The 72089-nt window shown below is 36.5% G+C and overlaps 2 protein-coding genes and 4 long non-coding RNA genes across 7 annotated transcripts in view; 3 read left to right on the forward strand and 3 right to left on the reverse strand.

The window, feature by feature from the left end:
- The first annotated feature begins 12073 nt into the window (after window positions 1-12073).
- On the forward strand, window positions 12074-29671 carry LOC109169198. The gene is made up of 3 exons (XM_019318059.1): window positions 12074-12408; window positions 18052-18061; window positions 29413-29671. The coding sequence occupies exons 1-3, from the start codon at window positions 12124-12126 to the stop codon at window positions 29418-29420; spliced, it is 303 nt and encodes a 100-aa protein (XP_019173604.1). The 5' UTR covers window positions 12074-12123; the 3' UTR covers window positions 29421-29671.
- Window positions 12829-14381, reverse strand: LOC109169203. The gene is made up of 2 exons (XR_002052196.1): window positions 13656-14381; window positions 12829-13167 (listed from the first exon to the last, which is right to left on the reverse strand). It is a non-coding gene; the product is annotated as an uncharacterized LOC109169203 (long non-coding RNA).
- Window positions 28644-29385, forward strand: LOC109169202. Its single transcript, XR_002052195.1, has 3 exons — window positions 28644-28804; window positions 28909-28997; window positions 29197-29385. It is a non-coding gene; the product is annotated as an uncharacterized LOC109169202 (long non-coding RNA).
- A 196-nt stretch (window positions 29672-29867) lies between the features above and the next one.
- Window positions 29868-32780, reverse strand: LOC109169201. Of its 2 annotated transcripts, none has more exons than XR_002052194.1 (4): window positions 32546-32780; window positions 31081-32064; window positions 30782-30925; window positions 29868-30273 (listed from the first exon to the last, which is right to left on the reverse strand). It is a non-coding gene; the product is annotated as an uncharacterized LOC109169201 (long non-coding RNA). The 2 variants fall into 2 exon arrangements; XR_002052193.1 differs by having other exon boundaries at window positions 29868-30278.
- Window positions 32781-35638: 2858 nt separating this feature from the next.
- On the reverse strand, window positions 35639-36518 carry LOC109169200. Its single transcript, XR_002052192.1, has 3 exons — window positions 36357-36518; window positions 36054-36210; window positions 35639-35677 (listed from the first exon to the last, which is right to left on the reverse strand). It is a non-coding gene; the product is annotated as an uncharacterized LOC109169200 (long non-coding RNA).
- Window positions 36519-71680: 35162 nt separating this feature from the next.
- LOC109169190 (putative F-box protein At3g52320) overlaps window positions 71681-72089 on the forward strand; it is a 1107-nt gene continuing 698 nt past the window's right edge. Inside the window, exon 1 of the mRNA XM_019318052.1 lies at window positions 71681-72089. This exon is cut by the window's right edge and continues 698 nt beyond it. Within this exon, the coding sequence (XP_019173597.1) occupies window positions 71681-72089 (409 nt within the window).

The following is a 72089-nucleotide window of genomic DNA, read 5'->3' on the forward strand; positions in this document are numbered from 1 at the left end:
TCGACTTCGGCGGCTTCTCCGGGGATGACTTCAGCCGCCTGGAAACAACAAGACTCGGCCATTCTCTCCATGCTGATCTCGTCGATGTAAGACGAGGTCATGCATTTGGCGGTTGGCAAGCGCACTTCCCGGCAGGTGTGGCTGGCAGTTGAGCGGGCGTTTGGTTCCACGTCACGAGCGCGTACTCTCCGGCTCTTGGGGCAGCTTCAGAATCTCCGGCAATGTGATAAGCAGGTGGCAGATTTCCTTGGCTGCACGCAGGTCATTGTCGAGGATTTGGAGTTGGCCGGGCGGTCCATAACGCTTGATGATCAGAATATGTATGTCTTCCGTGGACTTCGCTCGGAGTATCGGCCGTTGGTGGCTACCTTGACGTCGAGAAGTGAGCCGGTGACATTGGAGGAACCCTCCGATTTTCTGTTGGCAAACGAGTTTGTTTGCGGTGCGGATTATGTTGTTGATGGGGCTGCTCTGGCGGCCATGGTGGTCCAGCGTGGTCGCGACAGAGGCGGTCGTGAGTTCTCGCGTGGAGGTGGTCGCGGCCGGACTAGTGGCCGGGCTGGTGGCCGTGGTCGAGGACGCCGCAGTTCACCGCGCTGCCAGATCTGCGGTACTGCCGGTCACACTGCCGATCGCTGCTTCCAGAGGTATGCGCCGGCTGTCGGTCCTCCACGTGCCAACATGGTGTATGCAGCGGATGATTCCTCTTCCTTGGGTCCGCATAATTGGTTTCCAGATACGGGTACTACAAGCCATGCCACACCGGGTCCTAGTTTGATGTCCGTCGCTACTGATTATACAGGTTCGGATGTTCTCCGTGTTGGAGACGGTTCAAGTTTGTCTATACGTAGTGTCGGTCATGAATCCATTTCTACTCCGTCTTGTTCTTTTAAACTGTCTGACGTATTACATGTCCAGTGTTGTCTACCTCATTGTTATTTGTTTAGCGTTTCGCTACTGATAATCGAGTCTTTTTTTAGTTTCATCCTAATTGTTTTTTTTTTTTTTTTTTTGTGAAGGATCTCATTACCAAGGCGGTCATGTTCAAGGGGAGTAGTTCTGGTAGTCTCTATTCGCTTCCTGTGTCCAAGTCTGGTCCTGCTGCGCTGTTGTCTGCTCGGGCCTCTCCCTCGGTCTGGCACAATCGGTTAGGTCACCCTCATCGTCGTGTTCTCTGTCAAATGTTGAAATATTGTCCTACTTCGTCTACTAGTATTAGTGACTCTTTATGTTCTGCTTGCCAATTGGGCAAGTCGTCACGTTTTCCGCTTTCTCGTATTAGTTTGTCTAGTTCTCATATTCTTGAACTATTGTATACTGATGTTTGGGGGCTTGCGCCTTTGTTATCACATAATGGTTCTCGCTATTTTGTGATTTTTGTTGATGATTTTTCGCATTTTACATGGTTTTATCCCATGCGTCAGAAATTTGATATATATGTGATTTTTGAGCAATTTCGTGACATGGTAAAAAATTTCTTTACGTGCAAAATGAAATCTGTTCAATCCGATTTAGGCAGTGAGTATAAGAAACTTCATTCGCGTTTTGTTCAGTTGGGTATTGTTCATCGGCAGTCATGTGCCTACACGCATGAACAAAATGGGCATGTAGAGCGCAGGAACCGTCATATTGTTGAGACTGGTCTTGCCTTGTTGGCACAGACATCTGTTCCCTCTCGAAACAACGGTGTATCTTATTAATAGGATGCCCACTTCTATTCTTGGCGATGTTAGTCCTCACTATAAACTTCATCGTTCTCCTCCGTCATACACTTTTCTTAGAGTTTTTGGTTGTCTTTGCTACCCCTACTTGCGTCCCTATAATCGTCATAAAATGGATTATAGGTCTTCTCCTTGTGTGTTTCTGGGGTACCCTCCGTCTTTTCGTGGTTATAGGTGCATGGATCTGAACACTAACTGTATTTTTGTGTGTAGACATGTGCGCTTTGATGATTGCAGCTTTCCTTTTGCACGCTCTCGTGCTGAGCAGGTTCCGGTGAGCAAGCCTGTGTTTAGTTTTCCGTGGGGTGTTGCTGGTTTCTCTCGGGCTTCTGTGCCGTCGCCTGTTGATTTGGTTGTCCCTTCTTTGGCTGCTGCTTCTAGTGTTGTTCCCAGGCAGCCTGTTCGTGCTCGTAAGCAGCGGGTTCGGGGGCAACCTCGTTCTCACACCATGACTCTTCGGCACATGCCTCGTGATCAGCCTCACTATGCTTTGGTGTCTGAGGTTGTTCCTCAGGAGCCTACTTGTGTTTACTCAGGCTGTTCGGCATGCTGAGTGGAGAGATGCCATGGATGCAGAGTTTAATGCTCTCTTGTATAATCAGACGTGGCGCCTTGTCCCGGCTAAGTCTGGTATGAATGTGGTTGGCTATAAATGGGTATTCCGTGTTAAACGGAAGGTGGATGGCTCGGTTGAGCGCTACAAAGCCAGGCTTATGGCAAAGGGTTTCAATCAAGTTCCGGGGCAAGACTTTTTTAGACCTTCAGTCCTGTTGTTAAGACGACGACTGTGCGCTTGCTTCTATCTTTAGCTCACTCTCGTGGCTGGGTGATCCGCCAGCTTGACATCTATAATGCTTTTCTCAATGGTCGGCTGGCGGAGACTGTTTACATGCGTCAGCCTCCGGGGTATGAGGATAAGGCGCATCCTGATTTTGTGTGTCTTGCAGCGCTCGTTGTATGGACTGAAGCAAGCTCCCCGAGCTTGGTTCCTACGTTTGCATGAGTTTTTGGTGTCTATTGGTTTTCGCTCGTCTAAGATTGACGTTTCACTGTTTATTTATTCTGTTAATGGTGTTTTTGTGTATCTTCTGGTGTATGTCGATGACATCCTTGTTATGGGCAGTGATGCGAAGTTTGTTGCTAGTTTGGTCAGTCAGTTGTCTTCTGCTTTTAAAGTGCGTGACATGGGCGACCTTTCTTTTTTCTTGGGTATTCAGACTGTTTATGTGGCTAATGGTGTGTTGTTGTCTCAGCAGCGTTACATGGGTGATATTTTGAAACGAGCAGGTATGGTCGATTGTAAGCCCTTGGTTACGCGCGCTCTCGGTTGCTAAGTCTGACCCTGGCTCTGTTGAGCCCTATGTTGATCCCACGCAGTACAGGAGTCTTGCTGGTGCCTTGCAATATCTCACGGTGACTCGCCCGGATCTCTCTTTTGCTGTTAACAGGTTATGTCAGTTTATGCACTCTCCAACGGTTGCTCATTGGGCGTTCTTGAAGCGTGTTTTGCGTTACATTAAGGGCACTTTGCATTATGGTTTGCTTTTGCGTAAGTCAGCTACAGAGGTTTTGCATGCCTATAGTGACTCTGACTGAGCTAGTTTGCCCGAAGACCGGAAGTCTACCAGTGGCTACGCGGTTTATCTTGGTTCTAATTTGATTTCCTGGTCCTGTCGCAAGCAGCGAACTGTGGCTCGTTTGTCTACTGAGGCTGAGTATAAGGCGTTGGCGGATGCGTTGGCTGAGGTTACTTGGCTTGTTGCCTTGCTGCGTGAGTTGGGTCTGCCCCTCTCTGCGTCTCCTAAACTATGGTGTGATAATTTAGGAGCCACTTATCTCTGCGTCAATCCTGTTTTTCATGCTCGTACAAAGCATGTTGAAATCGACTATCACTTCGTGCGTGACAAAGTGGCTAAGGGGGAGCTTCAGGTGAATTTTATTTCTACAAAGGATCAAATTGCTGACATCTTCACTAAGCCCTTGGCTGGGCCTCGGTTCGCTCAGCTGCGTGACAAGCTCAATGTTGTTAGTCACCCCACTTGAGCTTGCGGGGGAGTATTAGGAACAGGGCCGGTTTTTAGATTTCTGTGTCCCTGTTCGGGTAAATAAATAAGGTCCTATCAAAATTAAAATCTTTAAAACTAATACCGTAATTTTATTATCTAAATATATAACCAAAAAAAAAAATTATCCGTGCATCGCACGCACATTGCACGGATAATTTGGCAATTATTTGTTCGAATTCAAGCAAGGATAACATAAAAATTGCTCGAATTCAAGCAAGGATAACATAAAAAAACATAATCGATACAACTCATTTCATCAATTGCACTATATAATATTCGTTGTTATAATTTAAAGATTATAACAAATCTTTTCCGTGCAACGCACAGGTAAAAATAAACATATTATGAAATAATAATTATAGTGTGCACAAGTTTTGAACCTTAGACCTCAAAGTTAAAATACAATAAATACATGTTCCTACCATTTCTTTATAAAGCCTTTTAAGTTTAATTAAAAACTTTTAATTTTTATTTCTAAACTAACTAGGTAAAAATTAAATATTGAGCTTCTAAAATTTGTGGCCCCTCTAAAATTTGGGGCCCTGTGCGGTATCCCAGCTTGCACAGCCCAAAATCCGGGCCTGATTAGGAATATATCTTTTAGTAGTATTATATTTCGTCTTGGACTCTATATTGTATATCATAGATAGGTTTCTATTGTATTTATTATCTTTCAGTTTTCTATTATCATCAATAATAGAATACACGTTCTCATCTGATTTACATATACTCCCTATTTTGTACGTGACAAGGAAATTTGATTTACATACTTTACTTCTTAAAGAGCATTTGCAATGGTCGACAACATTTTTTATGCATATTATCTATTTTATATATAAAAACATCAACTTGTAATTTTATAGTTACCAAGTTAATAACCTGACCAATTCAAGTGGAGTTGCTCCTTACAATTTTTGTTCTTTAAATTTTTGGGTAATTGTTATTTTGTCCTTAAAAAAATTTTCGAGGTTGATATGTTTGTCCCTAATTTTTGGGTAATTGTTATTTTCGTATTTAATTATTGTGCAAGTTTTCTTGGGAAGAAAATAATAATTACCCATGAATTAAAGATAAAATTAAAAAAATTCAAAACTAAGGACGGCATGTCAACATACGAGCACACACGAGAATTTAGAACGAAAAATAATAATAAGTTGGAGACAGAAAATTGTTATTGGTAAACAAAGAATTTATGCCTTACAAACATCAGAGTACAATTTCAATAAACATAACAATCACAATGAGCATAAGTGAAATATTTATGAACATAAACAACATTCACAATGAGCATCTGTGAAACAAATATGAACATTCAAGAACAACAGAGAAAACACAAGACTTCAACCATCAAGACGAGATTAGAAAACAATTTGCTCCTAATGGACTCATGCTTCTTGAGGATTTGTCTGGCATTGCAAGACTTCGACAATTTTGAAATTTCGTTGTAGCTGTAGAAATTTGAGAAAAGAGTCATATAGGCACTCGAACTTTAGCTGAAAAGTCAATTAGCCCCCGAAACTTTTTAAAGGTGCAATTACACCGATCAACAATTTATTTTGGTGCAATGAAGCCCAAAAACATGTTAATGACCTGCTATCACAAGTCATTAGGGTTCCGGCCACCCTGCGGCGAAATTTCAAAAAAAAAAAATTGTCCAAAACCGACAACCGAGTCAAAAGTTATGTCTTGCCAAACTTTTGACACCTTACAACTAAAAAAATAAAAATAAAAATCGTCGGTACAGCCGGCTAGCCGGCCGCCTAGACGCTCACCGCGGCCGAGCAGCGCCTAGCCGCGATTTTTGCAACACTACTTTTTCTCACCTTTTTATTATTAATTTTTAATAATTTTAATAATAATAATTTTGTTGAAAAATAATAATTTTTTAAATATGATGTGAAATGTGGATCCACTTTCGAAAGCGTGTTGAAATTGTAAATGTGATGATGTGGAAATAGGACCCACTTTTGAGAGTGCGAGAGTATTACCTGAATAAAGATAGCCTAAGGAAAAGCATCATATTGGAGTTTACATTTACTCGTAAAAAATATAGTCAGTAGCATTTAAAAAAAATAAAATTTACTCATACAAAATTTAAATTTTACATCTTTTTTTTTCTAAATATAATTCACTTAGTTATTATTCAATTTAATGATGTAATTTTTTAAAAAAATTATCTAAATATGTACATGAGTAGAGACTATATTAACCGTACAAAATATTAATTTTAATTTTGTATGTTATGAAAATAGATATTTGACCAAATATATAAACGTCCAACTATATTATTATATTATACATTTTAACATCTTTTCATTTTTCTAAATTTTTATTTAAATAAAAATAAATAATTTATATCGTGCATTGCACGGGTAAAACACTAATTTAATTAATAAAATAATAATTTAATGATAGTTGATTCTAATGTAAATATAGAGAATATAGATATTTTAAATATATATTTTTTTAAAAAATATTATATATAAAATTTACTATAACTAATTAGAATATATTATAGATATAATAAATTTTATTATGTAAAATTTGTAAATAGTCAAATGCATATTATATATATATATATATATATATATATATATATATATATATATATATATATATATAGGCGAGTTCAGGTGCGGCAGTGTGCGGCAGTGTCTTACGGTGCGGCGGTGCGGCAACACCAATTGTTCAACAAATATGCACCATCAAAGTTAGGAAACTACACCACAAAAAACAGAGTAAACAAAGTCCCGCATCACCAAACACACACCATTAGGTGTGAGTAAAAACACCATACACTGTTCGGAAATACACCATTGGGGGTGGTGAGTTATATGGTGTATTTTTTGAGTCTGTTGTGTATTTTGTGATGTTTTATTGCATTTCACTGTGGTGCGTTTTTCTTACACAGTTGGTACATATTGTTAACACTGTTGGTGTATTCTGGAATTCCGCCGCACCGTCGCACGGGAAGACCCCACCGCATTTGTACTTTATATATATATATATATATATATATATATATATATATATATATATATATATATATAATGTCTATATTTGCACAGTAATGCAACATTGCAATGTATATATATATTCATATTCAATATTTATATTTGATATATAGTTGGATAGTCTAAGTAGGTAGTGCTGTTTTTTCAAAAAAAAAAAAAAAAAAAAAAAAAGAAAAAAGAAAAAGAGGTATGTAAGCCGGTAATTGTCACGTAAATTTTATTTTTTTTTAAAATATTCATGTAAATATATTTAATATAATAAATATTGTATATATTTGTATAGTATGAGTTTGCATGTTCCATAGATCAGTTAAGAGTGTTGGAATGGTATTGCGGTCAGTGACAGCCAAAAAACGTAGTTGATATAGTAGATAAAAGTCTTTGGGCAGTATTTCGAATTTGAGGGCTTCAGCATCAAACACATTGAGAGTGGATAGGCTCTTGCAATTTTTGCCAAGTGTTCTTTGGGAATCTCTAGTTTGGGCCTTAGGGATGATGACGAGAAAGAGCAAATATGGTGGCTAGATACCTTGTTCTCTGAAGATATAAAGCTCAAGATGGAGAAATGGATACACAAGCGACAACATTCATCATTAATAATTTTGTTTAGTTTTGCCCTATTTATCTCATGGAAAAGCTTCTTGTTCAAAGCTTATAATTTGCAGAAAACATAAATGATGTCATGGAGGCAACATGTTTTGATCTCCCCATCAACTCTTTTCTTAAACACCATCAACAATTTTTATTCACAATATCATTCAAATATGCTTCAACTGTGCCGTCCAACTTCGAGTCCTCCCATAGTCCCATGGAGGAATAAACCCTTCTGCGATCCGCAGTCGAATCAATTTCCTGCAATTCTATTTACGAGAATCTGAGTTGAAAATTGAACCGAATGCGCAGAAACTTTTATACGAAGGAATCAGAGATCTTGCAGTCAAACACGAAGGAATCAGAGATGTTGCAGTCAGAGTAGAAGAGAAAATCGAGTCCAAACTAAGTGATGTATATTTGGCAGCTGACAATGGAGACCGCGTTGCAGTTGAGACTGATTCAATACTTGGTATCAGAGCTCAATACTTGGTACCAGAGCCCAATACTTAGTATCAGAGCTCAATACTTGGTATCAGAGCCTAATACTTTAAGATTATGCAAAAAATTTCTTTAAAACGTAATAAGGTCTAATACTAAGTATTATGCTCTAATACAAAGTATTGAGATCTAATTATTAAGTATTGATCTCTGATGTCAAGTATTGAGAGACGAGAAGGATTAAGGAAAAATTAATCCTCTATAGAGGTGAGAAAGGAGTATGTCTCCTTAGAGTTTCGTAGAGAAGAATGATATTTTAATAACATAAAAAGTGATTTTTACACACACACACACACACACACACACACACACACACACACATATATATATATATATATATATATATATATATATATATATATATATATATATAAAAGTCACTTTTATGTTATTAAAATGTATATATATACAATGTCTATATTTGATATATAGTTGGATAGTTTAAATAGATAGTGAGTTTTTTTTTTTTTTTTAAAGGTAGGTAATCTTGTAAATGCCATGTATTTTTTTTTTTTTAAATAGTCATGTAAATATATTTAATGTAATAACTGTTGTATATATTTGTATAGTACGAGTTTGCATTCTATATAGATTAGTGATTAGTTGTAACAGCTAGAAAACGTAGATGATATATCAGATAAAAGTTTTTGGACACTATTTCGAATTTGAGGGACTCAACATAAAAAGCATTGAGAAGTGGATAGTCTCTTGGGATTTTTGCAAGTGTTCTTTGGGAATCTCTAGTTTGGGCCTTGGGGATGATGTCAAGAAAGAACGAATATGGTCGCCAAATACCTTGTTCTCTGAAGAAATAAAGCTCAAGATTGAGGGATGGATACACAAGCGACAACATCCATCATTAATAAGTTTGTCTAGTTTTGCCTCATCTATCTCTTAGAAGAGCTTCTTGTTCAAAGTTTCTAATTTACAGAACACATGCATGGTGTCATGGAGGCGACATGTTTTTATCTCCCCATCAGCTCTTTTCTTCAATACCATAAAGAGATTCCTATTTACAATATCCTTCAAATATGCTTCAGTTGTGCCCTCCAAGTCCAAGTCCTCCAATGGAACAATAAACCCTTCTGCGAACCGGATGCGCAGAAACTTTTGCACGAAGGAATCAGAGATGTTGCAGTAAAGCCGAAGAGAAATTCGAGTCCAAACTAAGTGATGTTTATTTGGCAGCTGACAAGGGAGACTGCGCTATAGCTGAGGCTAATTCAATACTTGGTATCAGAGCTCAATATTTGGTATCAGAGCCCAATACTTGATGTTCCTACAATAGGAACTCCACTTATATGATGCTTTATACTGCATTGATTTTTCAGAAGAAGTGTATGAAGATCATGACACTTCTCTTACTGTTGATTAGGAGGAAATGTACATGACTTCATAGATTGGAATTTTGTTGCTTCTTTGGTCAGGCCCGGCCCTGGACGAGTGCAGGCTGGGCCCACTACCCTATCTCATTATCTCTTATATATTCTAATATACTATAAAATTTTGTATAATTATTTAATATACATTTATGCCACAAAACTTTAATTTGGTTGAGTTGGTATGACTTGTGGTTTGTATACTTGTATGATCAAGAAGTTGAATTTCCTCATATGAATTTTTACATAAAATTTTCCCTCCCTACTCTTTAGTTGATGAATTTAGGGATATTATTATTATTATTATTATTATTATTATTATTATTATTATTATTATTATTATTATTATTATTATTATTATTATTATTGTTATTATTATTATTATTATTATTATTATTATTATTATTATTATTATTATTATTATTATTATTATTATTATTATTATTATTATTATTATTATTATTATTATTATCATAACATTAAATTTATTTCTATTTCTAATTTGAATTTTTTTAAATTTAATTTGTAATTTTGTGATTTTTTTACCTTTCTATAATTATAGTGAGATTTATAATATAGATTGATTTGTGATTCTTATCAAATTTTGAATCCATCTCTATTTGAGTAATTTACTACTTATATTTAGAATATGTGTTATTTTGTGAACTTTATAATGACTTGTGTATATGTAATATATTTTGTGATTTAGTTATGAAAAATATTTTAAAATATAATTTAGTTTTTTTTTTTATGAATTATCTAGTCAATGTAGTTTAGAAGTTCTATTGTGCGTCATCGTATTCAAATTAATCTAGAAAACTTGAAATTCATCTAACTAAAAAAATATTTATAAATATGATATCAATATAGAAGATGTATGATTTATTATGTGTTTTTTTTATTCGAACTATTTTATCCAATTATTTATGTTTCATATTTTATTATGAATATCTTTTATCGCGTTTGAGTGTTTTGATTTATTGCTCACAATAATTAAGATTTTATTCTATAATGTTATTTGCAAGTTTTTTTTTATTATAAATTTTTATTAAATAACTAATTTATTATTTATATAATAATAATAATGTGATTGCATGTCTATAAGCTCACTTGGTTTTAAATTATTTATTAATTTTTATAAACTATAATTCTTTAGTGATGAAAGGTGATGCGTTTATTTATTAATTCGGATTTAGGAATGCATCTATAATTATTTTTATGTGTATGTAAAATTGTTGAAAACTTGTGAATCTTATTTCAAGTTATTTGATAATTGTATTTTCCCCTTATTTAATTTAAATTTTAGTTATAAAAATATATATAACTTTAATATATGACCCATTTTTGTTGCTAAGCCCTAGACCTCCAAAATGATAGGACCGGCCATGTCTTTGGTTAAAATTCAGAAATCTTTCTACAAAATGATTGTTAGGATGTCTGGTTCATTGCATGTGACTTCTAATATCTTTTTCTCTGAGGTTTCTAATCTGTCATGCCTATTAAATAATATGGTGGAAGCTGAATCTCGCAGTGTTAAAGATTATGTAAAGGAATATTAGGGCAAAATTTGATAAATATTGTGGTGATCCAGGAAAGGTGAATTTTTTGATATTATATGCAAATATCTTGGACCCCATGAACAAAATAAAATACATGCTCATCCAAGTTAACCAGTTATATGGTAAGATAAATGGTAAATCAATGTTTGAGAAGGTTAAGGCTGGCCTTAAGGAGTTGTTTGTTGATTATGTAGCCAGTTTTCCTGTTCAGACTTAGTCTGTTCCAGTTGAACATGCTAAACACTCTGCTCCATCTATTTCAATATCTGATTCTATTTCTGTTGAGAAACCTCAATTTTTATTAAAATCTCATATTAAAAAGCAAAGATTGGAGAATGGAGATTTGGGCAAATATATCTTTGGCTAGTTTCTACCCGTCTTCCCCATTATTCTCATCGATCAAACACATATAGATATGATTTTACTGTGGTTTTGTTTAGATATTGAAGATGTTTCCTTGAGATCACGATTTTACCCCTAAAAATATAAAATTCGGCAATATTTTGCTGCCAATTTGGTTGAAATGACCAAAATTGATAAAAATAGCAAAATTAAGCATCAAAATTGAAAAATTCTAAAGTTGTGCACCGAAATGGTCCCTTAACTATAGCAAAATTACCAATTTGGTCCTGAGTTAACGAATGTCTAACAGTAAAATTAACGAAGGACCAAATTGATTAAGATTTTTAAAGTTGAGGACTTAATTAATTGGTAAAAAAATAGTCAATGATCAAATTAGTAATTTCTCTATAGTCAAGGGACCATTTCGATAATTACCTCATTTTTTCACATTAATGTCACTGTCTTCACCGGAAAAATTCCCAAGTACAGAAAACAAGGTTGCAAGTGACTCGGCAAGTTGATATAGCTCAATGCAATCATCTTTGAAACTGAGTCACAATCCATTCCTGTTAATGGTGAATCAATGTTTTGGGCAAAATCCTCCCAACTCTTTGGTGATATTTCGAGTTCGTGCAGAATTCCAACAATCAAAACAATTGCTAGTGGTATTCAACCACATTTCTCAACAATTTTTTCCCCAATTGACTCAAGTTCAGGGGATGGAAATCCTTCCCCCTTAAATAATTTAAGTTTTTGACAAATAAATTCCAGCTTTCTGCAGAACTACTTAGAATATGTAGATTAAAAATATATTTATACGACCTGCTAGCATGCCGAGCCACATCCAAGTGAAATTCCTCATTTCCCTCTTATTTTATTTTCATGGTTTTGTTTTTGAACTCTTTCCTATGAAAAATTGGCAAAGGATGTAAACTTTGAAGAAGAGATTGATGGAGACTTTCAAAAAACAGATTCGTAAAGAGACTGATAATGGAGATGTGGATGAAAAGTTCAAAGGTTTTGATTTTAAACTATTTTCCTATGACAACGTGGGAAGTGATTTTTTAAATGTTGAAGATATTGATGAAGCCTTTCAAAAAGAGATTCCTAAAGAGACTGATGGAGAGAATGGTGAAAAGTCTAAAGAGAAGATTAATAAAATCTTTAAACTAGAGATCCCTAAAGTGATTGGCAAAGAGATGGGTGAAAACTCTCAAGAAAACTTTGGTTTCAAGGTATGGAATATTAACCCTTATCAATTTGGGATTTCCTCAACTATATTCTACTTTTATTTAAATTTAAAATCCTCTGCAACATTTAATATTCATAGTTGCTTAGAAAGATCTCATCCCCGTCTAAGATATGTTTTGAGGTAATCTATGGAGTTTATAAACATGCTCTATTAATTAATTAGTCACTTGCTAAAAGGATGTTTAAGGGCTATGAAGTGAGAATAGTATCAAGAGAAATCGGAAACTTAACCATTGCTTATGGGCTGCCAGTGAGGTTTCTTCTCAGAAACTGAAGAAGCTATTAGGCTTGGTTCGTGTCAGTTAGCTACCATTTCTCACATGGTGTAAGCAATTTTCCGGGCTCTTACTGTGTATATGAAGTGGTGTGGGTGTGTTTATCATACATTACATGAGACGATTGCATAGAGAAATTTAATATCACATCCTTTTCAAAATCAAAGATTTATGAAATAGTGGGAATAATCTTCAATCTTAGTTCTAATACAGACTAACTAATTCTTGAGATATAGAATTTTTTACATGAACATCAGACTATAATTACAATATACATACTAACATAGATAACAATCACAATGAATGTCTGTGGCAGGAGAGTCTGAACATTCAAGAACAGCAGAGGAAAAACACACAAAACTTAAATCAAGACGAGATTAGAAAGAAATTTGCTAACAATGGACTTGCAGCTTCTTGAGGATTTGTCTGGCATTGCAAGACTTCAGTAATATTGAATTCTTCTTGTACCTGCACAAATTTTGACACTTTAAATGTACCTTCCAAGAAGGCATCACCCTTTGCACAAGCATGAAACCGAATTAACATTATAGGTCGAGAGAGGTTTCTCTTGGTAAAGCATATATCATTAGATTAAACCTCAAAGTCACAACCATATTGCAATTAAAACATGAGAACAACATACCACCATATATTATACCACGAGTCCTAACTCACCTTGCCAATTGAATCTTAGGTGAATATATTTATTGTGTTTGAATAAATGCTCAGACTAAGGTTAACTCTTTTGCAAAAACAATAGAACCTTTTAAACTCACCCATAGATGCAGGTTGAGAGTAATGATCTAAGCATAGAAGATGCAACTAAATATGATTTTCTTTGGTTTGTTATGCTTAGAGCCTTAGACATGTACATACACATCAAAGAGAGGCGTGGCTCTATAGAGATAATCACACAAGTACATATGCACAAATATGTTGATACATATGGTCTATACCTTAGCTTACACCGGTTTTAATCATTCATAGAATCATCAAGTTCTCATCTACTCCCATCGTAGCTTCTTCATCTCCCACAATAGCTTCCATTTTCTAATCCATTTCCATCATCACAGCTCCCATTTCCTTAGAGATTTTTTTATTATTAGGCAATCCATCCTAGAAAAGCAGTTTACAATGAGAAAAAATAAAAATGAAAGACATAAGAATGAGGGATTTTCCTAAAAAACAAAAAGAATTCATAAAATATAATAGAGGACTAAGACCAATATTTCATTATAAAGGAAGGGGAATAGGAGATCGACCTTAGTTTCAAGATCACGAATAACAAGTGTGCCTCCATAAATCACGATATCTTCTTTAATTTTCTTTACAGATTCCACAAGGGAAGAATAACAATTGTCTAGCTGTATTAGTTTTAGTGTACTGATATTTTCAAAATCACTTTGGATTTCTTTCAAGTCCCAGCAAACTTTTAGGATTAGGCGCTCTAGGATTGGGAAATTTTTATGAGTTACTTCCCAGTATTCTAGACCTGAATATGCAATAAGCAAGAGCTTTAAACACCCAAACTTGCTGCCATCTTCAAGTTTCCACTTTGGACCGCTGAAGGCAAATTTTGTGAGCTTGAGAACCTCGAGGTTTGGCAACCTTTCAATAATGTACATGTCCTCCCACGGAAGAAAAGTCCCACTAAGTATCAACCTTTTGAGGTTTTTTGGAAGATCAGTTTGGAAAATAAAAGTATTAGAGCTCAATACTTGGTACCAGAGCCCAATACTTGCAATCATTATTGTGTGGACCATGGTTCACACAAGTTGTATGAACCATATTTTGTATACTGTAAAATAATGTACATTCAGTACAAAAATAATGTACATTATATTCAGGAGATGTACATTATTTTTGTACTGAGTGTACATTATATTGTATAATGTACATACACTACAAAAATATGTAAATTTAGTATATTAAAAATGTACTTTTTGTTATGGTGCACCCACCCATTTTCAGGAACCTCCAACTCTCTTTTTTGACATGACATTCTGTGGACCATGGTCCATACAATAATTGTATCAGAGCTCAATACTTGGTACCAGAGCCCAATACTTGGTATCAGAGCTCAATACTTGGTATCAGAGCCCAATAGTTTAAGATTATACAAAAAATTTCTTAGAAATGTAATAAGCTCTAATTCCAAGATCCAAAAACAGTGACATTCATGTTGGCAAGTTGATCAAATTGTGGGTTGCAAAAAGATTTTTGAAGGAAGAGATGAATAATAGTTTGGAAGAAGTGGCAAAGAGCTACTTGTAAGATATTATTAGTCGAAATCTAGTGCAAGTCAGCAAGCAAATCTTATATGGAAAACTCAAGTCAAGTAAGATTCATGATGTGTTGTATGACTTGTGCAGGAAAGAGGCTCAAATGAAAGCCTTGTTCAATGTTGAAAAACAATTACAATCAGCAAACAAATATCGGTGTTCTTCAAAATGTTGTTGCATCAACTTTGTATCAACGAATTGGCCAGTCGCTCTTATAAAATCCATTCCATTCTCTACTTTGGCGAAGATGTAACCCATGCAACAAGTAATGAAATGTTGGTACTCTCCGGCTTGAATATGCTAAGAGTATTGGATTTGTGATTAATAAAATTTCAATATGCCTTGCTTGGTGAAATAGATAATTTGGTTCATTTGAGATATTTGGCTTTATCTACTAGTTGTGGCTCTTTTGGCAACTTTTAGCTGATTAAGCTTCGAAATTTGCAAACTCTCATTATTTGTTCATAGAAGAAGAAAGATTGTCGACATTTGCAACTGCCTCCAGACATTTTGGAATTGCCATGGTTACAGCACATGCGTGTTGATAAGAGATCCTCTCTATATCTGCCATGTGTGGTTAAAAAAAACCTCTAAACTCTGATTTGGTTGAATGTAATCGGCAAGGACCCAAAAATAACAGACTTTAAACAAGTTCCATAGTTGAAAGAACTATGGGTTTTCATTGACAATGAAGTGCCGCCTGATGCTTTTAAAAGTCTTGTTTATTTGGCGTTGCTCAAGAAACTAAAAATTGAAATGGTAAGTTTTAACAACTTTAATTTTCCAACTACTCTTCCAGAAAGCCTCAAAAAGTTGACTTTTTGTAGTACTTATCTTTCGTGGAAAGACATGGACATTATTGGAAGGCTGAAAAATCTCGAGGTTCTCAAGTTTAAAAATTCTGCGTTCAACAGTCCAGAGAGGAAACTATCATATGTTGTGTTTCCTAGATTAAAGCTCTTTGTCATTTCACATTCAAATCTCGAATGCTAAAATGCATATGCTGAGCATTTCCCCGAGTTGGAGTGCTTAATCCTAAAATTTTGCTGTGACTTGAATGAGCTTCCAATTGATTTTGAATCTTTCACTACACTGGGACCAATCGAGCTACAGAATTGTTATTCTTCCCTTGTGGAATCAACAAAGAAAATTAAAGAAGGGAAAATGAGCATTGTGATTGTTATCTATGTTGCTGTGGATATCAAAATTACACTGTAATGTTCATGTAAAAAGTTGTATATATCCAAAATTAGCTGGTGTATTAGAACCAAGATTGAAGATCATTCTCACTATTTCATAAATCTTTGATTTTGTTGGGAAGAAAGCTCACAAGAATATATAATTAGCACAATGAAAATAAATAAACGGCACCAAGGAGAACACCACTATTTTTATCGTGGAAAAACCTCCTCAAGGCAAGGAGTAAAAAACCACGGGCACAAGCCAGTAAACCTTCCACTATATAGATAATGGGTACAACAGAGAAGACTTCTCTAATTCAACGATTAGAGGCAACACAATACAAGAGAAAATAACATACCCCGAGGCACAAGAATTTCTACGAAATCCGCCAACTTCTTCTCGGCTATTTCTCACACTTGTATATCTCACACAAATTTTCTCTCCTCTCTTTTTCTTCTTCTTGAACTCTCTCATTGTACAAGGTAGCCAAATCCATGGCCTTTATATAGGCTTTACAAAGCCAACTCTTTTGTCTTTTCATTTGCCCACTTTAATCTCCCATTAAGTGGACATGAATGAAGCCATTAATCAAAAAATCTTTCACTTCATCTTCCAAGCTTAATTGTTAAGCTTTTGGTCACCACCCTACCCACATTGGTGGGACCATCTAGCAACAGATTTTGCAGAGGATAAACCATAAAATGATAAAAGTCGTGTAGGACATAGTCCTGCATTTTGTTATGTTTTGGGAATTAAAGTGAGAGACCATCATATCCAGGCTACCTCTAAACTCCTTTCTTGGAGATTTATTTATTTAAGACTAAAGTGTCATTTTACACCATGACCATTCATAACTAATGTTTCGATTCACAAACCATTAAATTTTTTTCACCTAAATTTTTTAACAAGTTTCTTTAAAGTTATAGGTAACAATGTGCTGATGTGGAGCTGTTTTTTTATTTTTATTTTTTATTTTATTGACTTGTTTAAATAGGTATTAAAAATATGACATGACAGTCAGTTAAGCATTTTGCTTAAAACAATAAAATCCCTAATTTTGAAATCAGTTTGCTTCATTTTGCTTCGTAAACAGTCATGTTATTCTCGAAATGATATGATAGTAATAAAAAATCTTCTCTCTAAAAAACTTTCTCTCTAAGTTTTTCCTTCTTTTTGGTAAGTTACCGGTAGGGCACCGGTCATGGACTTACCTTCCATGGGCACGATGCCCGCGCAGCCGCCGCCGATCGCCTCTTCGGAGGCGGAAGGGGAAGCAAGAAGGACGACGCACACGGGAAAGAGAATTAAGATCCTGAAACGCTCCTTTGCAGATGCCATATCAGCCTCGCCCATGCTAGAAGATGCAAGCATGACGGAGGAAACCAACTCCGACTGGCTGGACGAAGACCTGACGGTGCACTCTGACTCAGAAGTGGAAGACGTTAGAGAGGGGATCCCGGTGGTTAAGTTCTCTAAGGAAGAAAGGGAAGAACTGGTGAAGCCATGGAAAAGGGCGTTAATCATTAAATATTTGGGTAAACCACCAGCCTTCCCTCTGCTTCGCCAACGCCTCCTTAGGCTGTGGAATATCAACGGCAAGACGGAGATCCTCGACCTCGGCATGGGATGTTACGTGGTGCGCTTTGGCCTTGCGGCGGAGTACAGGCACGTGCTTCTCGGAGGCCCTTGGAAAATCTTTGATTGCTACGTCATCCCTCAAAGATGGCGTCTGGACTTCGACCCTAAGACTGCCAAGACGGAGAAGATGGCGGTGTGGGTCCGTCTGCCAGGAATTCCGGTGGAATACTACAAAGAACGATCTGTCAAGAAGATCCTCTCTTTCGTAGGCAATCCTTTAAAACTGGACAGGAACACCGAAGAGGTTGACAGAACCAAGTTCGCTAGGGCAGCAGTTGAGATAGACTTGCGAAAGCCCCTCGTCTCTATGGTGTGGGTTAGTGATAGAATCCAACACATTGAATTCGAAGGCCTTCACACTATTTGCTTTGAGTGTGGGCAGGTAGGGCATGTGTCGGCTAAATGCACTAAAGGGAAACCGCCAGAAGAGGCGCCTCAATCCAACCTGGATTCCGCAACTCCGATGGAGGATACGGGAAGGGAAGGTGACAGTGCGACGGAGAGGGTTCACGTGAAATATGGTCCTTGGATGATTGTCACCAAGAAGAAAGACAATCAGCAAGGTCGAAAACGTAACAATGAGCATAATGCGAAGAAACCTAATCTAAAGTCAAGGAGAACAAAGACAAGGGAAAAGGCGTGGTGGTGGAGGGAACTAAACCCACTGGAACGCGGACTGCGCCCCGGAAAGGTATGGCAAGCAACGCCCCACCCATTGTCCCTGTCAGTAACCCCTTCTCTTCTTTGCAGGATGCAGGAGAACTTCATGAAACGCCAGTTTTCATTGAAGGAGAAGCTGCCGTGATCAGTGACACCAATATTATGAAAAGTCAGCAGAAAAAGAAGAAACCCAAAGCAAAGCAAAGGAAAGCCCCGAATCAAGGTCAAATGTCGATTAGCAAAACCACCATGCAGGGCGAGACGCTGACTAGAAATGCTTCGTCTCAAGCCACTGCTTCGACAAGCCGTGCGGCAGTCAGTCGCCAGGATCCTGAGAAAGGAGTGTACGCAGGTGCTTTCATGTTTGGTGCTTCAGGGATGGGCCTACAAGCTTCGTAGTTGATGGGAGGAACTCCTCCAGTGACAAACTCTTTGGCTACGCATGAGGAAGGTGGTCTACAAACTTCCTTGTCCTTCGTTCCTTCCCAATGATTGCGGTCTCTTGGAATTGTCGGGGTGTTGGGAACCAGGCCACCATCCGCCACGCAAAATCCCTATTAACTAACGGGGATGTGGGGGCCATTTGCTTTCTGGAAACCAAAACTAATAAAGCCGACAAGCTTCTAAAAGTACTAAGTAAGTTGGGTTTCAATAATTTTTATATGGTTAATACCCTCGGTTTTGCAGGAGGGCTTCTTTTGGTTTGGAACAAGAATGTTCTTGATATTGAGGTGGTTAGTAGCAACTCTCAAACTATCCACTGTAAAGCTTTGGAGGGAGGAGTCTTTCAAAGCTATTTATCCTTTGGTTATGTTAGGCCTAATCAAAGGGCCAAAGAATTATTCTGGGCCGATTGTAAAGGTTTTGGGGACTCTCTCGATGCTCCGTGGGTCCTTCTTGGTGACTTTAATGATGTCGCTGATCTGTCTGACAACTGGGGTAGTGATCACATTAACATGAATAATGTGATCAAATTTCGGGAAGCTTTTGAAAACTGTGGTCTTTTAGAGGTTGCTGCGGCTGGGCCTAAATTCACTTGGATTCGACAAACTGGAGGTCGCACGGTTCTCAGGAGGAAACTTGATAGGGTCTTTTGGAATATCAAGGCTCAAGAGGCCTTTCCTGAAGCCAAAGCCAAGGTACTGACTAGAACCCATTCTGATCATCATCCAATTTCTTTCATGAGTGTAGCAGGATCGGCTCCGGACAGAAACAATAGACCTTTCCGGTTCGAGGCAGCCTGGCTCACGAGGGAGGACTATAAAGACGTTTGGAAGCAAGCATGGAAAGACAACCCACATGGAGTGGAAGGGGTCATCGAAGATGTCACCAAACTCAGCAAGAAATGGAATGAAGATGTCTTTGGGAATATTTTTAAAAGGAAAAGGTTGATACAAGCCAGATTACAAGGTATACAAATGTCCCCATGGTATAACAGATCACAAGGTCTCCAAGTTCTAGAGAGTAATCTCATTAAGGAGCTAAACTCAATTCTCGCTCAGGAAGAGCTTCTTTGGTTCCAAAAATCTAGGAAGGCCTGGATCAAGGATGGCGACAGAAATACCAGTTTCTACCATAAGTCTACAATTGTTAGAAGAAGTAGGGGAAGAGTCAGATTCCTGAAAGTCAACGGTGATTGGAATTCTGATCCACAGGTTCTCAAGGACCATGTCTCTCAGTTTTTTGCTCAATTGTTTGAAAGGACCAGTCAAGACGAAGAACACATTCCAGAACAGCATTCAGGACCCCGGCTTGACCCGAGAGAGGCTGAGAAACTGGTTCGGAGCGCTAGCATGGAAGAAGTTAGGAAAGCAGTCTTTGGAATGAAAAGGTTTGGTAGTCCGGGGCCTGAAGGCATTCAAGTTGCCTTCTATCAGAACTACTGGAATGAGGTGGGTAGTAGCATAACCAGGTTTGTTAATGAGGCCCTTGATACTGGTAAGGTACCGGTAAACTTTCTTTAAGCGTTTATTACCCTTATTCCTAAAATTGATAATCTTGAAAGTGCTGCAGATTTTCGGCCTATCACCTTGCTTAATGTAATTTTGAAGGTCTTGTCTAAAGTGATTGTGAACAAGATGAGGCCCTTAATGGCTAAGCTCGTTGGTCCCCATCAAAACAGTTTCCTTCCAGGTAGATCAACGCTGGACAACATCGTTCTCACCCAGGAAGTTATTCACAGTATTAACAGGAAGAAAAGCAAAAAAGGAGATTTGGTGATCAAAGTTGACCTCCATAAGGCGTATGACAGTTTGGATTGGAACTTTCTTGCAACGGTGCTGGCTGACTTTGGGTTTCCTTGTCGTTTTATCAACTTGATAATGTTTTCTCTTAAGGAATCCTTTGGAACGGGGAAAAAACTCCCTCGTTTGTCTCGGGAAGAGGCCTTAGACAAGGTGATCCTTTGGCTCCCTATCTCTTTATTCTAGCTATGGAAAAGCTCTCCTACTCCATCCAGAAAGAACTGAACGCGAAAAGATGGAAACCTGTCCACATCTCGAGAGGTGGGATTGGGATCTCCCACCTCTTCTTCGCAGACGACCTAATGCTCTTCGGAGAGGCTTCAGAAAGTCAAATAATTTCCATCATGGATTGCCTAAACAGATTCTCCAATTGGTCAGGTTTGAATATTAACTTCTCTAAATCCCTAATTTTTTTGTTCTCCTAACACTCCTAACAGGATTAAAAGGAGAGTGGGCACCGTATCTAGCATCCCGGTGACAGAAAATCTGGGAAAATATTTGGGGATTCCTATCCTCCAAAAGAGAGTGAGAAAACAACACTTTAATTATATCCTCAACAAAATGAGAAGGAAGCTGAATAACTGGAAAGCAGAGTCCCTGACCTTAGCCGGAAGAAGGATTCTGGTTCAATCAGCTTTGGCAACGATCCCGGTGTACACTATGCAAACAATAGCCCTCCCCGCAGGTACGTGTAACGACATTGATAAAATTTGCAGGGATTTTCTCTGGGGTTCGTCAGAGGCTAAAAGAAAGAACCATCCAATTAGCTGGAAAGAGGTGTGCAGACCCCGTGACCTGGGCGGGCTAGGCCTAAGAATGGCTAAAGATTTTAACTTGGCACTCTTGGCCAAGCTTGCGTGGCAGATTCTGACTAACTCAGACAAACTCTAGGTGAAAGCCCTAACTCAAAAATACATCCATGGGGATAATTTCTTCACAGCACCAACTCCCCCTAATGCTTCACGGGGATGGAAGAGCATTCTCAAAGGGAGATCAGTCGTGGAATCCGGAGCTCAATGGAGAGTGGGGGACGGCAAAACAATAGATTTTTGGTCCGATTGGTGGGTCAGTGACAAACCTCTTGGACTCGAGATAGATATTGATATTCCGGATGAGCTCTATAACAAAAAAGTGAGTGACTTTATCAACGAAGACAGGAGCTGGGACAGGGACGCTTTGTTGACGATTCTACCTGATGATTTTGTCAACAAAATCCGTGCCATCCCCTTACCAGTGGAGGTCTCAACGGTTGACAAGCTCACCTGGCCAGAAAGTTCTACATGTATGTTCTCGGTTGCTTCTGCTTATAATAGGATTGCAGGAACAAAGGAGGAAGAGGAGAACTGGTCTTGGGTGTGGAAGATCAAATGCATTGAAAAGGTAAAAACATTCCTTTGGCTTCTTCTCAAGGGGCGGCTTCTCACCAACTTGGAGAGAAAGAGGAGGCATTTGACCGATGATAGTGCATGCGCGAGATGCCAGGACGAGGAGGAGTCTCCTTCACACCTTTTTCGGGACTGCCCATTTGCGAAAGAGTGCTGGAGGATCATGGAAACCAACGGAGGCAAAACGATGAGAAACTATCTGCCAATAAATGCATGGATTGAGTTCAACGTCCAACAGAAAGCTTTGATGAAAGACGGCTCGCCTTAGAGTTGCACCTTTTGCGTATGTTCTATGGCAGATTTGGAAGAGCAGGAATGGGCTGATCTTTAACAACACAAACGAAGCTCCGGTGCAGGTTGCGAAATCGGCCAGTGCACTAGCCTGTGAAACTACAGCTTATATTGTCAAACATGGAGGCGTGACCCATGGCTACAATAATTGGGTCAATTGGGCGCCTCCTCAAACGGGATGGGTTAAGATTAATACTGATGGCGCGATGAAGGCCAGCACTGGGTTGGCGAGCGCCGGTGGAATCGTTCGGGACTAGTACGGGCACTGGATTAAAGGCTTTGCGACAAAAATTGGTACTACAGATAGTTTCTCAGCAGAACTGTGGGGCCTAAGGGAGGGTCTACAGCTCTGTCTGAGAGAGGGGTTTAATTTGGTTTGGGCCGAAATGGATTCTGCAGGGCAGTGGCCGTTATGTACAAGGAAAATCCCAATGACGAGACGGAAATGGCGCTAGTGAAAGACTGCCTAGATTTAAGCAGGAGGTTTCGCATGTTCAAAATCTCCCACATAATGAGAGAAGGGAATAAGAGTGCAGATTGGCTCGCGAATTTCGGTCAAAGTATCGCTTGGGGCACGCTCCGGTTGGACTCGCCTCTAGAGGGGCTAAAGGATATCATTCAAGCTGAAGCATGCAACATACCTTGCCTAAGGGTTAGATAATGCTCTCCTTAGAGGGCTTCAAACGCACCAAAAAAAAAATAAATTTTGCTTCGTAAACGACACTATCCCAAAATCAGTTGAATAGATGATACGTAATAGTTGAATTTGATTACTAAGGTAATATGATAACTAAATAGGAACGTTTGAGATATAATGAATACGTAATAGTTGAATTTGATTGATTGACAAATTCAATCACAAAAATAAAACTAGAAGATTATTTTTCAAAATATTTTATAAAGAAATACTAAGACTTCAATAACAAGAAGGCAAAGGCAAGACAAAGACAAGAAAAATGAGAAAATAATTTTTCCTTATCCATTTCCTTACTGCCGTATGTAATGCCACTTGCCATCTGAAAATGAGCCAAATTTTTGGTGAGTTATTCAAATTTGATTCAACGAATATTTGAATTGGATTCCGTTAGTATTTAGTTGAGTTTGAGCTTGAATAGTTTGAGTAACGAATCAAGTTAAATTCAAGCTTCTTAATACTTAACTCAAGTAGCTCACGAGCCTAATCAATTTTTTAAATAAATTTTTATATTTTATACATAATCTAAATATAATATTTGTTCCTTTTAAAAAAATATACTATTTGTAGTTTAACTAATATATTTATATTAATACGTTATAAAATGGCTATAGTCGAAATGTAATATTTAGATGTAAATTTATTATTAGAGAAAAATTGTACTTTTTGTCCCTAAGTTATAGGGTAATTGTAGAATTCATTCTTAAGTGTTAGTCATGATCACTTTTCATTCCTAAGTTATCATTGGCGTTGCACTTTTTTTTTTTTTTCTAAGCTATACTAAAATTGCAAATTTCGTCCTTAATATTTTATTAGTAAAGCGACGAATTGAAAAGTGCAACATCAATGATAACTTAGAGACGAAAAATGAGTATGACCAACACTTAGGGACGAATTTTACAATTATCCTATAACTTATGGATGGAAAGTGCAATTTTTCCTTATTATTATATAAAAATAGATTTAGAAAAACTTTAGTGAGTGTATTCGGGTTGAGCTTGAATAGCTTGAACTCGAGTTCAAAAAATTAAAGCTTGGTTGAGTTTGAGCTTTGATTTTTTGAACCGTATCAAGTTTCGAGCTTAGATTATTCGAGTTCAGCTCTCGTTTATACCATACTTAGGCAATTGTTATACCATGGATTAGGGTTTATATTGCATTGTGAACTCTAATACAAAAATTCTGTACCTTTAATTAACACACTCTATATCTACAGTTAACAGTTTATGTACATGTAAACAAATAACTTGATAATTGCTTACTCATAATACGATAGTTAGAGGTACAGAAATTATCAAGTACATGTACAAAATGTGTCAACTATAGATACAAAATTTGAAGGGTATTTTTGGACCACATAATATGATAGCTACAGGTACAGAAACTATCAACTGTAGGTAGAGAATGTGCTAACTATAGGTACAGAATCTGAAGGTTATTTTTATACTAGAGCCTACGTACAATGCAAGGTAGACTCTGGTCCAAAGTATAATTTGTCATAGTCAATTGTTATACCATGGACCAGGGTTCATATTGCATTGTGAACTCTGATACAAAAATTTTGTACCTTCAGTCAACACTTTCTGTACCTACAGTTAACAATTTATGTACATGTAAACAAATAACTTACTAATTGCTGACACATAATATGATAGCTACAGGTACAAAAACTATCAACTGCAACCTGCAGGTACAGAATGTGTCAACTATAGATACAAAATATGACTTTATAATTGCTGACACATAATATGATAATTACAAGTTAGGTAGAGAAACTATCAACTGCAGATACAATATGTGTTAACTATAGATACAAAATCTTAAAGTTATTTTTGGAACCAGGGTGTACAATAGGGGTGGGCGTTTCGGGCTTCGGTTCGATTTTCTTCGATTTCGATTTTCAGTTTTAAAACAATTAAACCATTCGATTTAACATTAGAGTTCGATTCGGTTTGAAACAGTTCGGATTTAATTCAATTCGGTTTAAGATCCCCAAATTCCAACATTTCCTAATTTTCTTAACATACTACCAAACAATACATATTCACATAATCCATATCCAAAATCTAAACATTATATAACAAAATAGAAAAACATACTACTAAATACTAATTGTGAGAATAGAGCCAGTAGTACTCAAAAAATATAACAAAATAGCAATTCAAAGTTTAAACATACTACTAAGTACTAATTGTGAAGTAAAGAAAAATTACAGTAAACAACAAAAGAGCAAAGTAGAGAACAAGGTATAAAGAAATCAAATAAAAAAATTAAGTGGGATACCAGTGATAATAGTTATTATTATTATTATTATTATTATTATTATTATTATTATTATTATTATTATTATTATTACTAGTAATTCACCCGCACGATGCACGGAAAAAAATTATGTTATTATAAATATAAATAAAAAATAGAAAAACTAAAATATTTTAAATTATTTAATATAGTAATATTTTTGAGCTTCCATTGGTCAAGTATTTATTATTTTTATATAATACAAAATTACAATTAAAATTAAAATTAAAATTAAAATTTTGTATGGTTAATATAATCTCTAATTATGTGCATATTCAAATAAACTTATAGAGATAATTTACATAATTACATTGATTTATTCTTAATTGTATTTCATCTATATTATAATTTTCACAATACAAATAATAACTAAGATAATTACATTTGGAAAGCAAATTTCAAATTTTGTATGTGTAAATTTAAACTCTAATTGAACACATTTTTTATACGATTATATAATATATAGCTATTTTATTTTTCAAAAGTATATTTTTTATATGATTATATAATATATAGCTATTTTATTTTTTAAATATTGTGCTTTTTTATTTATGATAAAGGATGTTGTGGCATTAATTGTAACATTAATTATTTCCCAAACCATATAGCTTTATTATATAAAGGATTATTATTATTATTATTATTATTATTATTATTATTATTATTATTATTATTATTATTATTATTATTATTATTATTATTATTATTATTACTATTATTATTATTATTAAAACCAAACGTTATTCGGTTCGGCTCGGTTTTCGGTATATTAATAGTTCGGTTTGATTCGGATCGGTTTTTAACCGAACGTAAATGTCCACCCCTAGTCTACAATGCAAGGTAGACCCTAATCTATGGTATAATTTGCCGCCTCCTATAGTTAGGCCCTGCTCATGACACATCTGGTCTAACCCAAAAAATATGATGATTATGCACTTAATTTTTGTTGTAAATGATGATTATACACTTATTATTTTATTTTATTTTTTATTTGGAACCAAAATTATCCCTATAATTTTCGATTCTTACAGTACACGGTTCAAACTAAATTGTGATGAAAAATATTATCTGTACTAATTTTTTACTCTTAAACTCTTACTTTACACACAAAATCTTGATGTAAACATTTGTATTGGAACCTACATAAAAAATGTACCTTATCAATATTATCATATCAAGGAGTAAAAAGTGTAAGATCTGTGAATCCTTTATTATCCTTGCTTGTCCGGTACAACTATGTATTGTGGAGTATTTTTATTTTTGAAAGTGAAAGAAAAGATTAAAAAAGGGAAAATTGTAGTTATGCCCCTCTGTAATATGTCAATTATCAATGTCATCCACTCACCTCTGAATTATTAGTGGTGTAAATGTTGCCCCTCAATTTTTAAAATGATACATATATTGCCCCTCCCCTAACGGACCTGTGATTAACCGTTATGTTGCACCGTTAACTAAGGGTAAATAGGTAATTTCATGTGACTTTTTATTTTTATTTTTCCTTTCTCCTTCTTTTCCGCTTGATTATCCTCTCTCTTTCCTGTCTTTCTAACCAAACCCAGAACCCATTTCTTTCTTCTTCAAATCCAAAGAACTCAAACCCAATCCTCAAACAACAAATGGAGTTCTCAAAGCTAGTGTTCTTCTTGATTTAGGTATTAACAACACCTGTAGTCCTTGGTGCACCTGCTGGGAACTCCAATCTGTTTCCTTGCCAACAACACCCCGCCCTCGATTTTCACCGGCAACCGAAAACGACGGTCCTGAATAGAATCTCCGACGTCGATGAAGGCCGGAGGTGTTGTTGGATCTTAGAACGGAGATGATCTGAGGGTTGTTGTGCTCTCCGAACCCAAACAGGTTTTTCCCGAGCTTCGGACAGGGCGGGTAGCGATTCAGCTGGAAAACAGAGTCGCTCCGGGCAGTGCGGCCAGAAAACTCTTGTTAATTGAATTCATGAAAATTACCAAAATATTTCCGGCGATAAGCACATGATGGAAGATAACTTTTGGAAATTAAGTTGCGGGTGACGGGTAGACAGGAGAATGTATTCGACCCAACCGCAGGCGCTGACGTTCTTATTGCCGTAGCCGAACGGGTAGGGGACTTGCTCTGAGCTTCTCCGACAGGGGAGAGTGTTGGAAAAAATGCTTGTAATCTGTAATACATTTGAGATACAACAATAATATAGAATAAAACAGGGAACAAAAACTGGATCATTTGATATCTTCAGGCGTGTAATCACTTTCCTATAAGCTTTAAATCTCCCTCTATAAAAGCAACAAGGTTCAAGATTTAATCTTATGGGATACAAGAAGATAATGAAATTCTCAAGTTGCTTTGTTTGAGAATTTCCTGTAGAGATGTAAGCCTGTGAAGTATCTTGGTGTCTTGCAAGTTGATTGCCTCCATCAATTGCCTGTTATCTTTTTTTTTTTTTTTTTTTTTTTTATGTGTTCTTCAGATGTCTCTCCAAGTATTTATAGATGTAAAAATCTAACTGTTTGGAGAAGTTGCAAACAAGCATGTTAAGTGTAACTTTGAAGCATATAGCTTCAAAATGCATAAGACCTTACGCATTAAAATATCCAAACATGCATTAATACTCTCAAGCATATTAGCTATAACTCTCAAGCATATTAGCTATATACTCACAAGCATATTAATACTCTCAAGCATATTAGCTATAACTCTCAAGCATATTAGCTATATATCACAAACATATAGCTATATACTCACAAGCATATTAATACTCTCAAGCATATTAGTTATAACTCTCAAGCATATTAGCTATATATCTCAAGCATATAGCTATATAAATTTCTCTCAGTATTTTAATTAACGTTCTACATAACTAAAATAATATTTAGAACTCCACAACTCCAAATATTATTTAAGCTTTTATGGTAGTTCATCTGAAACATTAATCTCCATTACTATATAAATTTCCAACAGAGAGGAGATGAATCTGAAGGGCCTCTGATTCGAGTGTGGCTATGAAGTCAGAAGGGACATCGTGGTTGACAACTTTAAAGAACCCGAACTCCTCGTAGGCCTTGACGAGGAGGTGTTTGTAGTCGGGCTTGGAGAGATCTATCAACGGCACGGCCGCAGCAGGGAAAGGTGCCGGCGGTTTGCATGCCTTGACCACCATGGATGCTGGCTGGTTAGGGTGGGGTGGGGGGAGACGGGAATTTAAGATGATTTATTGATGGAATCTGAGCTCTGATTCCATCTCTCTCCAATGGCTTTTGTTGTCGTAACTTCGCTATTCAACAAGCTCCGCTCTCTGCAAGCCTTTCTGGAGGAATCGCAGATACAAACCGTAGATGAAGCTCTGGACGCCAAAATCCGAGACGTAGCCGTTGAAGCAGAGGCCAAAATCGAGTCAAAATTTTCCAACGGCTTGTTGTTCGACATTTTTTAACTGAGGTTTATCTCTAATTCTCATTTCTTGATTTTAAATAATGAGTTCTAAGTCTTTTGATTCTATGAATTAGTTTATTTTAAAATCCCTCTTATCTTGTTTTCTCTAGGACGAATTGCAAAAGGATGGAAGCTCTAAAGAAGAGAGAAAATATGCAATTTGATTATTTTGTGACTGAGCAAAACTGGTTTAGGCAAGGTATATACCTATGGAAGATTAACAACAATCAATTTTCATATCCTTTGACATATTTAATATTTATATTTATATATTATAAAATGGCTATAATCGAAATGAAATATTAAGTTTGTTATTACATTTGGATATAAAAAAAGGGAGGACATTTTATTTAGTTATTTGCAAATAATTTTAGCTTTTCAATTTGTGTTTCTTGAAGGGACATCATATAGAGCTATAATGAGGCAAAATTCCCAGAAATCATTGAGTTGCTGATGTTGCAGTTGATGTTCTGTATTAATCTTTGGTATTTTGGATTCCTTCAAGTGTTAATGTTTTGTCGACTAGCATTACTAAGCGAAGTCTACACCATTGAGTAATGGCTGCAAGGTTTTTTTTGTCACCCAAAATAAATAAATAAATCTCCAAGGAGTTCACTACTAGTTATAATGATGCATTGGCTTCCCAAAAATGCGTCCTGGCTCGCTGAAGTTGAAGTGTTCATTTGCATTCTTGTTATCAAATGATGTTCCATGTTGCGGTTGATGGTTCATTGATGTGTTAATGTTGAACTTCATCTGTCAATGTGATGCTTAGGATTGTTGTTGTTCTGTCTGTTTGGTATTTTGGATTCCTTCAAGTGTTAATGTTGCTGTTAATATCAAAATGATAATTATCATCATTGTTGCCAGCCATTTGTTTGATGTGTTGAACTATGACAAGTAGAAGTAAAAAGTAACTTCTTTTGCAAAGAGAACAGCACCCTTTGAGCTAAACAGAAATTATACAACATAGTTTCCTTTGGTTTCAAATGCTATAGCATTGGCAGCACAATTTGTAGACCACTTATGGTTCATGACTTCTATGGTTCATCCCCTGCAAAATCAAAGATTTATGAAATACTGGAAATGATCTTCAATCTTGGTTCTAATACACACCAACTAATTCTGGAGATATAGAATTTATGACATGAACATCACAGTGTAATTTCGATATCCCTAGCAATATAGATAACAATCACAATGAACATCTATAACAAGAGAGTCTGAAAATTCAAGAATAGCAGAGACTTAAACAATTAAGACAAGATTAGAAAGAAATTTGGGCACTCTTAATGGACTTGTAGCTTCTTGAGGAATCGTCTGCCATTGCAAGACCTCAACAAACTTGAATTCTTCTTCTACCTGTACAAATTTTGACATATCAAATTTGTATCTTCCAAAGAGTTTAGGCATCACCCTTCTCACAAGCACAAAATTGGATTAACTTTATATGTAGATGCAGGTTCATCTGCCACCTAACCTAAAACAATAAATTATTTTACATGATGAGTTATAAAGAAGTAGATGCAATTACAATATTGCGATTACAATATGATAACAACAGAACCCCCTAAATTATACCATGACTCCTAACTCACCTTGCTAAATTTATCTTAGGTAAATACTCATTGCGTGTGAATAAATGCTCAGAAGCATAACACATTCATTGGAATATTTCTGGGAGTGCTAAAATGGCTGTACTAGAAATTATGTTAACTCCCAGAACATGTGACCACTAACTTGTTTAGGGGAGAGATTAATGCTCATAGCATTCAATATCAGTGATGTTGCACAAAGCTTGTTAATATCTTCCAGTTTCTTTGAAATAACAATGACATTACTCATAGGTAGAACCTGGAATAGGCACCACCCAATTGTTTAAACATGCTAACATGTGGTCAAAGTATCAGGTCTGCTACAGTCACTGGACCATACAAAACATCAGAATGAAATCATGAAATTCAAATAAGTGAATGAACAAACCTAAACAACCTGTCACACAAGAGTTGATTCAGCTGCTGGGTGCAAAAATGAACAAGTTATTGATCACAATCCAAACTATCTCTTCCTTTCTTCCAATAATAAGGAAAATATTACCCCCATTCACTCCAAAAGGTTATTTTGCACCTAAACAACCAAAAAAAAACAATTCAAAATCAGTATCCCCCCACCCCTCCCCAAAAAAAAACAAACAAATTTCAATCGAGGAAGAAATTAACATGAAAAGTAATTAAATAAATAAAATGAGGAAAATGCATATGAATTAGATGTAAATCTTATACAATGGTTCAAAAAGAGAATGCAAACTCCACACATGATGTTGAGCTTCTTGAGAGTTGAGAGTGCAAAAGTAATGAAGAAAAAGAAGTACCATGATATGCCTGAAGAGCATTTAACAACTAAAATAAAGGAACTTTTAGAGGGTAGTAAGCATTTCATTGTCCTGGATGATGTGTGGACCACAAGACTAGAAATATTTGAAAATTGCTTTTCTCAATAACATGAGAGGGAGTAGAATCTCTTAATAACTAGGCATGAGAATGTAGCTAATATGCAGATTCTGCTTGTAAGCCGCACTCTTTAAACTTTTAAAGAAATGATGAAAGTTGGGAGCTACTAGAAGAAGGTTTTTCTCAAGGGAAGTTGTCCTTTTTGAACTAAAAGAGGCCATAAACATATAGCTATAAAGTGCAATGGACTGCCACTTGCAATAGTAGTTGTTGCTAATGTATTGGACTAAGACACCAACAATGGCAACTTCTGCAAGTGACAGTCCACCGCATTTTATAGCAATGCATTCCCCGTCCTTTTCAAGCTCAATAAAACAACTTTCTTTGATAAAACCTTTCCTCTTCAGTAACTCACAACTTTCCTTATTTCTTACAAATTTTGAAGAGTGCAATTTACAAGAAATATCTGCGTATAGCTGAATGCCCATATGCCCATCCTAAGTTGTGAAGAGGACTCTATTGCTTCCCATTTTGTTGGAGAAAACAAATTTCAAGTAATTATTGTCTTGATTGGTCTACCCATCATCCTCAACAACAAAATACTTCCAACCTTTGAAGCCTCCTTTATTAGCTATCTGTGCTATTCAAACATATCATGATATTCTTTGTTCTTCTTGGTAATGTTACTCTCAAGATGTTGATTAATTTCTGCCCTTGAAACATACATCCAAAGGTGAGTTCACAACAGTCCTTTATAGTTTTTGCCCCTCTATCAAACCCCCATCACATCATCTTCTTCCAAAACACAAGAGGAGCCTGTTAACAAATTCAAGACAATTAAGGGACAATTTCTTTAAGATGTACCGTTATCCACACAATAAAAATCAAAATGAAGTTAATAATAGGAAGATTCACTAGAAAAGTCCCTTTTATGTAATGTTTATAAGCTACTTTAACACTTTATCTTATGCTTTTTTTAACTTTTTTTTTTAGCAAGATTAATATGCTTTATGTCACTCTATTAATTATAATTTTTTGATAGGACTGAAGATCACAACAGGATCCTCATCTAACGAAGCTAGAGGAAAATGAGTAATTTGAAATAAATTATTTGAATAAATAAAATAAAATAATAAATCACCAAAATTTCACACTCATTATTAGTGAACTAACAACCAGTTTCGAAACTAATAATCTAATTAAAATTCGATTTGAGCGTTTCAATTCAAAGTTTAAATTCCAGATTTACATAAAGATTGATTATTGAGCCACTGAGGTACTTAGAATCTTGCTATACCTTTCTTTGGAGGGACTTAGGGTTAAGTCCGATTGCCTTAACGCTAGCACTGTGCTCTCTTCTAACCTTGTGCACCTTTCCCATCGGCCTTTGACTAATAAGCAAATTCGCGGCGAAGAAAATGAAAACATTGAAGAATAAAAACTGTAAATTTTGAGAATTCAAACTTGAGAGGCTGCAGCCTGCGAGAGATCGTTTGAGAGAGAGAGATGAGAGATTTGGGTTGACTGCGGACCCTAAAAAGGCTCAAACCGCCCCGAACGTTTTTTTTTTTTTTTTTTTTTTTTTTTTTTAACTTAGTTTATTTTATTTTAAATACATTACTGCTACCAAGTACTTTGTGTCAGATAATACTTTTGTGGCTCGCTTGAGGGAATGTTATATTCAAAAAAAAAATAAAAAAAATACATTACTACTGTTTTACCTGTGGAGAGTAAAATAATGTTATTATGAATTTAAATTAAGCAATTGGGGCACTTTTTAGAAGGAAAGAGATATGCCGAAGACCACCGTGAAAATTATTTCTATAATTTCGTTGGTACTTAAGTTCGTGATGTGAATTTCTACTTAAGATTAATTTTGTAAAGAAATTAGAAAAAATAGATTCATAATTTTTTCTTAGTTATTTACAATTTTAATTTACATATACTCACGTGACAGAGAAATTTGATTTACATATTGAGTAAATACCCAAAATGGTCCCTCGACTATAGCTAAATTCACAAATTGGTCATCGACTTTCAATTTCAACCAATTAAGTCCTTAACTTTACAATTTTGACACGATTTGGTCCTCCATCTATTTGACCGTTTGTTGACCGCGATCATTGAGGATATATATGTAGTTTCATGTGCAAAGCTCAAGAGAACGCTCTTGGAGGTTACATCGTTGTTTAGGAGGGGAAGTGCTTCTCCGCTTGCTACTTGGGGATCACGCGCCGATTCAGCTTAGAGAACGCTCTTGGAGGTGACAACGCCGTTTCGGAGGGGGGAAGTGCTTCTCCGCTTGCTGCCTGGGGATCCGAGCCGGTTCCACTAGCCTACATCGCTTGGAGTCACGGCTTTCTCGAAGAGCCACTCTAGGACTTCGGCGATCTATCTATCAAAAGCTATAATCCCTCTAGCATGGGGTGCAGCGCCGACAATGGATTCAAATGTAACAGTGCGGTCTAGAAATGCAACCGGAACCTTAAAAAACCGACGATGGACCATGAAATTACATATATATCTTAAAAAAGCGCAGTCAATAAACGGTCAAATAGACAAAGGACCAAATTGTGTTAAAATTGTAAAGTTAAGGACTTAATTGGTTAAAATTAAAAGTCGAGGACTAATTTGTGAATTTAACTATAGTCGATGGACCATTTTGGATATTTACTCTTACATATTTTACTTTTTAAAGAGCTTTTGCTTGGTCGATAATTTTTTTATGCATATCTATTTTATTATATATAAAAACATCAACTTGTAATTTTATAGTTACCAAGTCAATAATTTGATCAATTCAAGTGGAGTTGCTCCTTACAATTTTTGTTCTTTAAATTTTTGGGTAATTGTTATTTTGTCCTTAAGAGCATCCACATTGGTTGGGGAGAATGAGGGGATAATGTAAGAGTGATTAGGAAAGAGAATGTGGGAGGGGAGAAAAAAAAAGAAAAAACAAAACAAAAAAAAAATTAAAATTAAAAAAAAAAAAAAGTAATCAGCGCGCCACCGGGCGCGTGCTTGCTTCTTCTTTTTTTTTTTTTTTTTTTTTTTTTTTTTTTTTTTTTTAATTTTCTGACATTATGCCTACACTTGCAGGACAACTATTTCTAAATTATCTCCCCCCCCCCCCCACATTAGTTATTATCTCTACATGGGAAAAAAGCAAACTGAAATAACTCCACATTATCCACTAGTGTGGATGCTCTAAAACTTTTTTCTAAGTTGTTATGTTTGTCCCTAGTTTTTGGGTAATTGTTATTTTCGTATTTAATTATTGTGTAAGCTTTCTTGGGAAGAAAATAATAATTACCCATGAATTAAGGATAAAAATAAAATTTATTCAAAAACTAAGGATGACATGTCAAGTGTCAACATACCAGCACACACAAGAATTAAGAACAAAAATAATAATAAGTTGGGGACAAAAATTGTAATTTTTACTTAGAATTTATGACTTACAATTTACAAACATTAGAGTATAATTTCAATAAACATAACAATCACATTGACAGTGAAACAAGTATGAACATAGAGAACACTCACAATGAGCATCTGTGAAACAAATATGAGCATTCAAGAACAGAGAAAACACAAGGCGAGATTAGAAAACAATTTGCTCCTAATGGGCTCTCATGCTTCTTGAGGATTTGTCTGGCATTGCAAGACTTCCAACAATTTTGAAATTTCTACTTTAAATGATATTTAAGTGCATCGTTGCCAATGTCCTCTTGCTCTTTTTGAATTTGCTTTGCAGATTCCACGAGGGAAGGATAACAAAAGTCTAACTCTATTAGTCGCAGATTATAGTTATTTGCAAAATCAGTTGGAAGTTCTTTCAACTCCAGGCAAAATTTGAGGATTAGGTACTCGAGATCCAAATGCACAATAAGGAATACCTTTAACCGCTCAAATGTGCAGCTATCTTTTGCTTATGGGCTGCCAGTGAGGTTTCTTCTCAGAAACTGAAAAAGCTATTAGGCTTGGTTCCTGTCAGTTAGCTACCATTTCTCATATGGTGTAGTAAGCAATTTTCCGGGCTCTTACTGTGTATATGAAGTGGTGTGTGTGTGTGTTTATAATACATGAGACGATTGCATAGAAAAATTTAATATCACGTCCTTTTCAAAATCAAAGATTTATGAAATAGTGGGAATAATCTTCAATCTTGGTTCTAATACTGTCTGGAGATATAGAATTTTTGACATGAACATCAAACTATAATTACAATATACATAGTAACATAGATAACAATCAAATGAATGTTTGTGACAAGAGAGTCTGAACATTCAAGAACAGCAGAGGAAAAACACACAAAACTTAAATCAAGACGAGACTAGAAAGAAATTTGCTCACAATGGACTTGCAGCTGCTTGAAGATTTGTCTCTAGCATTGCAAGACTTCAGCAATCTTGAATTCTTCTTGTACCTGAATAAATTTTGACACTTTAAATGATACCTTCCAAGAAGGCATCACCCTTTGCACAAACATGAAACCGAATTAACATTATAGGTAGAGAGAGGTTTCTCTAGTAAAGCAGATAACATTAGATTAAACCTCAGAGTGACAACCATATTGCAATTAAAACATGAGAACAACAGACCACCATATATTATACCACGAGTCCTAAGTCACCTTGCCAATTCATTGTGTACTCATCTAAGCATAGAAGATGCAACTAACTATGATTTTCTTTGATTTGTTATGCTTAGACATGTACATACACGTCAAAGAGAGGTGTGGCTCTATAGAGATAATCACACAAGTACATATGCACAAAGATGTTGATACATATGGTTTATACCTTAGCTTACACCGGTTTTAATCATTCATAGAATCATCAAGTTCTCATCTACTTCCTTCATAGCTTCTTCATCTCCCACAATAGCTTCCATTTTCTAATCCATTTCCATCATCGCAGCTCCCATTTCCTTAGAGCTTTTTTTATTAGGCAATCCATCCTAGAAAAACAGTTTACAATGAGAAAAAATAAAAATGAAAGACATAAGAATGAGAGATTTTCCTAAAAAACAAAAAGAATTCATAAAATATAATAGATGACTAAGACCAATATTTCATTATGAAGGAAGGGGAATAGGAGATCGACCTTAGTTTCAAGATCACGAATAACAAGTGTGCCTCCATAAATCACGATATCTTCTTGAATTTTCTTTGCAGATTCCACAAGGGAAGAATAACAATTGTCTAGCTGTATTAGTTTTAGTGTACTGATATTTTTAAAATCACTTTGGATTTCTTTCAAGTCCCAGCAAACTTTTAGGATTAAGCGCCCTAGGACTGGGAAATTTTTATGAGTTATTTCCTAGTATTCTAGATATGAATATGCAATAAACAAGAGCTTTAAACACCCAAACTTGCAGCTATCTTCAAGTTTCCACTTTGGACCGCTGAAGGAAAATTTTGTCAGCTTGAGAACCTCGAGGTTTGGCAACCTTTCAATAATGTACATGTCCTCCCACAGAAGAAAAGTCCCACTAAGTATCAACCTTTTGAGGTTTTTTGGAAGATCAGTTGGAAAATAAAAGTATCAGAGCTCAATACTTGGTACCATAGCCCAATACTTTGTATCAGAGCTCAATACTTGTTATCAGAGCCCAATAGTTTAAGATTATACAAAAATTTCTTAGAAACGTAATAAGCTCTAATACCAAAATCCAAAAACAGTGACATTCATGTTGGCAAGTTAATCAAATTGTGGGTTGCAAAGAGATTTTTGAATAGTTTGGAAAAAGAAGCAGAGAGCTACTTGTAAGATATTATTAGTCAAAATCTAGTGCAAGTCAGCAAGCAAAGCTTAGATGGAAAACTCAAGTATGATTCATGATGTGTTGTATGACTTGTGCAGGAAAGAGGCTCAAATGAAAGCCTTGTTAAGTGTTGAAAAACAATTACAATCAACAAACAACTATCAGTGTTCTTCAAAATTTGCAAACTCTCATTATTTGTTCATAGAAGAAGAAAGACTGTCGACATTTGCAACTGCCTCCAGACATTTTGGAATTGCCATGGTTATAGCACGTGCGTGTTGATAAGAGATCCTCACTATATCTGCCATGTGTGGTTAAATAAAACCTCTAAACTCTGATTTGGTTGAATGTAATCGGCAAGGACCCAAAAATAACAGACTTTAAACAAGTTCTAGAGTTCAAGAAACTATGGGTTTTCATTGACAATGAAGTGCCGCCTGAAGCTTTTAAAAGTCTTGTTTATTTGATGTTGCTCAAGAGACTAAAAATTGAAATGGTAAGTTTTAACAGCTTTAATTTTCCAACTACTCTTCCAGAAAGCCTCAAAAAGTTGACTTTTCGTAGTACTTATGTTTCGTGGAAGGACATGGACATTATTGGAAGGCTGAAAAACCTCGAGGTTCTCAAGTTTAAAAATTCCGCGTTCAACGGTCCAGAGAGAGAACTATCATATGTTGTGTTTCCTAGATTAAAGCTCTTTGTCATTTCACATTCAGATCTCGAATGCTAAAATGCATATGCTGAGCATTTCCTCGAGTTGGAGTGCCTAATCCTAAAATTTTGTTGTGACTTGAATGAGCTTCCAATTGATTTTGAATCTTTCACTACACTGTGACTTGAATGAGCTACACAATTGTTACTATTCCCTTGAGGGGAAAATGAGCATTGTGATTGTTATCTATGTTGCCGTGGATATCAAAATTACACTGTAATGTAATGTACAAAGTTGTATATATCCAAAATTAGCCGGTGTATTAGAACCAAGATTGAAGATCATTCTCACTATTTCATAAATCTTTGATTTTGCAGAGGATAAATCATAAAATGATAAAAGTCGTGTAGGACATAGTCCTGCATTTTGTTATGTTTTGGGAATTGAAGTGAGAGACCATCATATATCCAGGCTACCTCTAAACTCCTTTCTTGGAGATTTATTTATTTAAGACTAAAGTGTCGTTTCGCACCATGACCATTCATAACTAATGTTTCGATTCACAAATCATTAAATTTTTTTCACCTAAATTTTTTTACAAGTTTCTTTCAAGTTATAGGTAACGCTGATGTGGAGCTGTTTTTTATTTATTTATTATTTTTATTATTATTTTTTATTTTATTGACTTGTTTAAATAGGCATTAAAGATATGACATGACAGTCAGTTAAGCATTTTGCTTAAAACAACAAAATCCCTAATTTTGAAATCAGTTTGCTTCATTTTGCTTCGTAAACGAGAACGACACTATCCCAAAATCAGTTGAATAGATGATACGGAAGCTTTGGCAGAAGAATCCATACTGATGTGAACCACCCATTTGTTTTTTATTTCTACTTTGTTCTTCGCCAAGGTCTGTGTACAATCTAGCTCCGCAGTGAATTTGATTCAAAAAATTTCCAATCAAAGTCTGTTTCCTTTCTTTTTCAGCCAAATTCGTCCAATCCGATTCTACGATTGTGACTACTAGTTTACCTTGATATCTCTTTTGCATATTAGAGTCTAGGTTTCCAAAAATTGTTGGATGTTTTTTCTATAGTATGAATAAAACTTAATAATTCTTCAAGACATGAATTTGGTGTATTTTCTTAGAAATTTCTTATCAATTCTTTACTAAGGTAATATAATAACTAAATAGGAACGTTTGAGATATAATGAATACGTAATAGTTGAATTTGATTGATTGACAAATTCAATCACAAAAATAAAACTAGAAGATTATTTTTCAAAATATTTTATAAAGAAATACTAAGACTTCAATAACAAGAAGGCAAAGGCAAGACAAAGACAAGAAAAATGAGAAATTAGTTTTTCCTTAACCATTTCCTTACTGCCGTATGTAATGCCACTTGCCATCTGAAAATGAGCCAAATTTTTGGTGAGTTATTCAAATTTGATTCAACGAATATTTGAATTTGATTCGGTTAGTATTTAGTCGAGTTTGAGCTTAAATAGTTTGAGTAACGAATCAAGTTAAATTCAAGCTTCTTAATACTTAACTCAAGTAGCTCACGAGCCTAATCAATTTTTAAAAAATAAATTTGTATATTTTATACATAATATAAATATAATATTTGTTCCGTTAAAAAACTATAATATTTGTAGTTTAACTAATATATTTATATATTTATATTAATATGTTATAAAATTGCTATAGTCGAAATGTAATATTTAGATTTAAATTTATTATTAGAGAAAATTGTACTTTTTGTCCCTAAGTTATAGGGTAATTGTAGAATTTGTTCCTGAGTGTTAGTCATGATCACTTATCATCCCTAAGTTATCATTGGTGTTTGACTTTTTTTTTTCTAAGCTATACTAAAATTGTAAGTTTCGTCCTTAATGTTTTATTAGTAAAGTGACGAAAAGTGCAACATCAATGATAACTTAGGGACGAAAAGTGAGTATGACCAACACTTAGGGACGAATTTTACAATTATCCTATAACTTATGGATGGAAAGTGAAATTTTCCCTTATTATTATATAAAAATAGATTTAGAAAAACTTTATTGAGTGTATTCGGGTTGAGCTTGAATAGCTTGAACTCGAGTTCAAAAAATTAAAGCTTGGTTGAGTTTGAGCTTTGATTTTCTAAACCGTATCGATTTTCGAGCTTAGATTATTCGAGTTCAGCTGTCGTTTACCCCATACTCAGGCAATTGTTATACCATGGATTAGGGTTTATATTGCATTGTGAACTCTATTACAAAAATTCTGTACCTTTAATTAACACATTCTGTATCTACAGTTAACAATTTATGTACATGTAAACAAATAACTTGATAATTGCTAACTCATAATATGATAGTTAGAGGTACAGAAATTATCAAGTACATGTGTTGGTCCCAAAAGAGGTAAGGTGAAAGTCTAGAGGGGGGGGGGGGTGAATAGACTTTCACACTTTTTCGCACAATATAACAAAAGGTAAGCCAGAGATAAACCAAGACTCTTAACTAGATTGTTAGAGTCCGGTGCACAGCGGAATTAAATAAACGATACGGTGTGTGTGTAGATCGTGTCAAGATTATTGACGTGAGAAGCAAGCAAGAGCAGTAAGTAAAGAAAGCAGTAAAGAACACAAGGCAATTTATAGTGGTTCGCGAGGTGATGTACTCCACTTGCTCTTCTCAAAGAGCCAATTCACTATATCCACCACTTCTTGGTTCCAAGATACAATGAATTCCGTGATCTAGTGCTTTGATCACCAAGCCCACACTAATCACGCCCAGTGCCTCCAACACTGCTGCTTCGGGTTTCACGTCGCCGCGTTACTTTCCCAGGATTTCACAACTCCGTGCTACTTTCCCCCCGTCTTCTACGATCCGGTAGAAACGTATCCCGTGATCTGGTGCTTTGATCACCAAGCCCACACCAATCATGCCCAATGTCTTCCCGACACTGCTGCTTCGGATCTCACAACTCCGTGTGACAATCCAGGATTTCACAACTCCGTGTTACTTTCCTCCTTTCCCTTGTTTTGCTTCAAAACAAGTTTTGCCTTGCTTCCAACTTTGAGATTCTGTAGATGATCTTCGTTGATGCGCTGAATCTCTTGAAGTTGATGAAGATTTCAACACTCTTGGATATTTCTTTTCTAAGCTCTGTATCACTCTGAGTGTTTATCTCACAAAAGATATATCAATTTAAGCTCCTGAGATGGAAAGCTTTCTTTGAATTTTGTATGCTCTGTTTAGCTTTGTTTTTGCTCTATTGCGTTCTTGCTTCTTGCTATTTGCTTCTGCTTTCCTCAGCTTCAATCTTCATCTATTTATAGCTGGTAATGAGAATCCGTCCGTTGGAAAGAAACGGTCTCATTTTCGAATTTTGCTTAGCTGTATAGCCTTTTGTCAGAAGATAAGATAACGTTGCAGATCTTGTCAGATATTTCAAATTGAGCTTGAGGTTTCAGCAAAAATGGCGTCCCATGAATCTCCATCTGGTGTAGATCACGCCTCTTGGGATTTTTATCTTCAAAATATATTCTCCAATATAATCCCTTACTAGTTAGACTAGTATTTTTGCTTCTGCAACTTCTTCTAATATCCTCCTCTGTACTTCGCGTGTCTGGGTCTGTAGACTGCTTCCAGACTTCATCTCTTCAATTGACTTGGAAATCTCTTCCCTTGTGAAACTTCATCCCTTTCTATTTTGGGAAATCAAATCTCTATCCCTTGCTAGATTTGTCAATTGAATTCTCATCCCTTACTTGATTTGGAATTGCAATCTCATCCCTTGCAATCTATATCTCCAATTGAATTGAAGCCGAATTGAATTGAAGCCGATTTGGAATTGCAATCTCATCCCTTGCAATCTATATCTCCAATTGAATTGAAGCCTTGAAATTGATTTCCCTGTACCAATTTGAACTTCAATTCTTCTGATGAAATTGCATCCCTATTTCAATTTCGGGGTTCCAATTTGTTTGGGATACCAATTTGAGAAACTGCATCCCTTAGTCAATTTGGAAATCTCATTCCCTTTGACTTTGCAAATTGCATCCCTTGAAATCTCATCCCATAGTCAAATTGGAAATCTCATCCCATTGACTTGCAAATCTGCCAAATCATCGCTTCTTACTTGATCAGATGGAATTTTAACTTGGCTTCTTTAAAATATGTGGGATGTGAGATTCGAACTTGTGACCTTGCACATAATATTTCAAGCTTCTACCATCTCGTTCGTACAGCCTATTGGTTATCTTCTTGTTCCACTTGGTGTACTCCTTTCTTTCCATAGATGCTTGATCTTCAAGATAGCTTCATGCAAACTTCTAGTCACGTTCTTTCTTCTTCGGGATTTCTTGAGGGATTTTCTCAAATTTCATACGCATACATCTTCCTCTTTTGTTTGCCATTTTCTCTTGACAAATTCTTGATTTTTGGCTTGATATCTTCTTCATCCATTTCCTCAACTAATGAATTTATTTTTCCCTTTCTTGGTCTAAGACTCGACTTAGTCTAATAAAATAAAATTGGGGATCTACGAATTACAATATGGCTTATCAAAATCTATTACAATTTATTCCTAACAATTTCCTCCCTTTTGATAATGCCATAACCTATACTCAAACATTGGCTTTAAGTCTTTGAAAAATATTTTTATTTTTACTCAATTTTATTTCGACAAAGCCAAGATGAGTTTGACAAAAAAATATTTCTAGGGAAAATAAAATTTTGTGAATTAATTTAGACAAGTCCTATACGCATCCTTGATTAATTTTTAATCAATTTTTATCTTTATCAAAATTTTGCATGCGTTTAACAACTCTTGTCTTTTAATTCACCAACTAATTACATGATAGCCAAAAATTAAATCATAAACAGACTTAGATCAGACCAAGGGAATTTTTATTCATATTAGTCGAAAGAGGAAATATTGTAGCTGGCCAAAATCATAGAAATTTAAAACGTCATATTTCTTGAGGAATTTATGCTTGATTTACCTTCTGGGTTTCTTGACTCCCATATCTGCTTTCAATATATCCTTGATATGTTCTCTCATCTTGCAGATATCATTCTTGAACTTTTCACATTCAAACTTCTTAGTTACATTCCCAGCCATGTAGTGTCCAAAGGCTTCTTTAATGTTGGTACCCGGAAGAGCTCCGGCTTCCCACCAAATTATGCATTCTTCAAAGCTTCTTTGGAATCCCAAACTTTCACCATTATTCTTGGTATAGTCTCTGAGCTCATACCACATTTCGGTTTGCTTTCGTTTCGCTTCTTCTTCTTTATTCTTGTCCGAAATCCATTTAGCTTGATCAGCTTTTGGCCATCTTTTCACCATAGCCGGCACATTTTCGGATGTCCAGACTTTCTGCGGTGTTAAGGTTCCTTTTGAGCATTCGAACCAATCTTGAGTTTCGGCCACTTTTGATGAACTTGATCCAAGACTCGGACTTGCAAATTGAGCGAAACCAACTTGGGATTGTTGACCACGTCCTCGTCCACGGCCTTTCGTAGGTGCGGCGGTCTGAGCTGGTTGTTGTGACTGATTTCCAATGATAAATTCATGTTGTTGTAAAGCCAGATGACTCCAATGATAAATTCATGTTGTTGTAAAGCCAGATGATTGAGAATTTCTTCCCCCCTTATGGCATTATCAATCAAAAAGCCAAGGGATTTGGAATCTTGTTCTTGATTGGCTTTAACAATCTTAACTCCATCATGTGTTTTGAGAGAAACATCATGTAAAACAGACAATTTATTAGCCATGGAGGATAATTCCACCTCAAGGTGATTTATCCTTGTTTCTTGATCTTGTATGGCTTTGATTTGTCTCAGGTGTCTTTCACTGTTGATTTTCTCTGTGGCTTCTCGTTCCTTTTTCATCAGCTGGATGATCTCCAATAAACCTTCAGTAAGATCTCCTTTCAAATGGCGTTCGGCTCTTTCAATTTTTGTCTGCAAAGTGTTTTGATACTCCAATAATTCCTTCAAATTTGTTCGTGTGTTCTCAAAATGTTGCAAAGAAAGATGTCCTTGCTCGGTGAGAGTTGTTCCAATCTTTTGACACACCACATCACTTGATTCAGTGACTTTTGCAAACAGAGAAACCAATAAATCATCTTCATCTTCTTCTCGGGTTCGGCCTCCTTGCATATTCAAAGAGTGTAAACTCTTGAATAAATTCCTTCTTGAATCTCCAAGAACCGGATTTTCGGTGAGTTGCAAATTCTCTTCTGGTGATTCGGCTTCTTCAAGATGATTTTCCACTTCTTCTACAATTACCTCTGTTCTTGAAATAAGCTCTGCATTTAAAGTAGCTTCCAGAGAGGTGTTTTGAAGTGACAATATAGGGGTGTTATCGTGTACTGGCACTTCATGTGAATATTTCCCCCCAATTGATGGTCTGATTTCACCATCAGTTTGGTCTCTAAATTCATCCCTTGTAGGGTCCAATTTTTGACTTTTGACCATATAACGTGATGAGGAAGTTTTGTTCATTTTTGGTCCTTTTAAAGGGGTAGGAATCACGATTTTCTTTAACACAGCCAACCCAACATTTTTATTTATTACTCCTTTAATCAGGAGTACATAAGAGAGGATCACAAAAGACATTCCTTTTTGACAATACAACCACATCAACTGCGATTAGTAGAACAACATTCATCTTCACTGTTGTCCTCGTCAGTATGTGGAGGAGACGGGCAGTACCCTGGTCCGGAATCTTCACTGTGCATGTTCGAGCTTGAGGACGAGTATGTTGCATTGAAGAACCTCGTGTAGTCCACAGGTGGACGGATGCGGGGATTCACCGGTGGAGGAGCAGATGGCAGAACGAGTTCTGGTGGTACTGGTGGTAGGTCAGGTTCTGCGGCAGGTGGTGCATCAAACTGAACTGGTAATTTTTGTCTGAGAAGAATACGAAGGGTTTCGTAGTTTAAGAAGGTTTTCGAGAGGGTGTGGTTCTCAGATAGAAATTCTCAATTGAGACCTTTTAGAATAGGTGAGGTGATAAGGTACATTTAAGGGTGGAGATGTCTTTTGGTTAAGGTGTTACTAGGAGAGATAAAAAGGTTATCATTAGCAGACAAGGGCATTAAATGCCTCACAGTCTCTTAGGTACTCTATATACGTAAGGTGTATAGAGTAAGATGATTATGAATGGACACTTCTGATTATTTTTGAAGATTTGAGAGAGAGGTTGGATTTGGAGAGGATTTGATTTACGAGAGAGGGTGAGATTTTTGTGGGATGTAATTTATGAGTGGGAGATCAGGAGGTGTAGATTTGAAAGGTGAGGAGTTTTAATGGGATTGGGTTTATGGGGTAGAGGTTTAAGGGGTGGAGGTTTTTAATCCAATCTGATCTCTTCCTTCTTTATCTCAAAAAGAACGTTAGATGTATCATATAAATATAATCACACACAAATTACACATAATTTTGGAAATCTCACATATAATTACACAAAATTCTGAAACATATATGAATATTAAAAGAAATTAAATCACATCCATATATAAACATGCATACATACGGTAAACTCCTAATCAACATAATCATAGATTTAGAAAATTAGACAAATTTCAATCAAACACCAAAAATTAAACATACATAAACACGGTAGTTTCTAAAACACAGATAATCAAATAATCAAATATTTAGAAACTAGCAAATTATTTTAGATACCAATTAAAAAGATTAACTAATTAAAAACACTCAGCAATTATAACACACATATTTGTACGGCAATATTAATATAAACAATTAAATCATACATGTCCCATATTATGCTAGAGCTAAAATTAAAACACATAATCATGCGAATAAATAAACACAGATTTTCGAAAAAGAATTGCATGGCACATATTTTCACGTTAAATACTACATGCAAATACATAATTGAACACTTAACACATTTAGCAATTTAGCTTTTGTAAAAATTAAGCACATAGAAATATGTAAACACGTAAAACATATAATAGCATATAAATATGTAGAACACATAATATGAGCATATGTATCATTTTAGATCAAGAGATTAAGTTCAGTGATACTTAGCTCATTTCAAGCATTCCCAACTCATGCCTTAAGGTAGAAAATCTCGTTTCGCATAAAGGCTTCGTGAGAATATCTGCAACTTGGTTCTCCGTAGGGATATACTCGATTTTTAGATCTTTCTTTTCAACATGATCCCGTATGAAATGATGTCGTATGTCGATATGTTTGGTTCTTGAATGAAGCACTGGATTGTGGGTGATAGCGATTGCACTTGTATTGTCACAAAATATGCTAACATCGTCGCAATTCACTCCATAATCCTTCAATTGTTGCTTCATCCACAAAATTTGAGCACAACAACTTCCTGCAGCAATGTATTCAGCCTCGGCGGTACTAGTTGCGATGGAATTTTGCTTTTTGCTAAACCAAGAAACAAGCCTTCCTCCCAAGAATTGACACGTTCCGGAGGTGCTTTTTCTGTCTATTTTACAACCTGCAAAATCCGCATATGAAAAACCAGTTAGCGTAAAATCTGTACCTTTAGGATACCACAATCCAACATTGATTGTGCCCTTCAAGTATCTTATGATTTTCTTTGTTGCGGTGAGGTGGCTTTCTTTTGGATTTGCTTGGAATCTTGCACACACTCCCACAGCATAAGAAATGTCCGGCCTGCTTGCAGTGAGGTATAGTAGTGAACCAATCATTCCTCTATACTTCGTTTGTTCGACATCTTTTCCATCTTCGTCTTTGTCTAGCCTTATTGATGTACTCATAGGAATTTTGATCGATGATTTTCCATCAAGGCCAAACTTCTTTATCAAGTCACGAGTGTACTTTGCTTGATTGATGAATATTCCTTCCTTCAATTGTTTGACTTGTAAGCCCAAGAAATAATTCAATTCACCCATCATGCTCATTTCAAATTTATTCTGCATAAGCTTCGAAAATTTCTCACACAAAGAATTGTTAGTGCTTCCAAAAATAATATCATCAACATATATTTGCACTAATTAAATATGATCACCATCTTGAATTCTAAATAGAGTTTTGTCAACAAGGCCTTTGGTGAATCCACAGCTTATCAAGAACATTGACAAGGTATCATACCAAGCTCTAGGTGCTTGTTTCAACCCATACAATGCCTTTTTAAGTTTGTAGACTTTATCACCTTCGCCTTTTACCTCAAAACCTGGGGTTGTTCGACATAAACTTCTTCTTCGAGTAGACCATTCAAGAATGCGCTTTTCACGTCCATTTGATAAACAGTGAAATCTTTGTGTGCGGCGTAGGCTAGGAAAATCCTTATAGCTTCGAGTCTGGCTACCGGTGCAAAGGTTTCATCAAAATCTATTCCTTCTTCTTGAGAGTATCCTTTTGCAACGAGCCTTGCTTTATTCCTAACAATCACGCCTTCTTCGTTTGCTTTGTTCCGGAAGACCCATTTAGTTCCTACAACATTGTGGTTCATTGGTCTTGGAACAAGTTCCCAAACGTCATTTCTTTTGAATTGATCGAGTTCCTCTTGCATGGCGTCAATCCAACTTGGATCATTTAGAGCTTCGTCCACTTCTTTTGGTTCAATCTGTGATAGATAACATGTGAACAATGCTTCCATGGTAGATGATCTTGTTTTCACGCCATCTCGAACATTTCCGATCACTAATTCTGGTGGGTGATTTTTGAGCCATCTTAAGTCTGGTTCAAATGGGTGCATGGTACTGGGTGGATTTACTGACTGAGAAGTGGTAGCACTGGTTCGAATTTCTGCTTCATTCTCTAAATTTCCTACTTCTCCAGTAATTGCATCCAAGGGCTGATTTGCAATTTCCACTTCAACTGCATCCCTGGGTTGATTTGCAATTTCAATACCAATTGCATCCCTGGGTTGATTTGCAATTTCAATACCAATTGCATCCCGCACTTCATTTCTTACTGGATGATGGATGGGATTTTCTAGAGAATTAGTTTCCAACTCATCCATTCCCTGCAAAATATTTTCTTCACACGTATCATCAGTATCACAAAAATCAATATGACACTTGTTACCATTTTGCTCAATATTTTCGCCATTTTCGTCCAGAGCATCAATATTGACGTGTGATTTTTCATCAAATACCACGTGTATGGATTCTTCAACCACCATTGTTCTTTTGTTCAACACTCTGAATGCTTTGCTGGTAGTCGAATATCCTAGAAAAATTCCTTCATCTGCACGCTCATCAAAAGCTTTTAGATGCAATTTATCATTAATATGAATAAAGCACTTGCATCCAAAAATATGAAAATAACCAATATTTGGTTTTCTCCCTTTATATAGCTCATATGGCGTCTTGCTATACTGCTTATGGATCATGCTTCGATTTTGCGTATAGCAAGCAGTGTTGATAGCTTCCGCCCAATATCTTTTCGGGAGACCGGCTGCACTAATCATCACTCGTGCGGCTTCTTTAAGCGTCCGGTTTCTTCTTTCGGCAACACCGTTTTGTTGTGGTGTTCTAGCGGCAGATAATTGATGAGAAATTCCATGTGAATTGCAAAAAGCTTGTATAACTCCATTCACGAACTCGGTTCCACGATCGGTTCGGATTTTTGATATTTGCAATTCTTTCTCATTTTGTAGTTGCTTCAACAGCTTCGGCAACACTTGTTCAACTTCATTTTTCTTCTTGAGAAACATGGTCCAAGTGTACCTGGAAAAATCATCAACAACAACAAGAGTATATTTCTTACCACTTACACTTATTGGATCAACCGGTCCAAATAAGTCCATGTGTAACAAGCTTAGCGGTCTTGATGTTGATTCATGCGTCTTAGACTTGAATGATGATTTGATTTGCTTTCCGCGTTGACATGCATCACACACTTGGTCCTTCTTGAAGATAATACTTGGTAGTCCTTCAACTAGATTTTTCTTTGCAAGCTGATTGATGGTCTTGAAGTTTAAATGGTTGAGCTTTCTGTGCCATTCCCAATTTGCTTCATTCGAATTTCTGGCCATTAAGCATACTGAATCTTTGCTTGTGCTCCAATCAACAACATACATATTCTTTCGCCTTTTTCCAGTGAGCACAACTTCATTTGAGAGCTCATTTTTTATTAGGCAATGATCTTTGGAAAATTCCACAAGATAGCCTTTATCACAAAATTGACTAGTGCTCAACAAATTGAATTTTAGGCCTTCAACAAATGAAACATCTTCGATCTTCAAACCATTTCTTTCAATTGTACCAATTCCTTTTGTAGTTCCATAATTTTGATTTCCTCCAAATATAACTTTTGGTCCATCGATTTTCTTGAAATTCACTAGACAAGATTTATTTCTAGTCATGTGGCGTGAGCAACCACTGTCGATGTACCAAACATCCTACAAAAAAGATTAGTTGGTTTTAGGTACCCATATTTGCTTGGGTCCTTTGCTGTTAGTAATTTTTGGTAACCAAACCCACCTAGATCCTATTGAATTAAGATGAGGCGGTTTGTAACCATTTGAAACACGATAATCATAATTAACTCTTGAAAACATTTTTGGTGCCGGATTTTGAAAAACATTTTTATATCTAGGCACCTGGGAAGAGGATTGTTGCTTTGATCTATAAGAAGCATTTAAACAAGATTTACACAACCAATCCTTTTGAGTGGAATAAAATCTTCCATCTCTATTTCTAGAAAAGCTTCCCTCTTTTCTAAAAATTCTTTTTGCACTTGACTCTTTGGCATATCTTTGCTTGAAGAATTTTTGTTGCTTTGCCGTGTTATTGAACTGTTTCGGCCTATCAACATTCAACTTTGCCTTCTCATGATAGCCAAGTTCTTGTCTCATTGTGCTATACTGACTCTTAACAAATTTTACCACTTGCACTTTATTGGTTAAAGGAGTAGTAAGATTAGTCAGTTTCGGAGGGGTTTGAGAACATGTGGAGTCATAACCGATTCCGGTTCTATCTCCTGATGGCTTTTGCATGTTTACCATTTTATCCATAATTTTGGACGAATTAGTAAGCGTAGCAATGGTAGCCCGAAGGTTATGTTCTCTAACCTCTCTTGATTTACACTCTTCTTGAAGTTGAATATTTTCACTCTTCAAGTTACTCACTTCAAGTAAAGCATCTTGCAATTTTTTATTCATCTCTTCTTTTTCAAGAATTAGAATATTATTGCGCTCCTTGAGTTGAGGATGAGTGAGCATGATCTCTTGACAATCTCGCATTAGACTGCCAATAGATTCATGAGAAAAAGAGGAATTAACAGAATTGAAAGAATTAGATGTTACCTCTTCTTCCTCTGCTCCAAGAGCCATAAAGCACTCTTCACTTGAACTCAACTCAATTGATTTGCATATTAGAGCCGTGTCATCTTCCGAACTTGAGCTTTCATCACTTGATGACAATTCATTCGACTCATCATTTTCATTTGGTTCATTGCTAATGAGAGCTTTTCTTTTGTCGCGCTTGAACCTTCGATCTTTGTTGTCGGATTTATTCGGTGTAGATTCAACATTTATGCCTTGATACTTGCTAACGATCGGATACGGACAATTTATTTTGAAATGTCCGGGTTTGCGGCAATTGTAGCATAAATTGTTGTTTTCTTCGACTTTCTCTTCTTGTGTCGTGCGAGAGACGAATATTCCACGAGCAGAATTTTTGTTGTCTCCTTTTCGCATAAACCTTTTGAACTTTTTCACAAAAAGAGCAAATTGTTCGTCAGTTATAAAATCAATATTATCTACTGACCTGGAGGTTGATGGTTGTTCGGCCATTAGAGCTGGGTTTTGAATTTCATGAACTTCATCATCTTTGGCCTTCATTTCGAACTCATATGCTTTAAGATCACTAAATAATTTGTCGGTTGACAATATTCTTAGATCTCGGTGATCTCGCATAGCCGTAACCTTCATATCCCAAGTAGATGGTAAGCCTCGTAGAACTTTGAGATTAATTTCCTTTTGGCTAATATTTTTGCCAAGGTCATTAATTTCTCCAAGGATTTTGATCATTCGAGCTTCCATATCAACAATGGATTCATTTGAGAGCATTTTGAAGTCCTCGAACTTCTTCATAGCAATAGTGAGCTTGTTATCTTTTTCTTGTTCATCTCCTTCTCCGATCTTGATGAGAGTATCCCAAATTTCTTTTGCACTTGTACATTTTCGAACCTTTGGGAATATTGTATCATCAATGGCTTTGAACAGAATATCTTTGGCAATGTTGTCAAGATTGTTCCTTTTTCTATCATCCGGCGTCCATTCCGGTTTTGGCGTTGGTATGAATTGTTGAGCATCCGGTGATAGAAGAAAAGCCGTATTCACTTTCAAAATTTCGATCGGGCCGTTGGAGATAACTTCTCACATTTCATCATGTAAAGCAGATAGATGAACCTGCATACGAACTTTCCAATCATCAAATTTATCAAGTGAAAATAACAGATTTTGAGCTAAATCTTTATTCATCTTCTCGGTGGGTGCGAGAGACAAATAATCCAATTTACACACACTGGGTAAGATGGATCTGTCTAGCAGTCAAAAACAAGGTTGACCCAATTAGGCAGCTAGCTTTAGAAAGCAAATTGGCCTAAATAGACAGCAGGCTCTGATACCAATTGTTGGTCCCAAAAGAGGTAAGGTGAAAGTCTAGAGGGGGGGGGGGGGGTGAATAGACTTTCACACTTTTTCGCACAATATAACAAAAGGTAAGCCAGAGATAAACCAAGACTCTTAACTAGATTGTTAGAGTCCGGTGCACAGCAGAATTAAATAAACGATACGGTGTGTGTGTAGATCGTGTCAAGATTATTGACGTGAGAAGCAAGCAAGAGCAGTAAGTAAAGAAAGCAGTAAAGAACACAAGGCAATTTATAGTGGTTCGCGAGGTGATGTACTCCACTTGCTCTTCTCAAAGAGCCAATTCACTATATCCACCACTTCTTGGTTCCAAGATACAATGAATTCCGTGATCTAGTGCTTTGATCACCAAGCCCACACTAATCACGCCCAGTGCCTCCAACACTGCTGCTTCAGGTTTCACGTCGCCGCGTTACTTTCCCAGGATTTCACAACTCCGTGCTACTTTCCCCCCGTCTTCTACGATCCGGTAGAAACGTATCCCGTGATCTGGTGCTTTGATCACCAAGCCCACACCAATCACGCCCAATGTCTTCCCGACACTGCTGCTTCGGATCTCACAACTCCGTGTGACAATCCAGGATTTCACAACTCCGTGTTACTTTCCTCCTTTCCCTTGTTTTGCTTCAAAACAAGTTTTGCCTTGCTTCCAACTTTGAGATTCTGTAGATGATCTTCGTTGATGCGCTGAATCTCTTGAAGTTGATGAAGATTTCAACACTCTTGGATATTTCTTTTCTAAGCTCTGTATCACTCTAAGTGTTTATCTCACAAAAGATATATCAATTTAAGCTCCTGAGATGGAAAGCTTTCTTTGAATTTTGTATGCTCTGTTTAGCTCTGTTTTTGCTCTATTGCGTTCTTGCTTCTTGCTTCTGCTTTCCTCAGCTTCAATCTTCATCTATTTATAGCTGGTAATGAGAATCTGTCCGTTGGAAAGAAACGGTCTCATTTTCGAATTTTGCTTAGCTGTATAGCCTTTTGTTAGAAGATAAGATAACGTTGCAGATCTTGTCAGATATTTCAAATTGAGCTTGAGGTTTCAGCAAAAATGGCGTCCCATGAATCTCCATCTGGTGTAGATCACGCCTCTTGGGATTTTTATCTTCAAAATATATTCTCCAATATAATCCCTTACTAGTTATACTAGTATTTTTGCTTCTGCAACTTCTTCTAATATCTTCCTCTGTACTTCGCGTGTCTGGGTCTGTAGACTGCTTCCAGACTTCATCTCTTCAATTGACTTGGAAATCTCTTCCCTTGTGAAACTTCATCCCTTTCTATTTTGGGAAATGAAATCTCTATCCCTTGCTAGATTTGTCAATTGAATTCTCATCCCTTACTTGATTTGGAATTGCAATCTCATCCCTTGCAATCTATATCTCCAATTGAATTGAAGCCTTGAAATTGATTTCCCTGTACCAATTTGAACTTCAATTCTTCTGATGAAATTGCATCCCTATTTCAATTTCGGGGTTCCAATTTGTTTGGGATACCAATTTGAGAAACTGCATCCCTTAGTCAATTTGGAAATCTCATTCCCTTTGACTTTGCAAATTGCATCCCTTGAAATCTCATCCCATAGTCAAATTGGAAATCTCATCCCATTGACTTGCAAATTGCATCCCTCAAATTGGAAATCTCATCCCATTGATTGCATCCCTCAAATTGGAAATCTCATCCCATTGACTTGCAAATTGTATCCCTTCGGCCAAATCATCGCTTTGCAAATTGCATCCCTTGAAATCTCATCCCATAGTCAAATTGGAAATCTCATTCGGCCAAATCATCGCTTCTTACTTGATCAGATGGAATTTTAACTTGGCTTCTTTAAAATATGTGGGATGTGAGATTCGAACCTGTGACCTTGCACATAATATTTCAAGCTTCTACCATCTCGTCCGTACAGCCTATTGGTTATCTTCTTGTTCCACTTGGTGTACTCCTTTCTTTCCATAGATGCTTGATCTTCAAGATAGCTTCATGCAAACTTCTAGTCACGTTCTTTCTTCTTCGGGATTTCTTGAGGGATTTTCTCAAATTTCATACGCATACATCTTCCTCTTTTGTTTGCCATTTTCTCTTGACAAATTCTTGATTTTTGGCTTGATATCTTCTTCATCCATTTCCTCAACTAATGAATTTATTTTTCCCTTTCTTGGTCTAAGACTCGACTTAGTCTAATAAAATAAAATTGGGGATCTACGAATTACAATATGGCTTATCAAAATCTATTACAATTTATTCCTAACAACATGTACAAAATGTGTCAACTATAGATACAAAATTTGAATAGTATTTTTGGACCACATAATATGATAGCTACAGATACAGAAACTATCAACTGCAGGTAGAGAATGTGCCAACTGTAGGTACAGAATCTGACAGGGCTTTTGGTTGAAGAGAATTTAAATTCCCTTCCCACTTAATTCCCACCTAATTCCAAAGGCCACAAAATTCCCTTGTTTGGTTGAAAGGAATTGCAATTCCCCCATTTTCATGGAATTAAAATCCCATGTCCCCCCCCCCCCCCCCCCCCGCCCCCGGCATTTTAATTCCTGAGATTTTAGGAAGAAAAACTATAGTGATGAGTCAAAATTACCCCTTCATTTTTTAACATAAAATTAATACCTAACAACAATAATGGACATTTTTTGACTTTATACTACTTATTCTCTTTCAATTCCCATGTATACCAAACATTGGAATTGAAATTCCTAGTAATTCTATTCCCGTAAACCAAACACTGGAATTTAAATTCCACTTTATTCCCAGTAATTCATCTCCCATGGAATTGGAATTCCTTTCCCACATAATTCCTCCTCTCTAACCAAACGCCATGTGAATGTTATTTTTGGACTAGAGCCTACGTACAATGCAAGGTAGACTCTGGTCCAAAGTATAATTTGCCATAGTTAATTGTTATACCATGGACCAGGGTTCATATTGCATTGTGAACTCTGATACAAAAATTGTTGTAAAATAATGAACCAAAATCAATTTAATATCCCAAAATAATATTATTATATATACACACGAAAATATATAAAATATTATTGGATATATATATATATATATATATATATATATATATATATATATATATATATATATATATATATATATATATATATATATATATATATATATATATATATATATATATATATATATATATATATATATATATATATATATCCGAAGTATATATATACACACAAATATATATAAATCAGACCACACGGTTATATATATATATATATATATATATATATATATATATATATATATATATATATATATATATATATATATATATCTACGGGAAAAGATATACATATATCTATATCAACCGAAATAGAATTTGTAATCCTCCAGATTACAGTTCCAATCAACAAGAAAGAGAAAGGATTTTTGCTTAGAGCATAATCCAAAACAAGAAAGAAGGAGAGGAAGAAAGATTAGTACGAGTTAGGCGATGTGCCTTTCTTTTCTTAAAACCTTATTTGCCACCTCCCAATAGTGCTAGGAGCGTTGTGGTCTAGGTTTCCCAGGATAAAACGTACAACGGTTCGACGTTTGAGCACCCAAATGAACGAACCCGACGAAAAAGAGCACAGACAGAACACAGCTTCAAGAATGGAGTAGAAGCAGAAGAATTTTGAGGCTGAAAAAATTATTTCATCTTGTGTGTAAAAAACTGCTACTGCTCAACTCCTTCTTATATAGGGAATGAGGAGTGAATAGCCTTTATTATGGCATTTAGGGGCACCCCTACAACTCCTGTAACAGCAACCATTAACATGGGTTTTAATTCAAAAATTAAAATTGGAATTAATTCAAAGAATTATTCCCGTAACAGCTGAATTAAATCCCAACAGTCACAAGCAGGAGCTTCATTTCGTGGTGGTGAAACCATTTCATTAATATTGTTTCATTTCGTGGTGGTGAAACCACTACTTTCGGCCAAGGTGGCAGAGGTGGCACACGAAACACTAGACGACATTCGTTCCCGCAAGTGTCGGCGCACACGAGCTCGGGCTTGAATCAAGCCTTTTCGATCTCGTTTTTAGTTGTAAAAAACTGCTACTGCTCAACTCCTTCTTATATAGGGAATGAGGAGTGAATAGCCTTTATTATGGCATTTAGGGGCACCCCTACAACTCCTGTAACAGCAACCATTAACATGGGTGTTAATTCAAAAATTAAAATTGGAATTAATTCAAAGAACACAAACAGGAGCTTCATTTCGTTGTGGTGAAACCACTACTTTCAGCCAAGGTGGCAGAGGTGGCACACGAAACACTAGACGACATTCGTGCCCGCAGGTGTCGACGCACACGAGCTCGGGCTTGAATCAAGCTTTTTCGATCTCGTTTCTAGTTAGAATTTGATTTGTACCCACCCCCCTCCCCCGCATTTGCGAGAGAGACTCTTTGCTATACAATTCTACAAGCTCCAAAAGAGCTCTTGTATAAAAGGGGGGCAAATCCTCTTTCCAAACCAATGTGGGACAGAGCTCACTTTTCCCTTCATTTTTCCAACTCAATGGATCTAGTTTGAGAATTTATATCTCATTCACCCATTATCCGTTTTGAGCGTACAATATATCAATCTCTTCGTCTCATTACGAAGAATTCGAATCCACTTTGACCCGACCCAAATCGGAAGTGGACCCCACTGATAATTGTACCAAAAAATAGCCACTTAATATTCCATTTTAAGCTATTTTTTCCAACAATCCCCCACATGAATGAAAATTGATTTTCAGGGTATTTTTGAAATCGGAAACAAACTGTGTTCAACGGTCGATCCCTGCATAGGATAGGTAGGGAGTCACTATACCCTTTGAACCTTCTCTTGTGAAGATATGTTTACTCTACTGGCTATACGATAGAACGCGATGTCTTTGAACCGACTGCCGTTTGTGTAGACGATGACATATCTCACACAGGAACTTCCCAACCATGCTTTGTTCTCATGAGTGTGCCCGTTTTGGTCGTGGGTCACCGTCCTGGTTCTGCAAGAGTTCGTGAAGAATTGTGCCCATCAATTTTCCTTTGAAGCGACCCTCACTTCTCTCTCACATAGGTGATTCTTTTCCGAGTATCCCGCATACTCACACATGTCAACCGACATTTGAATCATTAAAGCATCAACATGCTAACCTTGCGCGGGAGCCACTGTTTCTAACGAGGAGTGGTAGGGAGTCCGAGACCCCCACAGTGACACGCTCCGTTCCATAATTTAGTTGTCCCATGGAACCTGGGTGCCAGCTAGGTTGGGTATCCACTATAGAACTTTTAGTCCAAGGGCTTTAGACCCAATCCTCGTTCCAACTTCTCAACAACCATTTGCTTACCCTCGGGTTAACGAGTTAGCGGCCGCTACGTTATCTTTTGACATCACGTAGTCAATAGAGATAACCCCTGTTGTGAGAAATTGTTTAATGGTATTATGTCAATGACTTATAAGTCTAGACTTACCATTCCACATCTAACTCTGTTCTTAACCAATTTTGGCTTGACTATCGCAATGCACCCAAATTGGAAATACGAGTTTACCACTTGGAACATTCTCGAAATAATGGCATAGCCATTCTGCCTACTCGCTCGCGACACGAGTGTAAGGCTCTCAGCTTTGATCCCGTCATGGATCATAGCTCTCACGAATCGTTTCGAGAATTTCCATATAACCAACTGCACTAGCCTACGTAAGTCCATTCTCACGTAGCCTTTAATGGACTTATCGTCCTTTGATATCCGTGCTATACTTTCCAAGTGCGGCTAGATATCCCACGTAGTGCAATCCGAAGTCACGAGCATACCTTAAGTATCTCATAACTCTCACTATTGCCTTCTAGTGAGTAACACTAAGGTTACTCGTATGTCTACCGAGTTCGTTAACCGCTATGGCAATATCCAGCCTAGTACAACCCATTAGATACAATTAAACTACCAATAATCTGAATGTATTCTCCGCGAGATGTACAATCTTCGTGATTATTGGCTAGTTGTACGTTAGTATCTAACGGTGTCCAAGCCACTTGATTAACATCCTTTGCAAGGATTCAATCAACACAATGAGATTGGTTAACATGAGACCATGCGGTCTTCTCACGATTTTAATCTCGAAGATTAAATCTGTCAAACTCACCTCTCATGTCAAATCTCACTTTTAACATGTTTCTGGCATGGTTGCAGTAGGCGCTAGGCGCTAGTCGGGCGGCCGGGCAGCGCCTAGCGCCTAGGCGGTCTAGGCGGCGCCTAGGCGGATTCTAGGCGGCGCTAGGCGGCGCCTAGGCGGATTCTAGGCGGCGCTAGGCGGGCACCAAAAAAATTTAAAAAAATAGTAACAGACTTGTAGTTCGACAATTTTAATGAGGTTGTTTTCAACGTTCACTCAAATAACAGATCTAAATAAATGAAATAATGATAATTTATAAGTCATAATGTTATAATAATATTAAAATCAATAATTAATGAAAGACGACATCGGTCAAAATCGAACAAAATCGGTCAAAATCGGTCAAAAACGGTCAAAATCGGACAAAATCGGTCGACTCGGCCGAGTTGACCGACTCGGCTGAGTTGGCCGAGTTTGGCCGCCCAGGTCGCCTAGCAGCCGCCCAGGCCGCCTAGGCGGCCGGCCGAGTTTTGGCCAAAACTCCAAGGCTTGGGGCCGCCTAGCGCCTAGGCGGGCGCCTAGGCGGCTAGGCGGCCGAGTTTTGCAACCTTGGTTTCTGGTAGAATTGATCATTACTACCCACGATGAGTTCATCGTGTATAAACAAATAGTGATATCACTGTCTATCGTACGCACTACGTAGACACACTTTCACTTTCGTTTGTACTAAACTCGTTGGTCATCACTGTATGATAAAAACCTCACATGCCAAACCCTAAGGCAATTGTTTCGAACCATACCATGACCTCACCATTTGCACACTTTCTTTTCACAACGTGGAACCACAAAACCCTCAGGTCGTTCCATGTCTACCAAGAAAGCGATTCCATTTCGATGAACTTCCAAGTCTCGCTAAACGGCTATGGCAAGTGTCATCCTAATGGATTTTATTCTCATCACAAGAGAATATATATCAAAGTAACCGTGGCACTTGCGTTGCATGTAATCTACAATTACAAGCCCAGCCATTTTACTTCAATATAACCAACCGGTTTTATCTTCTGACTAGTGATCCACTTAGGATCCCGAGGTTTTACAACCTGGAGGAAGAACAACCAGTTCCAAGTATGATTCTCTAAGATAGAATCTACTTTACTCTCGGTAGCCTCTCTCGGGTTGGTCCACCTGTAGAAGTCAACACTTCTACATACGTTCGAGGCTCGTTTTCTAACAACCATGTCAGAAAATCCAATTTATTTTCTAGTAAACAAGTTAGAATATGCGCGTCACATTCTAGCATGTACGTCAGAAAATCTGGACCAAAGGATTTTTCAATCCTAGCTCTCTTGCTACGTCTAGCTTTGAGCTCGGGTTCTCTTTCATACCCTTCAACCATAGCTACGCTGAAAGTTCCTTTCAACGTGCTAGGTCCTTTATTGAACCTTCATAGAAATACATTCTTCAAAAAACGATGAATTTCTTGATTCAATTTATTGCGTTCTTATGTACATCCAAACTGTAGGACTTGATGAGGACGTTTTTCACGCATCCATCAAGTATCAAATCACAGTATAGAGTTTAGATATCGTTCCACTGGAGATGGCTTTTGTAATGTTAGGAATTGATGTAAAGTGGAGTTAAGCACAAGCTAAAACTACCCTTTTAGAAGCTAGACCTATCGATAAAGAGCTGGTTTGATATGATTAAGCTAATAACAAATAAGACAAGTAAAACAAAGGACCGGGACTTGGTTGATTCAAGCTAAGATGCCAAATATTGTACTAAAGATTAGGGAATTAAACAAGGCATAGGGTAAGTGAGATGCACAAAAGTGTCCGAATACCACTCCCGTAGCTATTTGGACTTGCAACCTAACCTTAAACTCCACTCTCGTGGCAATTCAACCCAAGGTTGCCCAAGCAAGAACACAAGGCATAAATTCTCCTTAATACCCGAAATACTCTCGTATTGGGCATTAAGTGTGTGAATGTGTGGCTAGTGTACAAGCTCTACTCTCGTAGCAACAAACACACTCCAAATCAAGCATATAATTGGGATCCAACAATCATACACAAATTTCTCAACAAACCCATTTCACACAACAACCCTAGATCACCCAAAATAATCCCCTTTATGAAATACAACTCAAATAGGCATCAATAGCACGAAATCAAACCAAATCCAAGTCCTAAAACACTTAGTTACTCAAAATCTAACAATAGATACACAATATTGAAAGCGTAATTGAAAGCATAGATGAAAAGTAAAGAGAAGAGATAATAAGAAAACTTCTCTATTGAAGCTTTGAAATCCAAGATTTGCAATGTTCTTGAGCTTGGAAATAGAAAGGAAACACAAATCTACACTAATCTAAGCTATTCTAAACTAACCCTAACTAGAGAAATGAAAGGAAAATGAAAGATGCAATGAAAGATATGTTTTGGGGTGGAAAAATCCCCTTAAAGGGTAAAAAACGGGCTGCAAAAAGTTGCAGAGGGCTGGCCACGGGTGTGGCCACAGGTGTGGCTTCACCTGTGGCCAGAAATGCAGGGCACACTGCCCAGTGGCCACGGGTGTGGCCACGGCCGTGGCCAGACCCGTGGCCACAGGCAGTGTGCACTGCCTGTGCACTGATGTCGTCTTCTAGGCCAGTTTTCACCCTCAAAACCTTTGAATTAGCCTTTGGTGCTTGAATCAAAGTTGTAGCCCTTCCAGTTAGCTTTCCAATGATATAAAATTCACTTGGTTTGGACATTCCTACGCAGAGATATGATAAAAAAACCGAGCAGTGGACGATTTGTACGGAAATTTCAACTTCTTGCTCTTTTGCTCCACTTTTGCCTTTGTTTGTCCAAATGACCAAGACCAATAAACACACCATAATTTGGCTCTCTAAAAGGTGTTTCTCCATCTTCATAGCTTCTCATTGACTCCCATTGACTCTACATGCATCCGAAATGCCCCAAAAATCACTCAATTCATCTAAATCATCAAGAATTACTCATAACCACACAAATGAATCAAATGAGGATACTTCGGACAAAATTATAACAAATAAAAAGGAAAATAAGCTTAAATGCAATGTGAAATTATAAAATTTTAGACTCTTATCAGGACTCGTGTACTAAGAACCAATACACAACTTTGGCAAGACACCCCACATTTTAGGCATTAGTAGGATAGCTTCCTACGTACCCACAATTCGTAAGAATTTCATGCGAGTAACCTTATTTAAAAGGTACTTACTTGTCCAAAGTATTATCTCACCCCACATACTTTGAGGTAGACCCGAACTTATCAACGTCTTGATATTTATGTTCGGCAACAACGTTCGATCGAGGTGAATACCGTGTCGTATGCTCGAGTACGATACCAACGCTTGCGCAGAAATCACCAATAGGTGTTTCATATTCACTACATCGATCGTTCGTAACCGCATTAATCCACGATTAATTTGGTTTTTTCTTTTAATTCTTATAAAGAATAAACATGTGCTACACATTAGCACATCTCGTAGGTGTGAACAAATCAACACGTACGAATCCGTTCGGTTTTGACCGAAAGGCCAAGACCATAAATCAGTGTTTCCGAAATTGAAGCACGAATCAGTGCTTAGTAATGATGCATGAAACATGCTATACCAAGCACGAATCATTGCTGCCAAACTAACGCACCGATTCCAAAGCAATCTCTATTGCTTTAAATTATAAACTCACGGCAACATTCGGTTGCTTAATTTATAATTTCAGTGCTTATTAACTAATTACAAAAATTAGTCAAGCATCCTTTCGTTAGTGCCGTCCAGCACTAACACTAATATTAGTGCTCTTAAAATAGCACTTAACTAGTGCTAAGTTAATTAGCAATATAGTGCTAATTTAACTTGCCCTCTCCGTTAGTGCTACGAAAACACTATCCAACAAATCATTATTTGTCTCAAATTATATTTCATTCTAGTATAATTTGGAATTTTTGATCAAGTTAATTATAACATAATTAACAAGAGCAAATCAACCAAATTTTCCGACTAGTTGAATCAAGCATACATAATCATACCAAGAATATTATTTAAAATATTCAACACTTGAGCTGTGACGCTCACGATTATATAGCTATCCCAATTTTTGACAAATTGATCCTACTTTGAAATCTGTATCGTTCAACATGAACTAGAACCGAAGTTCTTTTACAGGATTTCAAACATGTAACACGCTTGTTACATTTCGTTCCGGCCGTTAAGCCGTTTTAACATTTTCCAAAATAATGCTACTTGATGCACTAGGCATCCATATTGAATCTTTTATATAATAAAATATCACACAAGAACATTTTAAAATATACAAAGTTCAATAAACACAAATGGAACAAATCATTTTATTCAATAATAAAATGTATCACAAGGATACTACAACATTTATTCAAAATAAATAAATAGGAAAAACTACATTGGAAACAATTCCTTATTCCTATCTCGTAGTAGTCCTTCAACCCGTGTGCCTTGTTTCACTTTCCATCCGTCCACTCCACGAAGGGTGGTCCATAGCGCACATCGAGGGTACCTCGGTTGTGACCTCACTCGTCCAACCATCCACACGTTTTAAACATAGCGAAGTTGTCTTCAACCTTTCACCAGGATGACGATTCGCTTCATAGTGGCATTTTTCATTCTTCTCATAATCTTCATGAAAGCTAAGCTTCCGCTTGTCTTTCCTTTGATTATCGTTGAATACATTGGTCACACTACAATAGTCCTCAGACCATGTAGTCATTACACCATCATAGGATCCTTCGTGGCTTTTAGCCGATCCACTAGACAACACAATAGGTACCAATTGTGTGCCACCAGCCACAGGTCTACCGGTTAGTGAACCAAAGTTCTCCGGAGCACCATCGTGTGTTTTTGCAACTCCCATGGAAATATCATTTCCAACGTTGCTGCAGTCAACCGACATCACGGAATGTGCAACATCGTTGCCGTTCCGACCATTTGAATGTGCACCTCTGGCAACATTCACGGATCCAACACTTTTGGAATCCATCGGCTTGTCCATTATAAAAAATTATAAGGTTTTAAGATTGTTGTAAAATAATGAACCAAAATCGATTTAATATCCCAAAATAATATTATTATATATACACACGAAAATATATAAAATATTATTGGATATATATATCCGAAGTATATATATACACACGAATATATATAAATCAGACCACACGGTTATATATATATATCTACGGGAAAAGATATACATATATCTATATCAACCGAAATAGAATTTGTAATCCTCCAGATTACAATTCCAATCAACAAGAAAGAGAAAGGATTTTTGCTTAGAGCATAATCCAAAACAAGAAAGAAGGAGAGGAAGAAAGATTAGTACGAGTTAGGCGATGTGCCTTTCTTTTCTTAAAACCTTATTTGCCACCTCCCAATAGTGCTAGGAGCGTTGTGGTCTAGGTTTCACAGGATAAAATGTACAACGATTCAACGTTTGAGCACCCAAACGAATGAACCCGGCGAACAAGAGCACGGGCAGAACACAACTTCAAGAATGGAGTAGAAGCAGAAGTATTTTGAGGCTGAAAAAATTATTTCACCTTGTGTGTAAAAAACTGCTACTGCTCAACTCCTTCTTATATAGGGAATGAGGAGTGAATAGCCTTTATTATGGCATTTAGGGGCACCTCTACAACTCCTGTAACAGCAGCCATTAACACGGGTTTTAATTCAAAAATTAAAATTGGAATTAATTCAAAGAATTAATCCCGTAACAGCTAAATTAAATCCCAACAGTCACAAACAGGAGCTTCAGGCTGAACTTTCTTCCTAAGTAGTAGTTTCGGCCATCCACTACTTTCGGCCAAGGTGCTACACGAAACATTAGGAACAATATTAATATGGTTTCATTTCGTGGTGGTGAAACCATTTCATTAATATTGTTTCATTTCGTGGTGGTGAAACCATTTCACCAACTTTCAGCCAAGGTGGCACATGAAACCATTTCACCAACTTTCGACCAAGGTGGCACACGAAACACTGGACGACATTCGTGCCCGCAGGTGCCAGCGCACACGAGCTCGGGCTTGAATCAATCCTTTTCGATCTCGTTTCTAGTTGGAATTTGATTTGCACCCCCCCCCACCCCCGCGTGCGCGCGAGAGAGCCTCTATGCTAAAAACTTCTTCAAGGAAAAACTGGATCTTCAAGTCGAGACAATACTTGAATTTCCCAAGTCTTTTATTTCAAAACTCCGCCTTTCGGTATGAGCTAATATCACCAAGCTCTCTATGTGTTTCATTCTCCTCGGACGATGAGTAGAATAATTCAAGTCATAAGTTGCTTTGATGTAGTGCATGATCCTCTTCACCACTTCTAGATGTGATTGACAAGGGGATTATTAGACTCCATAAATCTACTAACTAATCCCACAACATACCTAACATCGGGTCTAGTGCTTGTGAGATACTGTGACACCCCGAACTTTAAACAATCATATTTTAATAAAATATGTTGAAAAATAAATTTTTATTTTTTGATCCTAAATATTTTTGTCCGAATACTTTCAAAACATTTAAGCCTAAGAAGATGTCTTTTCTCAGATCTTTTAGGGCAGTTGTTCGATCCCATGGGATCTTGGCTAGTTGTGGGTGATTTCAACGCGGTAACCTGTCACGAAGAAGTTAACAACCAAGAGACTTTCTCTCTGGCAAGATGTGCCAAATTCAACCAGTAGATCTTTAGAGAAGGGCTAATCGACCTGGGCTTTATAGGTTCGGAGTTTACGTGGATGAGGGGTATTGACTCCTCTTCGTTCAAAGGAACCCCTCTAGATCGGGCCATGAGCAACACCGAGTGGAGGTGTCTTTTCCCAAACGCGGTAGTCCATGACCTTCCAATGGTCCAGTCAGACCATTCGCCCCTCCTTGTTAATACTTGCGAATCTCTACAGGTGACGACAAATAGAAGCTTCTGGTTCAATATGGCTTGGGCGAATCATGCTACTTTCCAAGGCCTAGTCAAATCTTGCTGGGCAGATGACCAGAATCTGGACTACAACAAAGCTGAAATGGCAAAGCTCTTCTCGTCATGGAACAAAAACACTTTTGGAAACATATTCCATAGGAAAAAACGCCTTCTGGCCAGATTAGGTGGCATTCAACGTAGCCTATCTCTGGGGGCCAGATTGGATCTCATCAGACTAGAACGACGCCTGCGGAAAAAGCTTGAGGAAACTTTGTACCAAGAAGAACGCCTCTGGTTTCAACGGTCTAGAGAGCAATGGATTACCTATGGGGACCTCAATACTCGTTTCTATCATACAACTACCTCCATAAAGGGTAACAATCGAAAAGTCATGTCTTTGAGGGATGAAGATGGGAATATGCTCACAGATGAAGAGTCAATTAAAGCCCTGGTTCGAAAATTTTATATGAACCTCTTCGCAGCAGAGATCAGCGTAGTAAAGAGCTATCTTCCTCGTGGTCGGTTTCCTCTGATCGACAGTCTGGATTGGCAAATCATTAACCTACCTATCAACTATGAGGATGTGAAAATTGCTTTGTTCGATATGGCTCCCTGTAAATCTCCAGGTCCCGACGGGTTTATAGCGGGGTTTTATCAGAAAACGTGGGAAACAACAGGTGAAAGTCTGGTGAAGTTTGCCAAGACATTCTTTGAAGAAGGTTCTCTCCCTCCCGGCAGTAACGATACCCTACTATCCCTCATCCATAAGGTTCAAAGTCCTATTAGTGTCAATCAATTCCGACCTATTGGATTGTGTAATGTGACGTATAAACTAATCACGAAGATTATGGCCTTACGTCTCAAAGATATTGCGAGAAAGATCGTAGGCCTCCACCAAACAAGCTTTGTTCCGGGGAGGCAAATATCTGATAATATACTGGCCTATAAGGAGATCATTAGCTCGATGAGAACCAAGAAAGGCATAACCGGCTGGGTAGTAATGAGGTGGACTTAGAGAAGGCCTATGATAGACTATCTTGGGAGTTTCTCGATGACACTCTACAGGACATTGGCTTCAACAATACATGGAGGAGAAATATCCTCGAGACTTGCTGTATTGTGGAATCGTCGACAGACTAACTAGTTTGAGCCCGGAAGGGTTTTGAGACAGGGAGACCCAATATCCCCCTTACGTTTTGTTTTATGTGTTGAAAGGCTTAGTCACATTATAGAAGAATCAGTTGTTAGTGGTCGTTGGAAGGGGATCAGGATTAATAGCAATGCTCCTAATATGACTCATCTTGTTTTTTGCAGATGATCTCATCTTCTTTGGCGAAGCAATGGTCCAGCAAGCACTAGAGATGAAGGGTTGTATCGATCTATTTTGCTCAGCTTCAGGCCAGAAGATTAGCATCCAAAAGTCCTCCTTATTTTTCTCAAAAAATACGACAATGGCTCAACAACAGTCCATCCTAGTTACTGATATGGGTAGATATTTGGGTGTCCCATCAATTCATGGGAGAGTGAAGAGCGACACCTTTAATGGAATTCTAGAGAAGGTGCAATCTCGACTCGCTGGCTGGAAATCAAGATCACTTTCACTGGCTGGACGTCGCGCCCTTGTTTAGTCAGTCCTAACGTCGATCCCATACTTTACTATGCAAACCATGCTGATTCCAGCTGGAGTTATCTCTACCTTAGAAAAGCTAATCAGAGACTTCATTTGGGGCAGTATAGAAGAGGCAAGAAAATGTCACATTGTCAATTGGGAAACTATCACGCGCAGCAAATCTAATGGTGGCTTTGCAAGAAAATGTCACCTTGTCAATAGCTTTGATGTCCACCCTTTGAACAAGGGCCTCTGTCGCTCCACGTAGCGGGCGGGGTTCACAACCCTATCTACATACAGCATCTGCCAAAACATAGAAGGTTGTGCACATTAGAATACATGGATTACCGTAATGGAGTATGTTTTCACGGAACTGTATAATAAGATAAATGTTTAACCATTTAAACTTTTTTTGGTTACCGTTATACATAGTAGTGGCCCTCCAAACACCTATTGCTTCTTGGTAACCCACTTTCCATGGCATTCGACAAGCCCGTCAACTTCATACTTGCACCAATTTAAATCTTTAATCCTGCTCACATCTTTTAGTTCATGGAGGATGTCTTGATTGGCATACCCATTCTGTTGTATGCATACCAGTATGCTACTCACCAACACTGCAAAATGTCTCCTAAACCACTCTCCCCCGCCCTTTTCTTTAATTAACTTGACTCCAATCATGTAGGGTGCTATTTGTGGTCAGCCCTTTGGAACTTTGCTCTCCATGTGTCTAGCTCTACACATTGTGCATTCCTCCTCCTTTTTTGAATCAGCCTATTTCCTCGCGGGAATCCTAGTACTGTTTGCATATCTTCCTCTCTTATTTCTAACACCCGTCCATGTCCTAAGTTTACTGTCTTTGTGCTAGCATCGAAGTTCTTCAATAACTAATTTCCCATTCGCAGGGGCGTGTCCTCCACATGTAAGTTTAGCAAACCTCCGAATCCGAGTTCCCGTACTGCATTTCGTTGTAGGGAACCAAATTTCTTTATTGGGTCCACTAGATAACAAGCACTTGCACCTGTGTTGAACGTGGGGAATCTTTGCACCTCTTCCGGGAGCAACTCGTACTCTCTTCCGTCATTTTTTTCTTGCATTTGTGGCCGCGGTATTTGCTCCGGTGCACTAACAATGTCATTGTCCGGATCGAAGTTTTCTGCATCTGTGCTCTGGTTGTTTGTGCACTTGGCTTTTTTCCCTGCAAAATGGTAGGTGTACTTGTTCAAACACAAAGGTGGTCCCATTCTACCATTCCATTTGCACAAAGATTATACTCATGATTTCACATTAAGACTTTCACCAAATTCAATTCTGGTTTGGTATTTTTTAGTCATTATTTTATTCAACTACACATTCCATATAATACTTCAATTAATAGTACCTGTCCACAGTTTTCTATAGCTCAACTAACTTTTCCACCAACACTTATTCCAATTTATCATTTTTCATGTCAATATTTAATTCGGTTCTGCCATGAGTGGTCCCTACTGGTTGTTCTTATTGTGATTTATTGATTGATATAGATATTCATGAGTGTTTAGATCTATCAAAATTATTTGTTACAAAAATGTATTGCTATGAACTATGTGTGATATTATATGAACTATAATATTTAAGTGATCACATGTGAATTTATCGATAAATTTCAATGTTGTGTGTGGTGATTCTCGAAATATCAAGAATGGGCTTCGACGTGTTGAGCCCTGTGTGAGTAAATCGTTGGCTTGGGAAACTTTGGTGTATATATATATGTGGTGAAATTTGTATTACCTCTATATTGTGGAGTAAAGATGATTTTGGATAAAATATCTCGAGAAAAATAGGTTCTGATGAAAATATTTTGGAGAAATGATATATTTTGGAGAAATTTTTTTTTTTTTTTTTTTTTTTTTTTTTTTTTTTTTTTTGTGAAGGATATTTATTTGTGCAGAAATAATGTAATTTGAGAAAACATTATATTGCGTGGTGTTCAGTAAAGTGAGTACTATTCACTTTGACATTTACTACTCATTGGGCTTGGAATCCCATGAGGGTGTATCACATATTTTATGATCCAGTTTTCAAATTGTTTGAGTGGTAGTAGGTAGCTAGGAAACCTGACTACTTGGATCGTATACTACCCTGGCTCGGAATCATCTGGCGTGTGCACATAGGTTTTAGTCCAGTTTCCAAGTGAATTTCAAAAAGATTGGTTATCTCCATTTATAAATATTAATTCTCTATAAAAGAAAAAGTATAACTCCACATGTATTTTGGAAAAGTATAAAATTATATGAGTTTTGAAAATATAAAAATATAAGTCTATATTTTATAGGGTGAAGTGATTCTCACTTAGCTTATGCTAAATTTTGTCTACACCCTGTTTTGTTTGCAAATTATTTTTACAGGTGAACATGGATATAGGAATTTGAGATGAATTCAAGTCGTGAAGGAATTAAGTCTATCTAAGAATAGACATGATGAAGATTTGTTATTTTGAGGATTATACAATTGTGTAGAAATTTTAACTTTATTGTGTTGTTGAATTTGGATTGTTTATTTGTAAGTTGTAATTTTTAGCCTTAGCACTTAGGTTGTTGGTTGCCTAAGTATGGTGGTAACACCCATTTATTTTGGTTAGTAAATGCTTTCGCTATGATTTTAGTTCATTTTCAATTGAGAAAAAAAATAATTGTAAGGAAAAATGGAATATGAAAATTGGGGTGTTACATTAACATCTTTTCATTTTTTTATATTTTCAATTTTAAATTCATAATAACAAAAAAATTTCGTGCAACGAACGGGTAAAAAATTATATTTTAAACAATTAAATTTGATAAATATCATAAATTAATTAGTACAATATCATTTATGTTTATAATAATTAAAGAAAAAATAAATAATTCAAATATGTAAACCAATGATTTCAAAAAGAAATTAATACACAATTACAAATAAATATAGTATGATTAGATTTACTTTAATTAGTTTTAATTTTCTTAATGAAATGACTTTTCTTGGTCAGTTTTTTTATGGGAGACTAGGGGAGTGTTTGGGTTGCCTGACAATATTTTAAAAATAAAAATCTATACTATAAATAAAAATAAAATCTTATTTATTTGATTTTCCGCCAAACAATAGTAAATAAGTAAAGGTTAATTAAAAAAGGAACAAAAATATTTCACAATAATACTCTACATCATCATCAATTAAAATGGAACAAAAATTAGGTAAATTAAAAAATAAATGAATATTAATAATTGAATGAAAATTAAAAATAGAAAAAGATGTTGGTGATAATGAACCAAAAATCGATTTAATATCGTAAAATAATATTTATATATACACACACGAAGTATATAAAATATTATTCGATATATCATATCCGATATATATATATATATATATATATATATATATATATATATATACACACACACACAAATATATATATAAATCAGACCACCATGGTTATATGCATGAATATCTACGGAAAAGATATATACATATCAACCAAATGGAACTTATAATACACAGATTATAATTCCAACCAAACTATAACATAAAAGGAGGATTCTTGCTTAGAAGCATAATCCAAAATCGAAAGAAGGAAAGATTGGCTCGTGTTTGGGTAAGGGTTTTTAGCGTGAGTCAAGAGACCACTCTTTCCTTAAAACCTTATTTGCCACCTCCCAAAAGTGCTAGGAGCGCCGTGGCCTAGGTTTCCCAGGATAAAACGCGCTACGGTTCGACGTTCGAGTACCCAAACGAACGAACCCGGCGAACTAGAGCAAAGCCTTGAACACAGTTCGGCTTAAGAAAGGAGTAGAAGCAGAATTTTGAGGAGAGAAAACACTTCTTGTGTTGTGTGTTCTTTTCACTATATGCTTGTAAAAATCTGCTGCACTCTGCCCCCTCCTTATATAGGGATTGAGGAGTGAATAACCTTTATTATGGCATTTAGGGGCACCCCTACAACTTCCGTAACAGCAACCATTAACATAGGTGTTAATTCAAAAATTAAAATTGGATTTAATTCAAAGAATTAATCCCATAACAGCTGAATTAAATCCCAACAGTCACAAATAGAAGCTTTCTGGTTCGTGTATACTATGCATATCTCGGCCACTGCTTTTGCAAAGTTTCGGCCAACTTGGCCGAAACTTGCAATTGCAAAGTTTCGACCAAGCTAGCCGAAATTAGCAATTGCAATTGCAATTTGCAATTCCCATGCAAATTTGGCATAACGTGGCCATTTGCAATTCACTTGCAAATTCGGCCTAACGTGGCCGCGCCATTTGGCCGAAGTTTTGGGATTTGATTTGCACTCCCTACGCGTGAGAGAGAACCTCTATGCTATACAATTCAATAAGCTTAATAAGAGCTCATATATAAATAGTGAGGCAAATCCTCTTCCCAAACCAATGTGGGACAAAAGCTCACTTTTTCCCTTCATTTTCCAACTCAAATGGGTCTACTTTGAGAATCAATATCTCATTCACCCATTATCCGTTTTGAGCGTACAATATATCAATCTCTTCGTCTCACTACGAAGAACCCGAATCCACTTTGACCCGACCCAAATCAGAAGTAGACCCCACTGATAATTGTACCACAAAATAGCCACTTAATATGCCATTTTATGCCATTTCAAGCTATTTTTTCCAACAAAAGAAACGAAAATTAGGTTAATTAGAAAAGAAAATGAATATTAATAATGGACTGAAAATAAAAAAATCCATAATTAACTAAAACGGAAAAGAAAATTGTTAGATCATTGTATTTTAATTTTTTACAATAATATTACACAGTAGAATAAATCAATTTACAATTATATCATAAATCTTTCACAATTTTAAACAATGGAACAGAAATTAAAAATGGAACGGAATTTAGGTAAACATATCAATGCATCTGATATTCTAATTGATTGAAAATAAAAAAGAATAATTGGCTAAAAATGAATATGATATTACTAATTGATTGAAAATATAAAAGGAAATGAATATTAATAATTGATTGCAAATAAAAAATGATCCATAATTGACTAAAATGAAAAAAGAATTTTTCAAATCATTTGCATTTTAATTAAAAATAGAACGAAAATTAAAAATTGAAAGAAAATATTTCAATAATAATATTCTACCTCACCAATAGTAAATGCATATTTTAAACAATAGTAAATGTAAATTAAAAATAGAACGAAAATATTTCAATAAAAATATTCTATATCATCAATCAAAAATTGAACGAAAATTAGGTAAAATTATCACTGCATCTAATATTCTAATTGAGTAATTGACTGAAAAACACATAAACACAAAAACACATAAACGATCCAAACCATACATTCAATTGCACTATATAATATTTCATGTTCCAATTTAAATAATTATATATCAATCCAAATAATCTTAATATATTACAACAAATCCACGTGTGAAAATACTAGTAGTACGTAAAAAAAAAAATATGTATAGACATTGTAAATAACTAAAAAAATTATTATTTTCTTTATATAAAATAAAAAATACTATTAGCTACTTCCAAAATAAAAATATTATTATTCCTTAGCCAGTTTCCTAGTTCCCTAAGAATCCTTTTCCTAAACATAAACAATCTTAGACGATCTGCTTCAATAAATATGTATAATTCCTTCCAACCTAGTCTTCCTTTTGCATATGATGACTACAATGTCTAAAGCAATGCCGGCGCTGCCAGAAGATATGGTGGCCGAGATTCTGAGCTGGTTGCCGGTGGAATCATTACTGAGATTCAACTGCGTCTGCAAGGAGTGGCGCCAACTCATCCAACAAGATGACTTCGTCCAAAAGCATCACCGCCGCGCCAGCATGTGTTTCTACTATCATCAAAAATACATAAATCAACCCATTCCCTTTCCTCGACTGATCCGTAAGGATGCGGAATTCACGTGTATTGATATACAGAAAGGGTTACTGTTAGAGCACGAGCACCAGTGTCAAAAAGATCACACGGAAAGGCTTAGCATAAAGAATCCGGTGACTAGGAAAACGGTATACCTGCCGGATCTCCGGGTCGGCAATGAACTTCCGACTTGGGTGGTGGCCAGAATGTTCTTCGTGGCAAAAAGCT

This window comes from Ipomoea nil, unplaced genomic scaffold (genome assembly GCF_001879475.1).
Source record: "Ipomoea nil cultivar Tokyo-kokei standard unplaced genomic scaffold, Asagao_1.1 scaffold3256, whole genome shotgun sequence".
In the NCBI taxonomy this organism is placed as follows: domain Eukaryota; kingdom Viridiplantae; phylum Streptophyta; class Magnoliopsida; order Solanales; family Convolvulaceae; genus Ipomoea; species Ipomoea nil.

Coding starts and splice junctions, on each gene's coding strand:
- LOC109169198 (XM_019318059.1), top strand. CDS start 12,124: ATGGAGACTTTCAAAAAACAGATTCGTAAAGAGACTGATAATGGAGAT.